This window comes from Crocuta crocuta, unplaced genomic scaffold, assembly GCF_008692635.1.
Source record: "Crocuta crocuta isolate KB4526 unplaced genomic scaffold, BGI_CrCroc_1.0 scaffold343, whole genome shotgun sequence".
Lineage (NCBI taxonomy): Eukaryota > Metazoa > Chordata > Mammalia > Carnivora > Hyaenidae > Crocuta > Crocuta crocuta.
The window spans coordinates 5,180,431-5,241,973 of NW_027532679.1; the positions used below are offsets into that span (position 1 = coordinate 5,180,431).

General features: G+C 47.0%; 1 protein-coding gene across 1 annotated transcript; it reads right to left on the reverse strand.

The window, feature by feature from the left end:
• Positions 1-2,531: 2,531 nt before the first annotated feature.
• On the reverse strand, positions 2,532-60,469 carry CCNJL (cyclin J like). Its single transcript, XM_077780728.1, has 5 exons — positions 60,385-60,469; positions 30,023-30,236; positions 7,630-7,932; positions 5,942-6,101; positions 2,532-4,627 (listed from the first exon to the last, which is right to left on the reverse strand). Exons 1-5 carry the CDS (start codon positions 60,448-60,450, stop codon positions 4,204-4,206), a joined length of 1,167 nt encoding a protein of 388 aa, XP_077636854.1. The 5' UTR covers positions 60,451-60,469; the 3' UTR covers positions 2,532-4,203.
• Positions 60,470-61,543: the final 1,074 nt, after the last annotated feature.

Consider the following 61,543-nt stretch of genomic DNA (forward strand, 5'->3'; position numbering starts at 1 on the left):
CTGTCCCCACTCTGCCCCAGAGGGGCACAACCAAATATGTTTGTTTCCATGCATTGCCAAGTGTCCTCTAGGGGGCAAAAGTGAGCCCTGCAGAGAAGCACTAAAGGATTAATGCAGAAGAGCATTCACATGCAGAACAGATGGCTTTGGGAGAGATGGACTTTGAACCCACAGGTCAGTGGAACCTTATCCCCAACCCTAAATCTGGCACTGGTGAGGTTAAACCTGAAGGGAAGCAGGTTCTGCTAGGAAAATGGATCCGCATGTTGAAACCCTTCACACAGAAATACAGCACAGAACAAAGACAACTAAATCTGGAACAGAGTTCAGGTCTGGAACTCAGGTGGCACAGAAGTTCAGCCTGGGATGCAGTTTCCTTACTCGCTCCTTCGCGCCCAGAAACCAGGGCCTGCAAATTCAGTCCTTTATTGGAACTTCAAAGAAAATCTGCATCTGCATCACCAGGAAGCCAGCTAAAAATGCAGATTCCCAGGCCCCGCTCCTCTTGGAGAAGGCTTCAGGTCATTCTGCAGCTTGCTCAGGTTTAGAAATCTCTGGACTGAACTAGATGTCAGCCCTGGCAGAGCCTATGCTTTTTTTTTTTTTTAAGTTTATTTATTTATTTTGAGAGAGACAGTGAGAGCTGGGGGGGGGGAGAGGGGCAGAGAGAAAGAGGGAGAGAGAGAATCCTAAGCAAGCTCCTCACTGTCAGTGAGAAGCATGATGCATGGCTCAAACTTGCAAACCCTGAAGATCATGACCTGACCTGAAATCAAGAGTTGGACACTTAACTGAGTCACACGGGGGCCCCAACCCTCCCTCTAAGCTTTCTCAGGCTTCCCTAACTACTGCGCCCAGCATGGGAACAAAGGAAATCTAACCCAGAATGCACATGTGTGGGAGAAGCACAAGTGGTTACCTCTGGTTGAAGAAAGGCAGGGGCCCTGGGCTTCTGTGATTCAGTCTCCCTCTAGAGCCCAAAACCACCCATCAACTCAACTGTCCTGCTAACAGGTGAAGAAACTAAGGCCTAAAGACAGAGGGACAGTGAAGTGGGTGTTCTTAGTAAAGAACCTTATCGTCAAGTCCCCAATACCTAGACCAGCCTCCTGCCTTGCCTGGCTTGATCATGACAGATAGGGAGTACTGCCCCAGCCCAGCCCTGCCTGCTGACACACATGGTTCCCAAACACCCCCTGGGGCCGGATGTCAGCTTCATGCCCTGAGCAGCTCTCCCCAGGCCTCCCCTTCCTAACTAAAGGCATCGGTGCTTAGTGAGAGCTGTTCAGCTCCACACTGACACCAGATGGTCCTCCTGCAGGATCCTGGGTGAGCAGAGGGCAGGGCTCTCTTCCCTATCAGAAGAGTCTGACAGTCTCCACAACAGCAGATACCATATTCCATCGATTCTGCCATACATGTATTCTTACATGTTAACATTCCTGAAATTAGACTGCATTATTTAATCAGCAGTATCTTAAACACTGTGTCATGGCTTGGTTGGCCAGTTTTTCTTGAATTCTCTCACTGGTCCATAAAACAATGGTACGTCTTAAAAGTCGACCTCGTGTTTGATTTTGACGTGCATTATGCTGCTTAATCCTTACGAGAACCCTGTGAGGCAAGTGTTCTCACCCCCATTTTAGCAGGTGAGAAGACTAAGGCTCAGAGCAGTTGAGTCAACTGCCTCCTGACAGCTAGTAAGTGGTTGTGGTGAATTTTATGTGGTAGCTTAGCGAGGCTATGGTGTGCAGTAGTTCAGTCAGACACTAATCTAGATGTTACTGTGAAGGCATTTTGTAGATGCGATTAACAGTTAACAATCAGTAGGCCTTAAGTAAAAGGAGATTCCTCTCCACGTGGGTGGGCCCCATCTAGTCAGGTGAAGGCTGTAAGAGCAAAAACAGGTTTCCTAGAGAAGAAATTCTGCCTCAGAGACTGTAACAGAAATCCTGAGTTTCTGGCTTGCTCTTCAGATTTTGGACTCAACTGAAATATCAACTTACCTGAATTACCAGCCTGCTGGCCTACAAATTCCTAACTTGTCAGCCCCACTGTGTGAGCTAATTCCTTAAAGTAAATCTCTCTGGGGGCACCTGGGTGGCTCAGTTGGATACACGCCTGGCTCTTGATTTTGGCTCAGGTTATGATCTCGCAGTTCGAGGGTTCAAGCCCTGCATTGAGCTCTGCACTGACAGTATGGAGCCTGCTTGGGATTCTCTCTCTCTCTCTCTCTCTCTCTCTGCCCCTTCCTGGCTCATGCGTGCACATGCTCTTTCTCAAAAATAAATAAACACTAAAAAATTTTAAAATAACTCTCTGGCTACCTATATGATGGGTGCTGTTTCTCTGGGGAACCCTGACCACTGGCAGAAGGGCATGGATGTCAAGTTCTATTCCTACTGTGGGTGTGCCCAGGGAGGCCCAGCTCCACAGGAGCGCCTTGTGCAGCCCACCCCCCACAGCCTCTGGACGGGAGCGGAGACACGCACGGGGCTGGCTGAGAGCAGAAGGCCAGGAAGAGAACGGAGACCAAGAGCAGGTGATCTGTTTATTGCAGGACACCCTGTTCTGTGTGCTGGGCTGGCTGTGAGGCTCTACTGGGTGCCCCTCACAAGCCCCGGTCCCAGGCCACATAGACACAGTAACTAGGCATCCAAACTAGTCTCACATAAATAGAAGGAGGTTGGCAAAGGAAAAAGAGAAAAGCAACGCAAACGTGTAGTCTTCCCACACTCCTGTGACACAGTGGCACGGCGCCTTACTCGCGTCACCCCTTCTCATTCTGCTTCTGCACCGAAGCCTTCATCTGCTCTGGGAATCACCTTCGGATCCAATTTGGCAGCACACGGCCGCCTCCCTGGTAGTCCCCGAGCCAGTCTCCCGGACTGACTGGCAAATAAGCTGAGAAAACCAAGATGGGTTCTTCTTAAAACAAACAAAAAATGCTTCTGTGGTTCTTTACACCTCCCAGTTCTGCTGGGTGAACGGTATGTCCCCCTGACTCGGAACCAACAATAAACACAATGAGCACAAGCCACGAGTCAGAATAAAAACATATTGCACGTGGTTACGAGTCTTCCTGAGGGCCCTCTTGCTGCAGGTGCCCAAACACTGGCTTTCGATCCATTCAGTCGCTTGCCTGGCAGGATTTGTGACACACACCCCGTCCATGCCCCGCTCCCTGACTCCAGCTGGCATGAAGCAAACATTCTGCATTATCGGCCTTCCCTGTTAGCCAAAATCATGCACCATAAGCACCTGGTGGAGGTGGTGAAGGTTGTTGGCTGTAAACCTGCCTACCTTTCAACCACCTTTCCTTCTGGGTGGTTGTCGAAGCTCTCCAGGTGAACACAGCATCCGAGATGTGGAATCTTCTTGAACCGAGAACCTGGGGAGTGGCTCTCCCCAACCACATGCTTGCTATTACAAGCTGGGTCTGAACCTACAGCCCTTGCATGGGACAGGCAGTGTGGCGATCAACATTTTTTTCTCTCCTAAGGAATTTTCAAGTATCGCAAAATCCCTGATGCAGTATGTAAACAAGATATCTTACTGAACACGAACAGAAAGCTAGGTCACTTCAGGAACAGCAGCATGTGAAATATCTAAAAGGCCAAATAAGGTTTTAGGTTCGACAACAAAGGCAAGATAGCCGCCCTCCGTGCCTTGGAAGGCCGACAGTCAGGCGTGCACGCAGACACACACAGGCTCTTCTGTATGCAGCCAGGGAAAGAGCACCCAATGTGGCACCTGCTGGGGGTCCTGAGGAAACGTCAGGCAGTACGCTTCTTTCTCAGTGTAGCTGCCACTGGTGAGGAGTAAAGAAATCTTGATGCTAAAAACCAGATATGCTCATGACTGGCGATCTGCATCGTTTCCAGTCTCCCGGCCTCTCACCAGGTCTTTCTCATTGGACGGGTCCCTCCTCCAGAGGACAGTGGCAGAGGCGTCCCCCTGCAGCCCAGCCACACAGTGGAAGATGCTTTCCAGAGGAATGTTCTCAGGGGAGGGGTGTCATGGACCATCTTGCTGGGGGTCAGCTTTATTTTAAAAGAATATGAACCCTCTCTGTTCAAGGGCAACAATGAGGTTGTGGGGATGGCCTCCCCACTGCCTGGCTCCGCTGAGCTCCCCTCACCTGTGTTCTTGTCCTCTGCCCACGTGAGTCTCCAAGGGCTCCCTGTGTGGAATGAAGGTGCCCTATCTGTCGAAACAGCCTGTGGGGAATGCGTGGCTTCCATTGAAGTAGCTGCTTCCGTAGGTGGTGGCAAGGCAGTGCCTAGGCTCAGCTGCAATGGCCATCTGCACGCTGAGGGGCGTGGGGAGGGACATGGGACACATGTCCAAGGGCTGGAGGGTGGGGTACAGGGCATGGAGGGAGGAGCCAGAGCCCCCAGAGAGTAGGCTCCCAGAGCGGTGTGCTTGCAGCGAGTCCCGATAGGCCAAGCACAGGTCCTGCACGGGGGTCTGAAACTGTGTCAGGGCTGGCGTTGTCGGCTGGCTCAGGGTGGGGTAGGTGGGGGGCTGGAACAGCACTTGGGTGGTGGTGGGGGGCGTGCCGGGCACCATTGCCAAGGCCTGGCTCTTGACTGAGACAGCGTCCTTGAAGACATTGTCATAAGCTCTGAAAGGAAAGGACTTGGGTGAGACTTGAGGTCCAAGGCCACAGTGGCAGACACCTGAGAGCTCCTCCCTTCCTTGCTAAGTGGGATTCGAGATCTGTGCATTCGAGACCTGTGCGCTATGACCTCAGGGCGGCACCCAGCCCACACTCACTGCTGGCAGCACTGCCTCCCCTGTTCTCTGACTAAACTCAGGTCTTAGACCTACGCCCCGATTTGCTTCCTACTGAAAACCCCTTCTGACCCCTAAAGATTAGCCTAGCTGTCCCCCAAGCCCCTGTGCTGCCCCATCTTGGCAGTCAACCCCCCAGATAATAACCTCTGGGCTACCACCTAGTCCCCCGTGCCAAGCACAAACTCCAGGAGGAGGGGGCCCTCTGCTCTTGCTCATCACTGCATCCAGGGGGGCTCTTTGCTCAGGTAAGACAGGAACAAATGGAGGCTCAGATCTGAGAAGGGAGCCATCCCATAGCCACAACCATGGTAAAGAGGCAGGGCCGGTGGCCAAGGATCTGGGGGCACCTATGTGCACTCAGATCAGACCATATGCTCTGGTTCTGGGCACCTTCTACAAGCAAAGATTTTAAAACAAGACCTAGGGAACAGGGCAGAGACAAAGGCAGCTACTAGCACAGCTTCCCACCTCAGGAGGCCGAGAGGCAGCTGTCCAGGGGCCTGGCCCCATGGTCAGAAGGGCCAGCATACAGAAGATGCTGCCATATGCTGGGTGGAAGAGGGACGGGCAGCAGCCAGGCTGGGCTTCTCTGTCCTGTCTCCTCCTGTGATCACCACTGAAGACTCGCACCTTCAGTATCAGTTTCATGGTGATGGGTCTGTGTTGCCCCATGCACCTTCTCTTATACACTGCATATGTCCTCCCCAAGTTTCCAAGGGACACTTGCAAGGAGGCCATGGCCTCTTATGTTAAGTCACTCTGGGCTTAGGTGGCTAAGAGGTCAGCTTTGTGGCCACATCTGATAAAAGTAGCTTATCATAAGTCTCTTAGTGTAATTGCCCGTAAGACTGAGGATACACTAGCATTCAGAGCAAACAGCCCAGATACTCAGAAGGGTGTGTACATCGCCTTCTCTTCTCCCCAACTCCTTGACCTTAAAATTGCAAACTCAAAGCTACCCAAAACAAGAAGGACCAATAATGCAAACCTCATTCTATCAGGAGTCACCATGGCCCACTTCCTGTGAGACACCAGCTGGGGAAACTCCCCTAACCCTCTGACTTTGAGAGATCACCTGAGGTGGGTCTCAAGTGCAAGTGCCTCAATTACTTTGGAAACGAAGATTAGGGATGGAACTTACACCAGCAGGATTTCAATGCATGTGCTGAGATGTTCCAGAGAGTAATCTGAGATCCTCTGTAGGTCTCTGGTCCAGTAGGGAGAAAGCTGAAGGCAAATCCTGGAGGCCCCGATGCAGGCTGCGGCCACCACAGAAGGCTGGAATTTGTAGAAAATATGATCTGAAAGAGAATCACAGAAGTCGGCTTCACAAGGCCTCACTGTGGAGTCCCAGTGGCCCTCCTTCCTGCCTTGTGCCTCCTGAGAACCGGCAGACAAGTCATTAGGTTCAAGGCTGTTCATTGCTGCACACAAGCACATGGTGAAAACCGAGAAGCAGTGTGAAGTTCCATTCCTGAATCTTAAACACTTTGGATCTCGGTCTGGGACTTCTGGTGTCAGCCTAGAGTAATGAGTTTTCAAAATTTCGCCCAAACTTCTGCGGGGCTGCAAGGGGCTTGCCGATGGGCTACAAAGAGAACCCATAAAACACATGTCTCTTCTTTGGCTCTTGGAATGACACACCATTTCAAAGGCTTCTGTTTTGGAGTATGACTATAGGCTACTTATTAACAGTGACAAGGCCTGGCCTACAGTGAGCACTCAATAAAAATTTGTTGAATGAACGAATGGTCACAAACATTTGATATTGATAAGTAAAAACCAGCACTTGACTTAGTTTACTGAGGAATCTTCCCCCACCCACAGCTTTACTGACATACGATTGGCAAATAAAAAACTATACATACTTAAGGTGTACAACAAGATCTCTTGGTATACATATATGTCGTGAAATGAATCTTAATGTCCTACTAAGATATCTGGCAATGTGGTGAAGCTGGTATGACTTATGTGCAAAGGAAAACTGTTAAAATTTCCATGCTTCTCCTGAATGGCCCTTGGTTATCTGTGCATTATCATTCTGTCTTACGTTGTTTATGATTTTTGAAGACTTCCACATTTGCCTGTGAAAATATGAGTCAAGGCACAGTCGCAGAATCAGACACCTCAGATTCAAACCTTAGCAATGACCTTGGGTAAGTTACTTCACCTCTTGAGCATCAGTTGAGGAAATGGATTTGTAAAACAGGAATAACAGAAGTGATTTTCAAGTGGTGTCATTGTGAAATTCAGTGACATAATATACACAAAGCACTAAAATAAGGTGTCTGGTACATGGTACGTGCTCAATTAATGCTTGATACTGTAATTGTTTCTATTGTTATAAACCATTTTAGTTTGTGGTGGGTTATCGGGTATTATATGAACAGTATTTCTGACCTGGTATTTTTACCTAATACCTAGATTTTAAGTCAATGGGAACTGTGGAATTCAAACGAAGTCCCCAAACAGGTTACTTTCATTGCTAAACTTTATTACTAACATACCCCACCCCCTACCCTATCTATATAATGATCGCTCTTCTGCAATGACCTACTTGCAAATCTGTCCCATTTGGATCACTTGAGATGTTTCAGGTTACCATAAGAAAAATTACCAGGTGATCAGTAAATTTGCAGGGTGCCAGCTGCCTGGTGTTGGCAGTACACAGGGAGATCCTTGCTCCTCCTCTGTGTATCCCCTGTGAAGTGGCAGTGATCTGGGTGGATGGGCCCCACTCAGCAAGGACTCCCCGGTGGACACTCCTGTCAGATCCCGGCCTCTGTGCGGGTGGGGAAGGGGCTAATGGGTCCTGATGTGGGGCCGCACCTTGCAGGGTAACCTCTAGGAAGTAGTGGGCATACTCCTTGAGGCACTCTTTGGTCTTGCGGGGGCAGGCGGTGGGCCAACTGTGGCAGTGCTGATCCTTCTGGCTGACGGAGGCCGAGAGGTAGTAGTCCAGAAAGTGGGCAGGCGTGGGCACACACAGGTTCCAGCTGAAGGCTTCCAGGAGCAGCAGCTCTGTGCTCAGCAGCTCCTTCTTGGTGAGGGTGAAGTTCTGGCCGTTCAGGACCCTCGTACTGTTTATCTGCTCCAGCTTGGGAACATGGTCCTCCCTGTCTTCGAACTTACCTGCGGGAGAAGCAGACGTTACTGGAAGACAGCCCTTGCCTGCACCCAGGAAGCAAAGGCCCACCTCACGGTGCCTGGACAGCCCTGGCATGGAGCACAGAAAGCCAAAAGGCCCCACTGCCAAGCGACTAAAGGCACACACTCTAGATCTACCAAACCTGGGCTTGAATCCCCAAGCCATCACCTCCAGCTGTGTGATCATGCACAGGTGTCTCACCCTTTCTGTGCCTCAGTTCCCTTGTCTGTAAAATGGAACCTAAACCTCACAAGGCTTTTGTCAGATACAATGAGAAAATGCACACCACATGTTCAGGCCAGTGCATGGAACAGAGAAGGCGCTCACAGCAGTTAGCGGCAGTGGTAAGGGTCTGGAGAATAAGGGAGCCCTCTCTCCACTCCTGCCTGGTCCTCACTAATGCAATCTCAGGACTGGTTGGGGGTCAGACAGCCATAGTCAGAATGCCCTTGCAAATATGATCCTGTCCGCCCACATGTAGAAAAGCCCTTCAGTGGCTCTCCACTGTCCTCAGTACTGGGCTTAAACCCTGTCGATAGCTTTTTAGCTTGAACTCCCTCGGAAACAGATTGCTTAGGAGGTGAGCCTAGGAACAACTGTAAGTGGGAGAAGACAGGAAAGGGAGGAAATCCAGAAAGGGAACATGATCTTGAAGTTATTTGTACCCCTGTGTGTTCACTGCAGCATGAATTACAATAGCCAAGACTGAGAAACAACCTAAGTACCTGACAGATGAATGGACAGAGAAAATGTGGTATTTATATACTATAGAATAATATTCAGCCATGCAAAGAAGGAAATCCTGCCATTTGCTTCAACATGGATAAACCTTGAGGGCATTTTGCTAAGTGAAATAAATCAGGCAGAGAAAGACAAATACTGTATAATTTCACTTATATGCGGAATTGAAAAAAGCCAAACTCAAAGTTACAAAGAACTGACTGGTGACTACCAGAGGCAGAGATAGCAGAAACTTGTGAAGGGGGTCAAAATTGGCCCCGGGCATGTAAGGTGCAGCATGGTGACTAGTTAACAATGCTGTGCTGTCTGACAGGGGCTATGAGAAATCTTAAAAGTTCTCATTACTAGAAAAACATTTGTTAAATGTGTGAGGTGATGGATGTTAACTAAACTTACATATGTACAACAGGCACATCTATCAAATCATTTTTATACACTTGAAAAGTAATACAATGTTACGTGTCAATTATATCTCAACGAAACTGGGGCAGGGGTGACACTGGACTTCCGAGGCGAGGCTGTAAATGGCTGTGCAACTCCTCCCCTCCTCCTCCCCTCCTCCTCCCTTGAAGTGCTGTGCTGAGACCATCACGGAAGGAAGTAAACCTAGCCTGCTGGCGGTGGAGAGGCCGCAAGAACAGAGGTACCTTGGCGATAGCCAGTGCCAACTCAGACAGGAGAATGAACCATCCAGGACCTTCTAGCCCAGCCCTTCCAGCAGCCGTCTGAATGAGCACAGGTTAAACCAGCAGAGGAAACCTCATACAACCCACATCGCTATTTTTTTTTAAATGTTTGTTTATTTTGGGAAGAGAAAGAAAGCATAAGCAGGGGAGGTGCAGAGAGACAGAGGGTGAGAGAGAATCCCAAGCAGGCTCCAGGCTCTGAACTCTTTGCTCAGAGCTTGACGCAGGGCTTGAACTCACAAACCAGGAGATCACGCCCTGAGCTGAAGCTGAAGCTGAACCGACGGAGCCACCCACGTTACTGATGTTTAAATCGTTACAGGTGCCCCACACGTTACTGATGTTTAAATCGCCAGGTTTGGGCATGATTTGTTTGGCGGGAATAGATACTGGAATACACTCATATCTGTGGGCAGTGGCAAAAAAGATCTGAAACCCCACAAACAGGCAGATCACATGGCTCAGAAGGATCAATGACTAATTACCGGAAGACCCTGGAAATAAATGCAATGAAAAAAATGCTACATGGAGTTAGATAAAAACAAAAATTAAACACGAGCCTTGAGTTATCCTCCAAGGTCAAGGGAACTGAGGTATTTACAGAACAATCCCTGGGGTCACCAGTGGTGGAGAGTTCCAGTAGCAGCCTCCACTGGGGGAGGCTCTGCAGGTGGGGCGGCTGCGGGGCCCCCCAGCCTAAACCCACCTCACCCTGCGGAAACCACGGGCACCTGGCTGAGGCCTCCGTCACTGCACTCCCTGAAAGCCCTGTGCCCCTCTTGCCCACGAGCCTGCATCTACACAGCCTGGATCACCCTTCCCCCTCCCCTCTTCACACTGCCAACCTCTCCCTGTCCTTCACCCTCTAAGTCACTGCCCCTTGGAAGCCTTCCCCAAATACCGTCCTCATTCTGGCCGACGCCCACATCACATGGTGATTCCTGAAGCCTGGCCTTGGTGTGGTTGCCTGTGGCCTCTGAGCTGAGCCTAACCGGAGGCAGAACTCTGCTGAGTGTTGAAGAGGTGGCTGAGGGGTGGCCCAGCTGAGCTAAGAAAGCACGCAACAAAGGGTCCACACACCTGTGCACAACTGTGAGCACCCTGTGACCCAGTTCCCATCAGACGTTCATGCTTAGGAGACATGAGGAAGTAACCACTTGAGGCTGCCTTACAGCAGAAACAACACATTTCTCAGGAAGGCCTTAGAACATGTCACCAAGAAATGAAACCTGGGACTCTGGGAAGCCAGTGTCTCTATCTTCCCAGCAAGTCTTAAAAGAGCCCACTAAGTGGGCAAAGATGGTGTGCTGTGAAGCTCTGGTCTTCGACGGGCAGGACCTGAGCAGGTGGAAACATACAAAACAGCGGAGAGTGGAGACTGATGGCTGACCAGGTCCCATGCAGTTTGCAGCCACCCCAGGGCCTCTGCTGCCAGAGCCCTACCCAGCAGGACCCAAGGCTGGCATGGCACCGCCTCCACACCACACACCTTCTCTGGCCTTGCACGGCATGGGCAACTCAGGCAGGAAAGGCAAGGTCAGTGCTGCCCAAGGCGGCCTCCTGTATGCCTGGAAATCCTGGGGTGGGGCTGGTTGACCAGGCCTCACCAGCTCCCATACCCTCCCTAAGTGCGGGACCTCTCCTCTGGCTGTGAGTGCGCATCCCTTCACTCACCTTACTGTGTGTCCTCCAGCGCTCAGTGTCATCAAGGCACTTCTCACGCTCAGATTGCTTAACCACAAGTATTACTATTAAAGGATAGCGCCTGACCAATAGGTCATTAATGGGCCTAAGCCCATGAGGACAGGAACTGTGTGTCTGACCCATTTGCAGTTGTGCCCCAGATCCCAGCACAGTGCCTTATAATTAGCAGCTGCCCAATGAATATTCGTTCAGAGAATGAATGGTAGTCTCTCTCTCTCTCTTTTGTTTAGAGAGTAGGAGTAGGGGAGGGGGTAGAGTGGGAGAGAGAATCCTTTTCTTTTTTTAAAAAAAAATTTTTAATGTTTATTTTTGAGAGAGACAGAGACAGAATATGAGCAGAGGAGGGGCAGAGAGAGATGGAGACATAGAATCCAAAGCAGGCTCCAGGCTCTGAGCTGTCAGCACAGAGCCTGATGTGGGGCTCGATCTCACAGACTACGAGATCATGACCTGAGCTGAAGTCGAACGCCCAACCAACTGAGCCACCCAAGCACCCCGAGAATCTTTTTAAGTTTATTTCTCTTGAGAGAGTGAGAGAGGGGCAGAAAGAGAGGGGAGAGACAGAATTGCAAGCAGGCTCAGTGCTGTCAGCGCAGAGCCTTCAAAGTGGGGCTCGAATCCATGAACCATGAGATCATGACCCAAGCCAAAACCAAGGCTCAGACAGAAAGAGAGAGCAAGAGAGAAGCTTAAGCAGGCTCTACATTCAGCACAGAGTCCGAGGTGGTGGGGCTCGATCTCACAATAGTGAGATCATGACCTGAGCTGAAATCAAGAGTCAGACACTTAATCTACTGAACCGCCTAGGTGCCCAGGTACTCTGTTGATAGTTGAATTTTGGGCTATTTAAATTGTCCTCCGATGATCTCAGATTATTTGTATTCCCTAATTTTTTCTCCAATGATCATATATGCTATGCACAATTTAAAAAGAAAAATGTTTTTTGCAGAACTGTCCAGTTTTCCCTGAACCTTGTGCTGAACTAAGCCAACACTGTTAGTAAGCACTCAGTAGATACAAGTGCTCTTTTCTTCCCCAGGGCAGAAGGGGGCATGGTGAAGGTCACAGCCCCAGCAAAAATGTGCATTGTACTTAGGGTGGCATTAAGACTCTTCCACGCCATTTCTGGCAGCCAGCAATCTAGTCTAACTGGCAGATGTGCTCAATGAGATTAGTTTCCTCCCTGCCCTTGGAGCTTTTCAAACCTTTCAGAGCTCTGCCTTTTCCCCAGTCACCAGGCCCAAGAGGATTAGCCTCAAATGGAAGGGGCTATGGATTACTGAAGAATCTGAATTCACCTGCTCCCCAGGCTGGAGAAGCTTCTTGGGGACCCATCACACTGCAGGCCAGGGCCAGGCAGAGTGGGTCTGAATCCTCAATGAGTTGGCGCTGGACCTAAGAAAGAGCACTGGGGCACCTGGGTGGCTCAGTTGGTTAAGCGTCCGACTTCGGCTCAGGTCATGATTTCACAGTCCGTGGGTTTGAGCCCTGCATCAGGGCTGACAGCTGACAGCACAGAGCCTGGAGCCTGCTTCAGATTCTGTGTCTCCCTCTCTCTCTGCCCCTCCCCCGCTTGCTCTCTGTCTCTCAAAATAAAAAAATGAAAGACATAAAAAATTTTTTAAAAAAAGAAAGAGCACTAAACTCCACAGGCTGTTTGTTTCCTATTTAGGAATATGTCTCCTGAGGAGATGAATTGGCCATGTAGAATGGAAAGTGCTTCAGTAGTTCCCAACACACTGACACGCGCAGTTTTCATGCTGGATCAGGCACTGGATCCTCCCAGGTAAGTTCTGTCCAGATCCCCAGGAGGGCAGAGAAAAGGCTCACAGAACTCAGCTCTACATCTAGGAGCCACTTTACAGTCCCTGCTGTTAACTGCTGGCCAGCAGACCCCAGCTTAGCAACTATTCCCAAGCATAATGCATTTTCACAGCCAGAAAAGATTCTGAGTTTCCTGCTGTTGCACGTGCCTGGCAGACATTTCCTCCCCTCCTCCCATGACTGTGAGCAGGCCAGGCCAGCCTTCCGTCCCCAGTGCCGCCACCAAGCGCCGCCACTCAGCTGCTTGCTCCTTATCAACAAACTGCATTGACAACAGATGCCTGGAAATCTTCAGGCAGGTCCCCTGGGAGGTGTGGGGAACAGAAGTCCGAATCTTTTCAAGTCAGACCAGAGCCACACACACTCTTCGAATCCTTTAATGTACATTTTATTTGGAAAATTTTCAAATCCACAGAAAAGATGAAATAATGAACACAGATAACCCTTCAGCCAGATTCACCAACTGCTGATTTAGAGCCACATTTGTTCTGTGTGTGAGCGCGCGCGTGCGTGTGTGTGTATAAATATTGATTTTGCTGAACCATTTCTAATGAACTTGCAGACATGACATGGCAGCCCTGGACAGCATCCATCCTGGAAGTCATTTTCCTACATAATCATAATGCTATTATTACCAATTCTAAGAATATCAGCATTAATGCAATAACATTTTCTTTCTTTTTTTAAAGTAAGCTCCACACCCAAAATGGAGTTGAACTCACGACCTTGAGTAATCAAGGGTTGCATGCTCCACCGACTGAGTCAGCCAGGTGCCCCAGCAATAACATTTTCTAAAATTCAATCTATATTTGACTTTCCCCTAAGGTACCCAAAATGTCTTTTATAACCTTTGTTTTCTTGTGGATTCATATTCAACAAAGCTCACACATGGTATCCGTTATATCTTTTAGTCCCATTCTTTGTTTTTCATGACACTGACTCTAGATGAATCTAGGCCAGTTTTCTTCTAAAATGTCCTATATTTTGGGAGCACCTGGCTGGCTCAGTTGGCAGGACATGCAATTCTTGATCTCAAGGTCATGCATTCAAGCTCTACGTTGGGCCTAGAGACTACTTTTAAAAAAAAAAGTCCCATATTCTGGACTGTTTCCTTACGATAAAACAGTTTGGGCAAGGAAACTACAGAGGTGATGTTTTGTCCTTCTTACCAGATCACATCAGGAGTTATATAACGTCAGTTTGTCCCAGCAATAGCGATGCTACATTTGATCGCTTGGTTAAAGTGGTGACACCAGATCTCTCCATTTTATTTATTTATTTATTTATTTATTTATTTATTTCAGATCTCTCCATTTTAAAGGTACCATTTTCCTGTGAAATTAATAAGTAATCTGTGAGGTGATGCCTTCAGATTCTCTGAATATCCTGTTTCCCAACAACCTTTATTTTTTAAGTTTATTTATTTAAAGACAGAGACAGCATGGGCAGGGGAGAGGCAGAGAGAGAGGGAGAAGAGAGAGAATCGCAAGTGGGGCTCGAACCCACGAAACTGTGAGATCATGACCTGAGCCCAAACCGAGAGTCAGCTGTTTAACCCACTGAGCACTCCCAGGCATCCCTCCCGCCGCCAACAACCTTTAACTCAATGATATGGCATCCAGGAAGGATTCTTTCCTCAATAAATAATCACACTGGGGTTAAAAAGAACTTTTAACAATTCTATCATTCTATCTACATTTTTCTTTTTGGATGTTCACATTGTTCCAAATTTGACCAGTGGGAGCACTATCATCATACTTGTAAAATTAAAAAAAAAAGTCCTAAAACTACTGAAGCGCTCAGCCTGGGTCTGGAGACCAGGCACAGACACATGAGCCCTTAGTGCGGATGGCAGTGGTGAAACCTGCAAATAATGCCCTATAGGACCCCCTGCACCCCCGGCTGACCAGTCCCAGCTCCTCCTGCTACCCCCAAGGGCTGGTGCGCAGACAACTGGGAGAGCCCCAGCCATTCCTGGCATGTCCCACAGTTACTGGACTGAAGACCGCAAGTCCAGCCAAGTGGTCTAACTCGACCACAGCGGCAAGACACTGTCAGTCCAGCAAGCCTCAGGGGGAACTCTCACAGACTGGCTTTTCTTTCCTTTTCTTTTTTTAATAGCATTTTTGTTTGTTGTGGTAAAATGCACATAACATACAATTTACCATTTTAACCATACAGTTCAGTGGCATTCGGTACATTCACATTGTTGTGCAACCAATCACCAGAACTCTTTTCATCTTGCAAAACAAACTGCACACCCATGAAACCCAGTAACTCACGGTCCCTGGGTCCCCTCCGCTGGTAACCACCATTCTATTTTCTGTCTCTACGGACAGACTACTCTAAAGACTGGCTTTGCTTCTTCCACTTCTGGTCCTAGCAGTCAAGCCTTCACCAGACCAAATAGGATTCCTGACTTTTCTGAATTAGGGCTGAGAGAAACAATATCTTTAATTGGTTAAAAAATATTTTATTTTAGAGGCACCTGGGTGGCTCAGTTGGTTAAGCGTCTGACTCTTGATTTCAGCTCAGGTCATGGTCTCATGGTTCGTGAGTTTGAGTCCTGTGTTGGGGTCCGTGCTGACAGCACAGAACCTGCTTGGGACTCTCTCTCTGCCCCTCCCCCGGTTCTCTCTCTCTCTCTCTCTCTCTTTGTAAAATAAATAAACTGTAAAAAAAGTTTTAGTTTGGAAAAATTTAAATATACCAAAAAAGAGAGAAATGTTATAATGAGCCCCCAAGAACACATTACCCATCTCCAACAACCATCAACCTTTATACTGCCTTCAGAAAAATTCCTAAACAAAACGGTGCACATGCAGAGTAGAATCCTATAAAAAGTCAATGCCGCCCTATCTGTGATGTCCAGGCCCCGGGCTGCTCACACACTACTGAACAGACTGCTTGACACACTACTCGCTGTGAACTCCCTCATAGACAACGCTTCGTGCCCAGCAAGACACCTCTTTACAGACTTGTTCAGGGTTACCTGCTGCCCATTCAGGAGCTACACTTAGGCTCAGGGATGCAGCCACAGTTTCCTGGCTAAAGAAAACCAGATTTTAAAGCAATAGCTGGTTCCTCTTCTCCCCTAAAGAAATGTAAGCTTTTAAACACAGGCAAAGCTACTGTTCCCCAGGAAGGGCCATTCTCCTATTTTGAAGGTTTCCTCTCTCTTTTCATCTGAGAAAGAGAAAAAATCTGAATAGGAACTGAGACCCCATGGCTGCCCCCCACCTGTCCTGGTGCTGATGATAAAGGGAGGTGAGAGAGGTAGGTCAGGGGATGAAGAGCCGCTCCACTGGCTTCCCAGCCTTACCTGGCCCTCTGGGCGGGCCTGGTGTTCTCGGAGGGCACTGTGGGAAGGACGGGGAAGGACTAGGCAGTAGAGATGGCAGGAGCCAAAGAGGAAAGAGGGGGCTGTGGTGGAGAGCTTCCCCCAGTACCCAGGGGAGGAAGTATGGGCCCATTAGTTCCCAGGCAGGACCAGGCTGAGTGGAGACCTTTCTGATGCTAATTCTTTCTTCCTTGGATTCTTCCTTCCTTGGGGGAGAGAAGTGGCTATGAGGAGGGGCATATATTTAACGTGAGCTGAGAATATTTAATTGGGGCTGAGAATGTTGTGACCCCAGGGTGCCCAGATTCTGGGGGAGGTCCTGACAGGAAACTGGCTGAGAATGTCCTCCCCAGTATCGGGCCATCACTTGGAAACCCGTACCTTAAAGGGTGGTAGGGAAGCTCAGGAGATAGCACAGGTAACGAGATTGATACAGATCCTAGGGCACAGAAAACACTCTGAAAACAACAGCGGCTGCTGTTCTATTACTTACTGAACACGGTACTTATTCTTTGCAGCCTAGACCTAGATCTTCTTCTAAAGTCCTGTTAGTTAAGTACAGATGAACCAAAGTTGGTAGCCAGTTCTACAAGACTTTTTCTTACAGGCTTTGAAAAAGCAGTAGAAATAAGTTCAAGGAAAGGTTCCCAACCCCAACTCAATGCCACTGGCCAGGCTATGCTGGACACTAGAGTGGCCCCAGCCTCCTTCCCCTGGACTGTGACCTTGAACTCTACCCTGGGGCTGCAGGTTCTAAGGTTCACATAGAGGGAGGCAAAGGGGAGATGGGTCCACAGCCTTTCCCGGATGGGTCCACCCCACAGGGGTGGGACTTTCCCAGGTCACCGAGCTAATCAGCAAGAGACAGAGAATGTGTGAACCAGGATGTGAGATCTGGGTGCACAGGGACTTTGCTGCCAGGTGTCACCACAGCAGGGCAGGCACCAAGAAACACAGGCAGCACCCAGGGAGGGGAAGCCTCCATGTCAGCACTCAGCACATCCTGGTAACATGCCTGGAGGCTGGGACCGTTCCCCACTTGCAATCAGAAGCATTGAGTGAATTGCTCCAATCACCCAGCCCAAAAGGGACAAAGCAAAACTGGAAAATCCGGCAATCTGTTCCATGAGGTCAGGGGTCACATGTGTCCTGCAGAACATCACAGATCCCTTTTAGCCAGTACAGCATCTGGCATAAGGTGAATAAAGATCTGCTTTCTTAAAAATGATGAGTAAGGGCGCCTGGGTGGCTCAGTAGGTTAAGTATCTGACTTCGGCTCAGGTCATGATCTCATGGTTCATGGGTTCGAGCCCCGCGTCAGGCTCTGTGCTGACAGCTAGCTCAGAGCCTGGAGCCTGTTTCAGATTCTGTATCTCCNATAAATAAAACATTAAAAATTTTTTTTTAAAAACGATGAGTAAATGGCTCCTAAGTCCAGAGCATCTCAGAGTCACCAGGATCCCTACAATCCCAGAGTTTCCATGAATACATCTGTCTGGGTGCAGGGATTCCCACAGTTGTGGGTGTGAGGCCAGTTGTGCCCCCTCCCCACCTAACAGCCCTGTTCTCCACACACATGCTTGTCTTCATCCTCCTCTCTGCCTCTGCTAGTTTAGCAGTTTAATCTCAGAGCCTTTCCACTAAAGATTAGTGCAACCAACAGGCCCTACTTTTTTCTTCCAATGAGAGGACTGAAGTTGAAGAGTGTATCTCTATCCAGACACTTCCTGTAATAAAGGACCACCCTCTTCCCATCCACCTAAACCAGCTTTTTCATTAAAAAAAAATTCTTTGGCTTGGGGCACCTGGGTGTCTCAGTCATTTAAGGGTCTGACTCTTGATCTTGGCTCAGGTCATGATCTCACAGTTCATGAGTTCAAGCCCTGCATGGGGCTCCATGCTGACAGTGTGAAGCCTGCTTGGGATTCTCTCTCTCTCTCTCTCTCTCTCTCTCTCTCTCTCAAAACAAATAAATAAATAAACTTAAAAAAATTCTCTGGCTTTTTGTATTTTACTGGAGGCCAGAAGGGGGCTTCTTCCTGGTCTCCCTAGAGCACATTCCTCACACGTCCAGCAGGCGGGTGTCTTCCTGAGGAACCATGGGAGACATTTTGAGCAAAACATGACAGAGAAGCCAGGAAACCACTCTGAGGACAGCACCCTCTGAAAGGCTGTTTTACTTTGCTTTTACGGAGGGCAGGGGGCACTATGATGAACCACCTGGGGTTCTACGGAGGCGCAGCCATTCACTGGCTGTGAGGGCTGGGCAAGGCGATGGGGCAGGGGTGGCATGAAGGCTCAGCCTGTTGGAATAGTGCCCAGTGTTCCCCCAAACACTGGATCTTGCTCTTGTGGACTTCCATGGACTCAGGGCCAGTGGTACAATTGCAGTCACAGGGATCAAGACAGGTTAGTTTCTGGATAGGATCTGATACGGGAGAGAGAGAAAGCCAGGGACAGAGTACAAAATCCCTGCAGCTAAAGGCAGTGCTTGGGTGCTCTCTGGGGAAGTGGGAAGTTGTGCAGACTCTGGGAGCGCCCTTCCCACTCTGCCCTTACCCTGCTGCAGGTCTGGAGATCAGGAAATGTCCTGGAGAAAAAAGACTCTGATCTTAGCCAAAGCTGGCTCAGGGGCCAGCTGGGTAGACCTGGCATGAAGGGGGACCTAGGACTCCTGAGAGGGTTTCATCCCTCCTGAGGACACAAAGAAAGGTCGTTACAGTGGCTTACAGCCTCCGGGAGACGGTGTGAGTGGAAGCAATGTCTACAGTCCCCATCACTGAAGAAGACTCAGTCCACACGGACGTACGTCCTCTGTGCTGAGCAAAGCGGAGAACGAAACAGATCAGGTCCCTGTCCACACGCTACCTCCCTCCTCACAGGGCCTGTCTCCCTAAAAGCAGGTTGTTCCATCCATGGCCAGTATCTCCAGCCTCTGGCACAGACAAGGGCACATTAAATGTTGAAGGAAAGAATGAATAAAAGCACATTTCTGACTGGCCAAGTCAATTCCTGAGTCCAACTTTGGAAACAGAGACTAGAGGTGAGGTTGCAGTTGGTTGTTTTCTTAAATGCCTCCCAGGTCAGAGGTGGCATGTGGCCAGCTGGGTCACACACTGACTTCCCTTCTGGCTGAGAGAACTTCACTGTCTCAGGATGAAGCAACTGGTACAATGACTTCACCTGGTGATCCCAGCAGATCCTGGTCTCCTGTGCTCCACTCTTCAACCAATTTCACTATCTGGGGGCACCTGGGTGGCTTAGTCAATTGAATGTCTGACTTTGGTTCAGGTCATCATCTCATGGTTTGTGGGTTTGAGCCCCGTGTCGGGTTCTGTGCTGATGGCTCAGAGCCTGGAGCCTGCTTCCTTCAGATTGTGTCTTCTCTTTCTCAGAAGTAAATACACATTTTAAAAAAAGGTAAAAAAAAAAAAATAAAAAAGAAATAATTTCATTACTTAAAAGCAGGGCTGTGGGGTGAGGGCCTGTCAGGTACCTGGCTGGCAGGCAGCAGGGGCCAGGGCTGAGCAAGCGCTTCATGTGGAGGAACAGTGTTCTTTCTGGGAAAGGGGTACGCTGCTCTGCAGAATGCTCCCTCCCACCTCACGGGGGTTGCTCTGGACCAGGCCTGATGGGGCTGCAGCTGCGAGAAGCAGACAACAAGTCCTTCTGGGCTACAGGGTCACAGGTGCAGAGTTTGGGGGTCCCAGCTGGACCTCCGCTGAGCACGGAAGAAGAGGAGGAGAGGCAACATAAGTCACTTCTCTCAAGGTTAGAAAGTGAGCTGCTTTCAGACCCGAGACCTATTCCTGAGGCCGGAGGTGTTCATCCAGCTCGCATGTGGCTCTCAGGAAAGGGAGCCGGGAGTCTCCTAGCAACCTCGCCGTCTGCTAGCCGGTCTCCCAGGTGCAGCCGGAGGGACGCAATCCAGCTGTAGGACAAAGGCTGCTGTTGTACGGTGGCTGAGAGCAAGGACTCAGGGAGACGGCTACCTGGGTCCCCGTCCATGTGCCCTTGGGCAAGTCACCTTAGTGGGCCTCAGCTTCCTCCTTTATCAAGGAGGGGAAATAATACTGCCTATTTTATAGGACTGTTTCGAGGATCAAATGAGGAAATCCACACAAAGAACTCTGAACACAGCTTGGCATCTAAACAACATATTATTAGCCATTTCCCTGATCACTGGGGCCAGGATCTGCCCTCTACCCCCAGGTTTTGATTACAGAAAAAAAAATATAGTGAGTTTGCCAGTAATTTTTATTTCATTCTTTATATTTTTCTCTATTTTCTAATTTCCTACAAGGAACAAATATCACTCTCCCACTGGAAAAAAAAAACAGTTTAAAATTCTCAGAAGACGCCACTGATGGGACCCTAGAAGCCAGAACTGGCAGAGTCACTGGCTGAGAAGTTTCCAGAACATGGGTCTGTCCTAATCCAAGACTATCCCAATGTGAACCTGCTTTACAATGCACAAATCACACTTTCCTAGAAGAGTTCCAGGAACCCCAACATGTCAAATGACGAAGAAGACACTTTTCCTGTCTAGACACTGAAATGCTTATAATTAAACCGAAGACTCAGAAGGCAGGGAGAGGCAACAGATACTCCTTTAAGACAGTCTCAAAAATCCAGGCAGGGGCATCTGGGTACTTTAGTCCACTGGATGTCCAGCTCTTGGTTTCAGCTCAAATCATAATCTCACAGTTTGTGAGATCAAGTCCTGCACTGGGCTCTGTGCTGACAGTGGAGTCTGCTTGGGATTCGCTCTCTCCTTTTCTCTTTCTCTCCTCCCATACTCATGCTCTCTCTCCTTGCTTTTAAAATAAATAGACTTTTAATGTTTATTTATTTTTGAGAGAGAGAGACAGTGTGAGCAGGGGAGCAGACAGAGAGGGGGGAGACACAGAATCCGAAGCAGGCTCCAGGCTCCAAGCTGTCAGCACAGAGCCGGACGTGGGGCTCAAACCCGTGAACCGGGAGACCGTGACCTGAGCTGAAGTTGGACGCTTAACCGACTGAGCCACCCGGCACTCCTAAAATAAATAAATAAACTTTAAAACTTTTTTTTTAAATGTTTTTTATTTATTTCTAGGAGAGAGAGAGAGAGACAGTGTGAGCAGAGGAGGGTCAGAGAGAGAGGGAGTCACAGACTGAAACAGGCTCCAGGCTCTGAGCTGGCAGTCAGCACAGAGCCCGACGCGGGGCTCGAACCCACGAACCGCGAGATCATGACCTAAGCGAAAGTCGGACGCTTAACCGACTAAGCCACCCAGGCGCCCCATAAATAAACTTTAAAAAGAAAAGAAAACCCAGGCAAACACACCTAACATAAAAATGATCTCTAATTTCACCAACCAGGGATATAACAGGCTGGCCTATTCCCTGAGGGTCTGAAAAGTGGCTTTAAAGCCAATCAAAGCTGCCCTGCTGATTGTGTCATGACTCACGCTGACTTGGTGGTGGGTGCCCAGTAAAGAGCAGGCTGTTGTGACTGAGGAGTGAACTACCTCCACCACGGAGAGCCTGAGTCTCTGAGGGGAGACTAGGAAGAGATATAATCTGGAAAAGTCTCCAGTGGCTCTCCCAGGGGGCAAGGGGACTAATGAATTAGGACTCTAGAGTACTTCCTCTTCAGCATTAACAGGAGAATGTATATAACACAATCCTGACTGTAACGGGGGAGAAGATACCAGTGAGACACAGCATTCACTACAGAGAGGGTTCAAGGTTAAAGTAAATAAAAAGAAAAGAGAGATAAATGCCTAGCTCCCAGCAGCCAGGCTGCAGATAAGTGTAAAGAGCAGACAGGGTGCTTGACGTCAGTGTCTTGCTTATCTTCCTGCTAGGATGTGGGCCAGGCTATTTTCCTGAAAGTAAGGACACTGAGATTTTCTTAGAAGGGCCACTGGCTTGTTCTTGGCATGTGTCTAGCTTGAAGGCTGCTTTAGGAGATACCTCCCGATCATAAGCAACATGAGGACAGGGACTTTGTTTTATGCCCCCAACTGTCTCCCAGACTTAGTGCATGGTAGGCAACTGTGTGTGGAATGACTTATCTGCAGTGACAGGGACTGTCACTTTGCCACTGCCTCCTTGGCTATATAGCTTCTGGTATACAGCAGAGGTCCAATAATTTTTTTTTTTTTAATGACTTACCTGTGTGGGGTCATGGGCTCCTAAACACTGCATCTTCAATTAACCCATGCATCTTAAGATTTCTCCCTTACTCTCCCCAGCCACAAAACAAAACAAAACAAAACAAAACAAAACAAAACAAAACAAAACAAAACAAAACATAAACCCTACTTGGATCCCAGAAGACCAGGCCCTGGACAAACAGGCCCGAGCACTAAACTTGCTAAGTTAAACTGTACAATTTCTGAGTTTCCGGCCCAGCCAGCTTCCTGACCAGCATGTCACACAAAATCCTTCCCCTGAAAATAGCTCTAAGCCTGCCAGTCTGCAGAGATGGGAACAGGAAATGGAAAATCACCATGTCCTCACTCACTGCACTGCAACATCAGGGCCCCAAGTCCGGATGTATTTGGTGTGGTCCTTGGGTGACAGACCACTTTTTCCAGTCCACTCGGTGCTATGTGACCACCACCAAGATGCTACTGATTAGAAGAGGCACCATCAGTGCTGCACAGCCTTTGGAGGAAATAATGACTGTCAATATTAAGTGCACACATCACACATAAGACCCGTCCTAATTTTCTGAAATGTGAAACCATGGCAGGGAGGAACTGAAGGGTNAATTATCTCGTGCAGGGGGGCAGCCATATTTCCTGTAAATAAATCTCCTGCTTTGCTCTGTTCAAAGTACACCCATGAAAAAGGCCACCTGGAAAAATGGCCCCCTCACAAGAAAGACAAGCTATGTTCAAAGGAAATTGCTCATGCAATAAAAGATTGGAGAATTAAAAAAAAAAAAGGCCCCCTTTGCAATTAGTACCCTCGGGCCATTTCGAGCATTCCCAGCTTTGGGGAGAGCTGGTGTGCTCAACCTCCCCAGGCAGGAAGGTGGTGCCTTCCTTCATCCCCTCTACCAGGAGGGATTAAGACTGCTTTCAAGTTTCTCAAGATCTCTGACAGAGAGCCCATCCCGCCCTCCCTGCCCTGCTCTCAAAAGAAGCTGCTTCTCAGAAGCATCAGTTCCTAAGTAATCAAAGCAGGGGGAGGGAAGAGGAAGGATGCAACAGTGACGGAGGGGGAATGAAGGTGCTTCACTGGGAGAGAGATGGGCCTCTCCTAGAATTTCCTTAGGTCCAGAGAGCACAAGCCCTAGGTAGGTAATGGTTTCCACAGGTAACCTTCGCTAACAGATGAGGCTATTCATTTCTGGCTTGAGGAGTTTTTTGTTTTTGTTTTTGTTTTTAATTTTTTAATGTTTATTTTTGAGAGAGAGACAGAGCACGAGCACGGGAGGAGCAGAGAGAGAGGGAGACACAGAATCTGAAGCAGGCTCCAGGCTCTGAGCTGTCAGCACAGAGCCCGACACAGGGCTCAAACTCATAAACCGTGAGATCATGACCTGAGCCGAAGTCGGAAGCTTAACCGACTGAGCCATCCAGGTGCCCCAAGGAGTCTTAAAAGCAATCGGTCTGGGGAACTCACTTCTCATCTGGACTTCCTGGACAGGGCAAGGCAGAAAGGTGGGATGCAAACACACTCCCTGCTAGGAGCACAAAATGGGAGCCAAGTAGACACTGGTGAGGGGCCAGTTGGGGGAGGGACACTGCCCCTCCATTGATGGTTTATTGAGGCAGAGAAGAGTGGTTCCAAAGGCTCCCACAAATTAAGTTCGATTTAAGAAAAGCGATCTTGTCATTCGTGAGGCAATTTAGTGTGCTACCTTTCAAAAGGTATGCATACACCTTTGACCCAAGCCATTCCACCTCTGGGCATTTTTCTCATATTCCTGTGCAAAGATACAGGGAAAAGGATAGTTGCTGTCATACTGTTGATAGCAGTGAAAAAACCAGATGGCAACCTAAATGTCCACTGACAGTGCGTAATCAAGCAGACGGCAGTGTTTACGACACAGAGAACTCTGCAGTCACTGAAGAGTACGTTAAACCCATGCAGACAGACAGGAAAGACATTCCTGATGTGCTATGAAAAAACCACTCTTGGTATTAACCCATTTGTGTAAATACACAGTTGATTCTGGGTATCTGCAAAAGCTATGTTCCATAAAGTCGCTGGAACAGTGGAACTAGTGAACCCAGAATCACGCTCCTGGGGAAGTACCAGGCTAGGTTCCTGTGAGCCACTGGTCATGTTTTCATCACTCTATCAACGCAGAGCCTCTGTTCAATATACTGTTGGTTCATGATCACCAGACCCAGAGCCAGCAGCACTGTAACTCACGCCTGAACAAGCCTCACCGAGCACACGTGCTGTGTCTGTGTGGCATGTCTCAGCCCTGTGCTGAGGAAAGCTAGACAGCACTTTGGCATTATGCTTGGGGGTCGTTTTAAGCAGTAAAACCACCAACAAGCAGAAAAATGAGAAAACGTGGCACTGAACAGACTGAGAAAAGGACGCTTGTTTTTAAGCATGAGAGCTGAAACAAGAAAGCGGAGCCTTGGCTTTGTTCCTCAGCTGGGAACGTGTACACTGGGTGTCCCTGCACGTGTCCGTGAATGACCACTAGAATTCTGTGAATATGGATTTTGAGGTTACAAATAAATTTTAGTGAGAGGCGTCTGGGTGGCTCAGTCTGTTAAGCATCCAACTCTTGGTTTTGACTCAGGTCATGATCTCGTGGTTTGTGAGTTTGAGCCCTACATCAGGCTCCAGGCTGACAGTGCCTGGGATTCTCTCTCCCCCTCTCCCTCCGGACCCCCTGCTCTCTCTCTCAAAATAAATGATAAACTTAAAAAAATAAATTTTAGTGAATTCGCAAGTACAGAATCTTTGAATTATGAGGAATTACAGGAAATCAATTTTGGAAAAAGACATAAGAAACTACTCCCAGAAGCTATTTTTGGTGAGTGGGATGAGTAGTAGATTTTTTACTCACTGTCCAAGTGAGTACACCATTTCTAATTCTAGGGGTACCTGAGTGGCTCAGCTGGTTGAGCATCTGACTTTTGCTCAGGTCATGATCTCACAGTTCATGAGTTCAAGCCCTGTGTTGGGCTCTGTCCTGATAGCTCAGAGCCTGGAAACTGCTTAGGATTCTGTGTCTCCTTCTCTCTGCCCCCCCGCTCCCTGCTAGCGCGGTCTCTCTCTTTCTCAAAAACTGAGTAAGACATTAAAAAAAAAATTTTTTTAATCTACAGTAGGAGGGTGCCTGAATGGCTCAGTCAGTTAAGCATCTGACTTCAGCTCAGGTCATGATCTCACAGTTTGTGGGTTTGAGCCTTGCATTGGGCTCTGTGGCATCTGTGCCGGATTCTGTGTCTCCCTCTCTCTCTGCCCCTCCCCTGCTCATGCTGTTTCTCTGTCTGACAAAAATAAATAAACATTTAAAAATTTTTAAAAAAATCTACAGTGGGAAGGTACGCCTTTCTGCAGGTACGTGCATCACAGCATGACAGATTCACTCTGGGCTAAGGAAACCCCTTTTTCCCCCCTTTGATGTTTTCCCCTTCTGGGGAGGAAGAGGGCTGAGATGAAGGCTAGCAGAGGACTCAGCCTCACCTACAAAAGTCAGAACTTCACCCCAAGAAACAGACAAACTTGTCAGCCTAAGGTCTTCCTGCTTCACAGAAGCAGTCAGCAAGGGGCACGATGGGGCTCACAATCCAGAAGAGAAAGTATGATGTGAAGGGGGGAAGGGAGGGAATCTTGCAATTCTGTTTACTGGGCAGTTTATATGGGTGTAATCTAGGATTCCTTTTACCACCTTGTCAATAAAAATAGATTTATTTTCCCAATTATAAAAACACAGAAATATGTTTGGGTCTGGGAGTATACACACCAGACTGTGGCAGTAAGACTATGGGTTTGGGGAAAATATTTTTTTTTCTTTTTTCTTTGAGAGAGAGAGAGAGAGAGAAAGAGAGAGAGCGAGAGCGAGCACATACCAAGTGGGACGGGGGAAGAGAGAGAGGGAGAGAGAGAATCCTAAGCAGGCTCCATGTTTGGTGTAGAACCCTATGCAGGGCTCGATCCCACGACTCTGGGATCATGACCTGAGCTGAAATCAAGAGCTGGACGCTCAACTGATTAAGCCACCCAGACATCCCGGAAATGGATTTTTTATACTACTATATCTTTTGGATTTTTTAACAATAAAAATGTATCTCATACTTTTTTGATTACAATAACAATGTCTCACATTTAAGGCCATGCTGCCCTAAGGAAAAGGCCACTCTGGTCACGCCTCCTGCCATTTGGTTTTCTTCCCACTCTCCTTCTCAGGCTACTCCATGCCCTGGGGCAAGCGCTCAAAACTCAGTCATCTTGGAGCAGCAACAGCTAGGCAAAAGCAAGACTCTGGGTTTCCTTAAAAAGTTCAACACTGAAAAGCCATTTCTAATCAGCAATTCCACTCTTAGGTTTACACCTAAAAGAACTGTAAACAGGTATTTAAACAAAACTGGTACTGAATGTTCACAGCAGCACTATTCATAATAGCCAAAAGGTGGAAACAACGCAAATGTCCATCAACAGATAAACGGATAAGCAAATTATGGTATATCCATACAACAGCATTATCCAGCCATGACAAGGAATGAAGGACTGATGCGCACTACAACTTGGATGGACCCTGAGAACATTAAGTGTAAGAAACCAGACACAAGAGGTCACATATTGTAGGATGCCTTTCACACAAAATGTCCAGAACAGGCAAATCTGTACAGATAGAACACTGATTAATAGTTGCCGGGGCTGTGAGTGGGAAGAAATGGTAAGTAGCCACTTAATGGATATAACTGCTGCTTTTGGGGTGATGGAAATGCTCTGGAACTATAGAGGTGACAATTTCACAACAGTATGAATGGATGTACTAAACACCATGAAACTGCTTCACAATGGTTAAAATGATAAATTTCATGTTGTGATTTGAATTTTACCGCAATTAAAAAACAAAACAAAACTCCTGCGCTGTGTGATTGTAGGTAAGTTACTCGGCCTCTCTGAGCTTACAGAATGGGCAGATGACTGCACAACCACATAGGCTGGTTGGAAGGATTCCATGTGACATGGCTGTTAAGTGCTTGACACAGGGCTGGGTGTGGAGAAAGGGCTGCGGCCGCCAGGGTGACAGTTACGACGCACTGTCAAAGCCCACTCACCTTGAAGTTGTGGGGTCTCAATGCTGTCAGATTATCCTTTTAATGAAACAGCTAGAACAACAATACAAAGAGGGGCTGGGAAACTGTATCAGATGAAAGATTAAAGAAGAGAGTGGTTCTACTATATTTATAGTACACTTACATTTAGATGATATTTATGGTAGGATTCTATCCTGTGTAGGTTACACGAGGCATTAACTCAATCACAGGAAGACCAAGTCCACCATGGAATAACCTATAAGCTCTTGCTTCTCCACCTCCTTCCCTTGGCCTGTAGATATGGGCCCTTGCCTGACCCTTGATTTATAGGGGCAGAGGGGCTGTATGTAGGTGAGAACGTTCCATCTGTGCAAAGGCCCTTATCTGGACACAGCTCTAAAAACTGCAGAACTGACAGGTGGGTGCAAGAACTATTGCTCTTCTTATCTAGGAATTATCTGGTACAGAATTAGCAGAACTCAAAACTTCTGAGGCACGGTGACCCCCCCAACCCTTGTGGCTAGCAGTCGCAGTCAGCCTGGGGAGGGGGGGGAAGCAATGAATAGGATTTCAGGCTGTCATGGAAACTTTTCTTTCCTTGGGCCTCTGAGCATATGGCAGGTGTCCTGAAAAATCCATTCCTGCTGCCCCAGGCTGGCTGCTGCCTTCAGACATGTGGGTGGGGGTGTCTGCCTCTCCGTCTGAAAGGCCCCCTTCCCTCTGCCATGGCGGCAGTAGCACAAAGGAGTCTCCAGTGTGCACCTCACGTCCCAGTTCCCCAGACAGACGCTGGGGGACAGCCTCCATGGCCTCATGGAAATCTAAGTCCCCAGCCCCCATGGGGCCTCGATGCAGCCCACAGATCACAGACAGCAGCAGGCCAAAGGCCATGGCGCAGGCTTCTCCTGGGCCGCCTGAAATGTGATGCCTGTCCTGCCCTCGGCCAACGGGGATGTCTTACCAAGCCCTGCATCTCTTCCCAAGACGGAAGAGAGCTACATGTTGATCTGGGACTCTGAAGTAGCAGGCAGGCTGGATTCCCACCCAGCAAGCCTGCCTTCTCTGCAGAACACAGGAATCCCAGCTGGCCCAAGGGAGAGCAAATCACATTGGGAGGCTGCACATCCAGAGGGATTTTAACAGCAGGTGGAAAGTGCCATGGTGGAAAACAATACAGAATGTCTGAAACTCTACAGCCATGCTTCTGAAACCGGGTGATTGTGGCCACAGGGTTCACGGCGGCATCCCAAGAACAGACAAAGCCACAGGAGAAAATGGGTACCATCCTCTGGTGGCATCAGTAGGACTCAAGGATGGGTGAGGGGCTGATATAATAAAACAGGATGATAACATGTTGTAGAGGAGAATGTAAAATCTGACTGAATTGTAAGGAGAAAATACTAGATGTCAAGGAAATGTCATGATTGTAGCTAGCTGCTTTGGGGCATGTCACTCCTCTTCATCAAAGACACCCTGGAGAAGTGTGGAAGCCCAGCTTGGAAGGAACCCCTAGCTCCATTCATTTCTTTTATTCCACAAATATTTTTTTCAAGTCTTATGATGTACAAGGTTCCTTTCCCTCCCTGAAACTCACTATTTAGTGGAGGGGGGGTGTTAATTAAGAGTGCCTGATGCCATGGAAATGTGTACTTGTTGAGTGTGTGGTGGAAGGCTTTCTTAAGGATGTGGGGCCCGAGTGACATTTAACTGGGACTGGATGGGTGGGGTAGGGAAGCACTCTAGGTGGAAGAGACAGCATGTGCAAAGTTCTGTGACAGGAGGGGGGCCTAGCTGGAACTCAGTGCCTGAAGAGGGGAAATGTATGAGGTCAGCGAGACAGGATCTTGACAAATGATCCCTATCCTCAGACTGTTGGTAAACCAGGGAGCAATTTTAAGTGGCAAGATGGCATGACAGAGCTGTGCTTAAACACATGACCTGAGCAGCATACTCATGCCGTAGTCCCTACTCAGGCAGACAGAAAGATGGTCAAAGCTACACTGTGTTTTTTGTGGGGCCTCATTGGAATATGCAAACCCTAAGAGGCCTGTTGCCCAGGCCTGACGACAACATAATGGGCCCTGCTTGGCTCCAGTCAAGCAGTCACATTTCTAAACACCTCTAAGAACAGTGGTTGCTAGGGTTTCCCTCCCAGCACATTCAGAGGAACCTATGCTGCTGGTGACACTGACTTAAGAGTACAGGTTCTGGCATCATGCAGTTCTGGGCCAGAATCTTGTCTGCTACATACCAGCTAGACGACCCAAGGCAAGTCTCTTAACCTCTCTGTGTCTCGGTAAGTTGGGGGTACTACAAGAATCTGTCTCCTTGGGTCACTGTGTGGATGCATTACGATTAAGCTGCTAAAATCCTTATCACTTAGCCTGGTATATTACCGATGCTAAAGAAAGTGTTGATTATTATGACCATAGTTTGCATTCAGCACAGGATGGACACAGAAGACGTGCAAACACCTCAGAAGTGTAAAATGACTCAGGAGCACCCAGGTTCTAAGGTGGGGGTGGATACAAGCGGTTCCACATACTTGCGAGCAGGAGGCAGGAGACCGCCACAGTGTACAGCTGCTTGGAGGTGGTGATGTTGTAGCGGTCCAGGAAGTGGTCCAGCAGGTAGACAGCCAGGTGCCGGGCTGCAGGGCACAGCTGGCAGTGGCTGCTCAGCAGGGTCAAGATGTCCACAAAGAACCGGCGGCTCTTCAACAGTGGGGAGTGGGCGCGGAAGGTGGGCAGCTTCAGCTCCTGAAGGACAGGCAGGACAGAAGTGGGTCAGGGATGCCTCCTGAGAGCCACAGATGCCCCAGGAAAGTGAGACACGGCGACCTGCCTGCTGGCTGGTGGGGGGCAGTGATTCCTTCCTGACCCTTCAAGTCCCAGGATGGCAGCCCCTCTATTCCAGAAACTCCCAGACCATCTCCCATCTGCCCTCAGTGAGCACAGGCTCGTGAAGTGTCAAGGACATGATGACAGAGTCACAAGGAGACAATCGGCACCAAAGACACCAGTCATTCCCTGGGGAAAGGATTAGTATTTGAGATATATAAGCCATAAAAGAATATAGGCCTGGAGATTGGAGACTCGCATCCCAATTCCGGTTGTCCTACTCAACCCAGTTGTGCCAGCCTAGTCACTTGCCTTCACATTGCCCCCTTCTCAACAGCTGAGGATTAAATGGGAAATGAATGTAAACACCCAGCACACAGGGTCCCCCTCAGGGACCCTGGCTTAATTCCCTCTCTGGTGGGACTGTGAGAGATGACTTTTAAAAAAAAAATTTTTTTTTTTTTTTAATTTTTAATGTTTTATTTATTTCTAGGAGAGAGAGAGAGACAGCGTGAGCAGGGGAGGGTCAGAGAGAGAGGGAGTCACAGACTGAAACAGGCTCCAGGCTCTGAGCTGGCAGTCAGCACAGAGCCCGACGCGGGGCTCGAACCCCTGAACCGCGAGATCATGACCTAAGCGAAAGTCGGACGCTTAACCGACTAAGCCACCCTAGGCGCCCCAAAAAAAAAAATTTTTTTTAACATTTATTCATTTTTAGAGAAAGAGAGACAGAGTATGAGTGGGGGAGGGGTGGAGAGAGAGGGAGACACAGCATCCGAAGCAGGCTCCAGGTTCTGAGCTGTCAACACAGAGCTGGACATGGGGTTCGAACCCACAAACCACAAGATTGTGACCTGAGCCAAAGTCAGGCAATTAACTGACTGAGACACCCAGGTGCCTCTTGAGAGATGACTTTTAAAAAATATTTAATATATGGGGCACCTGAAGGGCTCAGTTAGTTAAGCATCTGACTCCTGATCTCGGATCAGGTCATGATCTCGTGGTTTGTGAATTCGAGCCCCACACTGGGCTCTGTGATGACAGTGCAGAGCCTGCTTGGGATTCTCTCCTTCTCTCTCTGCCCCTCCCCTGAGCTCTTTCTCTCTTTCAAAATAAAAAAATAAACACTTAAAAAATATTTTAATGTACAAAAAGCTGTTAAAATAATAGTACAAAGAACTCCTTAAATACCCTTCACCCAGGCTCCTTAGTTTTCATTTTACATTTTCTCTCCCTGCACACACATACACTTTTTTCTAAAAGTAAATTCCAAGCATACTTCCTCCCACCCAAGGAGGCAACTTTTACTTTGTAATTTGTACACTGCCATATTATCCAAATTTATTTCTCTAACACAAGCCAACAAGAGATATCAAGCCAACCAAGATTTTTAATGACAGGAACATTTTTCTTGTATCTACCATGTTTGAAATTTAACCAAAGTAGGGCAGACACAATTTATTTAGGAAATGTGGTAGCTATATTTTGTCGAGAGAGAAACTAAAGAGAAGCAAATTGAGGGACAGTGGGAAAGGAGGAACTAGCAGAAAAGGAACTGTGAGACCTCAGTAAAGGCAGGTTCACTGGGGCTGAGATTAAAACAGACCAGAGCCTCTCGTCTGTAATGATGCCACTTTCTCAGCCGTGGGGCCCTGCATAGGTAGCAACATTTCTGGGACAACAGATATCTGTTCATTCATTCATTCATTTATTCACTCAAGAGATATTGATTCATTCATTTAACTCAGTAAGTATCAACTGCCTTCTCTTCATCAGACGTTATTCTAGGCACTGGGGATATAATCTAGAAGATAGACATACACCTAAATGGAAGATTAAAACTATCAAACTCTTACAAGAACACAGGAGCAAATCTTCATGACTTAGACAATGGTTTCTTTGATATGACACCAAAACTAGAAGCAACAGAAGAGAAAAACATCTAATTGGACTTCAAAATGTAAAACCTTCACGCTTCAAATGACAACATCAAGAAAGTGAAAAGACAACCCACAGAATGGGAGAAAATGTCTGGAAATCATGTATTAATAAGAGGCTGTATCCAGAATACACAAAGAATTCCCACAATTCAATAATAAAAAGACAATGCAGTTCAAAAATGGGCAAAGGACTGAATAGATATTTCTACAAAGACTTGGAAATGGCCAATAAGCAAATGAAAAGATGTGCAACACTCAATCACTAGGGAAATGCAAATCAAAACCACAATGAGATACCACCTCACACCCATTACAGTTGTTATTAGAAAAACAAAATCAGAAAATAAACAAGTGTTGGTGAGGATGTGACAAACTGGAACCCTCATCCACTGCTTGTGGAAGGTCAAATAGTGCAGCTACTGTGGAAGACACTTTGGCAGTTCTTCAAAACATGAAACACAGAGGACCTAGCAATTCCAATCCTTGCTGTATGCCCAAGAGAAATGAAAACATGTGGCCACGCAAAAACTTGTACACGAATGTTTCTAGCAGCATTATTCATACCAAGATAGGGAAACTGAAGGGACTCCATGAAAGTCTACTTTTTTGCTGCCTCTATCTTGCTAGGACCTATACCCCTGCCCTACGCACGCTTGCTGGTACATATAATGTACGTCCTCCTTGTAAAGGTCAAGGAGTTAATGATTTCTTTGGAGTCATTTAGTGCAACAGATAACATCTAAGGAGTGATCAGGTGGGTCCTCATGAACCATTTTTCAAGACCACTGACTCACCAAGGCCGCTGGCTCCAGGGCATAAGTGACTGATGGAGGACACCTAAACACTCCTCTTTGTTGCTGGATGCCTGTGCAGACATGTACACTGACCATAATCCTCAATGGAAACCCAGACCCCAAAGAAACATGAGACTCACTCCTCTTTCCTTTCTCAGTTGCCCAGATGCTTAGTCTGTACCTGCTTTATGTCCTCAATAAATGCTGCTCTCACTTCCTCTCAGCTTGTGCTTGATTTCTACCCTGCAAGAAACGAAAGACCCTCTTGGCCAGTCCTGCAGGACTTCCTCTGGGTCCCTGGACCCAGCCAGCCTGCATCACTAATAGTCTCCAAATGGAAACAACCGAAATGTGCATCAACTGATGAATGGGAAAAAAAAATGTAATAGATCCATACACCATGCAATATTGGCCATAAAAAGAACATGAATGACCCTTGAAAACATTATGCTAAGTGGAAAAAAAGCTAGTCATAAAAGGCCACATATTGTTTGATCCCATTGATATGAAATGTCCAGTATAGGCAAATCCATACAAACATAAAGTACATTAGTGGTTGCTGGGAGCTAGGGGTGGGTGGAGGTTAATGCACTGGGAGGTGACTGCTAATGGATATGGGGATTCTTTTTGGGATCATGAAAACATTCTGAAATTACATATTGTAGGGGCGGCTGGGTGGCTCAGCCGGTTAAGCATCCGACTTTGGCTCAGGTCATGATCTCACAGTTCACGGGTTCCAGGCCCGCGTCGGGTTCTGTGCTGACAGCTCAGAGCCTGGAGCCTGTTTCAGATTCTGTTGTCTCCCTCTCTCTCTGCCCCTCCCCCACTCATGCTCTGTCTCTCTGTCTCAAAGATAAACTATAAAAAATTTTTAAAAAAAGAAATTAGATTGTGTTGATGGCTTCACAACTCTGAATATGCTAAAGGCAACTGAATTGTATACTTTAAAAGGGTTTTATGATGTATGAATTATATCTCAAAAAAGCCATCTTTTTACCATTCCCATGGAATTTCTAGCCCAGTAAGAGATGGAACTCAAATAATAAGGCAATTACACAATTCCAAACAGTGATCAGCACTATAAAGGAGGGGCATCTGGGTGGCTCAGTTGGTTAAGCATCTGATTCTTGATCTCAGCTCAGGTCTTGATCTCAGGGTCATGAGTTCAAGTCCTGTGTTGGGCTCTGCACTGACAGTGGACAAAAACAAAAACAAAACACTAGAAAGGAAAGCCCTGAGCAGTGAAAGCCGCCATCTTCTCAGAGGGAGCAAGGCCTTCCCTGTGGAAGTGAATCGTGGGTTGAGATTTCATGCTGGGATCTCTCCTCTTCTGGTTCTCTCACAGAGCTCCGAGCCCAGGACAGCTTTCTTGGTAAACCTAGGGTTCTGCTCATGGAAGGTGCTCCATGGTGAATAAAGTACTCTCTCACCCTCATGTTTACACATAAAGAAACCTGAGTTTGACAAAGTCCTAAGACCTCAGGCTTTACTTAACCTGCAAGGGATCCGAGACCACAAGACTTTTAAAGTACCTTTTTCTCAACCTTTTTTTTTTTTTTTTTAAGTAATCTCTACAACCAATGTGGGGCTTGAATTCACAATCCTGAAATGAAAAGTCACAAGCTCCACCAACTGAGCCAGTCGGGCACCCTGTTTTTTTTATTGTTTAAATCATGGAGACGATCTTTTATTGTCAGCTTAACTTCTTTAAAGAAAAGATTTGACTTGTGTATTATTCATGTTCATGGTCTGATGAATTTACGTGGCCACCGTGGGATTTCAAACTCCTTCTTGAGGGTAGAGTCTGGGTCTGCTTTGGCTCATCACTGTTTTCTCAGCACCCTGGGGTATCTGAACATGGTCAAGTGCCCAATACTAGCTGTGGAAGGAATGAAGGCAGGGAGGGGGAGAGCTGGGAAGAAAGAGGAATGAATTGCAGTGGTGAGTAGTGAATGCCCCGGGCCAATCGGTACAGAGCAGCTGTGGGGACTTCAAGGAGGAGAAATCTATCCAGCCAGGATTTGGAAGGACGTTTGGGAAGTGACCTGTTGAAGATGCAGGAAGGAAGAAAGCTTAGCAGAAAAAGCTGCACTTGCAAAGCTACACAGGTGTCCCCATCCAGGGAATCCGGAGCACCTGGAACAGCCAGATAGGGTGCGTGCGGACAGAGCAGGTGGGGACGGCGGGCACAGTCCTGTCTTATGTGCCCTGCTAAAACATCTAGCCTGCCCTACAGGCAACAGAGAGACACTGAACGGCTTAGAGCAGGGCACTAACACAGGCAGAGTGGCTACACACGAAGACCTCTCAGCCGGGCTCCTCCAGGGCTACCGCCAGACACCTGGTGGCAGCAGCCAACGTGGGGCCGCAGCTGCCAAAGCAATCTCCGTCTCCACCCTCCAGCGGCCCCTACACACCGACAGGCTACTTGGGTATTTCCTCTAAACAGCCTGCTCTGAGGCTCTCGCCAAGAAACAACCACAGCCACAGATCCTCGGTGTTCCATAGGCAGCAGCTGCCGGAAACGAGAAAACTGACCTTTGGCCCAGGCTGCATTACCCCCATCAAGAGGGTTTAAAGTCCCAAAACACAATAGGTCAGATATGCAGAGTCCTGAGTTCCCTGCCTGCTCAACTCATCCAAGCTTAACTCCTTCAAGACTTGCTCGTGTGTCTACTAGGAGAAGAGAGGTCAAAGCGACACACCGTAGGTCTTCGCTCTGTATACTTTCCTGGGGAAAGGGACTGCTGGCCTGAGCAGATTCCCAAAGGAATCTGCATAAAAGAAAAAGTTATGAAGGGGGCGCCTGGGGGGGCTCAATCAGTTGAGTGTCTGACTTTGGCTCAGGTCATGATCTCGTGGTTCGTTGAGTTCGAGTCTCACGTTGGGCTCTGTTCAGATTCTGTGTCTCTATCTCTCTCTGCCTCTCCCCCACTCATGCTCTGTCTCTGTCTCTCTCTCAAAATAAAAAATAATTAAAAAAAGATTATTAAAAAAAGAAAAAGGGAAAAAAAAAGAAAGAAAAACTTATGGACCTTTGGAATAGGCAACAACACGGGTCAAGGAGTTGGTAGACAGGATTTCCCAGAAGATGCTAGTGTCAAAAGTCACTAGTGGGCTGAAGACATGAGGAGACACTTCTCCAAAGAGGACATCCAGATGGCCAACACACATATGAAATGATGCTCAATGTCACTCATCATCAGGAAAATACAAATCAAAACCATACTGAGATACCATCTCATCCTGGTCAGAGTGGCTAAAATGAACAAATCAGGAGACTCTAGATGCTGGTGAGGATGTGGAGAAATGGGCACCCTCCTACACTGTTGGTGGGAATGCAAACTGGTGCAGCCCCTCTGGAAAACAGTGAGGAGGTTCCTCAAAAAATTGACAATAGTACTCCCCTATGACCCAGCAATAGCACTGCCAGAATTTACCCAAGGGATACAGGAGTGCTGATGCATAGGGGCACATGTACCCCAATGTTCATAGCAGCACTTTCAGCAATAGCCAAATCATGGAAAGAGCCTAAATGTCCATCAAGTGACGAATGGATCAAGATGTGGTTTATACATACAATCGAACACTACAAAGCAATGAGAAAGAATGAAATCTGGCCTTTTGTAGCAACGTGGATAGAACTTGAGGGTATTATGCTCAGTGAAATAAGTCAGGTAGAGAAAGACAGATACCATGTTTTCACTCATATGTGGAACAGGATAAACTTAACAGAGGACCATAGGGGAGGGGAAGGGGAAAAAAAAGTTAAGGAGAGGGAGGGAGGCAAACCATAAGAGACTCTTAAATACTGAGAACACACTAAGGGTTGATGGGGGTAGGGGAGAGGGGAAAATAGTTGATGGGCATGGAGGAGGGCACTTGTTAAGATGAGAACTGAGTGTTATGTGGAAACCAACTTGACAATAAACTATATTAAAAAAAAAAAGTGGCCAGGACTCTGAAAGAACAGCCGTCTGTGATGCTCTTCACCCCGGTTTCTGCTTGTTTCTTAGATACTGGTTTAAATGTCACTTCCTAAGTAAGAGAGATTTTCTCTGACCCCTCACCACTCCAAAACAAGTCCACCTTGTTCTCTTAGCATGCTATTCTTCATGGCCAAATATGTACTTATTTACGTGTGTCTTCCTGCTAAATTCTAGCTCCCGAGGGTGGAGGGCATGTCCATTTTGCCTATACCATTTGCCCAGTGCCCAGAGGAAGGTGCTCAAAAACTATTTGCATGAGTAAAAAAGAATGAATAGTCACAAAAAGGCAAGGAGGAGGGGTGCCTGGGTGGCTCAGTTGGTTACGTGGTTAAGCGTATGTCTGACCCCAGCTCAGGTCGTGATCTCACAGGTTTGAGTCTGAGCCCTGCATTGTGCTCTGTGCTGACAGTGTGGAGCCTGTCTGGGATTCTCTCTCCTTTTCTCTGGCCTCCCCTGCTCATGCTCTGTCTCTCTGTCTCTCTCTCTCAAAATAAAAACTTAAAAAATTTTTTTAAAAAGGCAAGAAGGAAACTAAAATGCCCATTACTCAGTGAAAGAAAGAAGCCAATCTGAAAAGGCTAAAATACCTTATGATTCCAACTGTAGGACATTCTGGAAGAGGTAACACTATGGAGAGGATCAAAAGATCAGTGGTTGCCAGGGGTTGGGTGGAGGAAGGTGAGAACAGGCCAAGCACAGAGGATTTTTAGGGCAATCAAATTACTCCGTATGATATTATAATGATGGATACACATAATTATACACTTGTCCAAACCCACAGAATGTACAACACCAAGACTGAACCTTAATGTAAACCAAAGACTTTAAGGGGCACCTGGGTGGCTCAGTTGGCTCAGCATCTAACTCTTGATTTCGGCTTAGGTCGTGATCTCAGTTTGTGGGTTCAAGCCCTGCATCAAGCTCTTCACTGACAGTGCAGAGCCTGCTTGAGAGTCTCTCTCTCTCTCTCTCTCTCTCTCTCTCTCTCTCTTCCTCTGCCCCTCCACAGCTTATGCTCTCTCCCTCTCAAAAGTAAACATTAAAAAAAAAAAGACTTTAAGTGACAATGACGTGTCATGAGGTTTATCGATTGTAACAAATGCACCCAGCTGGTGGGGCATGTGGATATGGAGGAGGCTGTGCATGTATGTGGGGGCAGCTGGTATATGGAACATCTCTGTACCTTCTGTTCAAAACTGCTGTGAACCTCACACTGTTCTAAAACAATAGTCTTTAAAAACAAAAAGAAAGAATACTGTAATGTACCATCGTGTATCAAATACACTCCTCTCCCCACATAGTGGGGAGTAGCCTGGCAGATAGTTAAGTCAGGCAGTTCTGGGGTAGACTCTCAGCTCCACTACTTATTAACCTTGGGCATGTGAACTCAGAACCCCAGTGCCCTCATCTGAAAAATGGGGGTCACACTGCCATAACTGTAAAATATCTGGCACTTGACAGCAATCAGCAAGCGTTAGTGGCCTTTCCCTCAAGCTGGGTAATCAAACTTCAGATAAACTGAGCTTATCTGCCTCTGTCAAAGGCTCTTTGGACTCTCAAAGGAAGTGTCGGGTGGAATGCTTTGGTGGGTAGAATGGAGCTTTCTACCTGAGGGTTCACAGCTGGGTCTGGGGCCTCCTGTCCCCTTGTTCTCCACAGAACCCCCAAGCCAAATGGAATCAAGAGTCAGTCTCAGCTTCTGGAGCTGAGAAGGGCGATTCCTTGGCAAATGAACAACAATGTGAGATGTCAGCATGCCAACCCTGTTTAGTTTGAGAGCCCAGCTGATTCCTTCTCTAACCCAATTACGGGGGAAAAGGCCTTCATTACAAGGCCTTTGCTCTAAGGATCCGCATTCCTCTCCAGGCACTTTTGACCTGAGTCAGCTTAAAGGCCACAGCGGCCTGGGTGCATGAAGCCAGCCCCTCCTGGTGAGGGGCCTGGATTCCAGAAACAAAAGAGCAGCCTGCAAGGGGCGGCCCCGTAAAGCCCTCTCGGATTAGGCAAGCACTTGGCAGCCAGTGTGGACGGAAAGGGGCAGGAACAGGGCCAGGCAGAATGACCTTCCTCCCGGCAGGGCAGGGGCAACATCTCTGGCAGGCGGAAGGGCTGGGAGAGGACACAGATGAGGAGGGGTAGCAGGGCAGACAGAGGCTTCCAGAAAGCCTCTCTTGCAAGCCACTGGCCCTTTACCACCTGAGCCAGACAAGAGAGCATGAGGTCTTCAGCTACAGATAAAGAGAAGCAGGCTGAGACACAGGGACAGGCAGCCGTGATAGAGTTCGGGGGCAGGGACTGCAATCGACCTTACCAAAAGATGCTTCTGTTATCGAAGTTTATTTTGGTTTTTATTTATTATTTTTTATTTTTAATGTTTGTTTATGTTTGAGAGAGACAGAGCATGAACAGGGGAAGGGCAGAGAGAGATGAAGACAGAATCCAAAGCAGGCTCCAGGCTCTGAGGTGTCAGCACAGAGACCAACGCAGGGCTCAAACCCACCAACCGCAAAATCATGACCTGAGCGGAAGTCAGACACCCAACCTACTGAGCCACCCAGGCGCCCCTATTTGGTTTCTAAAAATAATAACAATGGAGATGCATGTGGGTAGCTCAGTTGGCTAAGCATCAGACTCTTGGTTTTGGCCCAGGTCATGATCTCACAGTTCATGAGTTCAAGCCCTGCGTCAGGCTCTGTGCTGACAATGCAGAGCCTACTTGGGATTCTCTCTCCCCCTCTTTCTCTGCCCCTCCCCCACTCACACTTGCATACTCTCTCAAAATAAATTTAAAAAAAATAATAACAATGGACAAGAAGAAACTATTAGATATACAACAAAATATTAATAGCAGTATCTTAGAGGGCTTAGATCTTACATGATTTTTATTTTCATGCTTTCAACACTGTGAATTTTTTAAAAAAGAAACACTCAAAGTAAAAAAATAAAAACCCAAACTCATAGAGAAGAGGTTGATAGTTGCCAGAGGTGAGGGGGTGGGAGGTGGGCAAAATGGGTGAATGGGGTGAAAAGGTACAAACTTATAACTATAAAGTAAGTCCTGAGGATATAATGTACAGCATGGTGACGACAGTAACACTGTATTCTACATCTGAAAGTTGCTGAGAGATAAATCTTAAAAGTTCTCATCATGAGAAAAAAAAAAGTAACTATGTTAAGTGACAAATGCTAACTACACTTATTGTGATCATTTCCCAAAATGTACAAATATTGAATCCTTATGTTGTACACCTGAAACTAATATAATGTTATGTCCATTAAAAAAAAAAAAAGAGTGCTTTGGGGATGAAAAGTACAGCACAGGGAATATAGTCAATATACTGTCATAACGTTGTATGGTGACAGATGGTAATAATACTTATCGAGCACAGCTTAATGTATAGAATCGTCAAATTACCATGCTGTACATCTGAAACTAATAACATTGTATGTCAACTATACTTTAATAAAAATAAATTGAAAAATAATATTCAAAAAAAGACTGAAATGTAAAAAACATTCCATTTACAGCCATTTTATTATTTCAATCACTGTGTTTCCAGTCTGAAAAGAAAAAGAGGGAGGGACTAGATACCCACTGTATTAAGGCCCAGCTCAAAATGTATCCCCAAGGAGTCCCTGGTAACTCCATGTCACATCTTTGAGAAAGTCAGCCCTTTAATAATAACATGCCCCATGTCAGCACAGTGCTAAATATTCCACTTCATCCTCACAAGATACAAGGCCTGACCCAGGTCCAATCCAGAGGTAGTGACCTTCTTTTTTTCCTTTTTACTAATTATAAATGATATATTCACTGACAAATTTTTTTTTAATTTTTTAAATGTTTTATTTATTTGTGAGAGAGAGATAGAGACAGCATGAGCAGGGGAGGGTCAGAAAGAGAGGGAGACAGAGAATCTGAAACAGGCTCTGAGCTGTCAGCATAGAGCCTGACGCGGGGCTCAAACTCATGAACCATGAGATCATGACCTGAGCCGAAGCCCAACGCTTAATCCACTGAGCTAACCAGGCGCCCCACTGACGAATTTTCTAAAGTAGAAAAAAAAAAAAAAGACAAATGTCACTTAGGATCTCTCATGCAGAGAAAAGTCCTAGTAAGTTTTACATGAATTATTTTTTTTAATGCTTATTTATTTATTTTTGAGAGAGAGAGGAAGAGAAAGAATTGCAAGTGGGTTCTGCACTATCAGCTCAGAGCCTGACACGGGGCTCAAACTCACAAACTGTGAGATTATGACCTGAGCTGAAATCAAGAGTCAGATGCTTAACCCCTTACTTGGATGGATTCTTCAGGTGGTTTCCTCTGTGCAAACTTCTACCAAATGGAATCATAACTTTACAAGTGTGCCAACTCCCCCTTCAAGACGGCATCAGAAACCATACTTTCAATGGCTGTGTAGCATTTCATCATAGTAAGGTTGTGTCGTGAGCCCACCAGACCCCCATTCTGGGCATGTGGGCCATTTTTCATCCTTGTGGTGTTTGTTCTGGTCACTCCCCAGACAGGCCTTCCCTAATGCCCTCCCACAGTGGCCTGAATGTTCCCACACTGAGCAGTGACTGCCCAGTAAAGGGTTTGCTTGCTTATTAACTGGCCTTCTCCTTCCACCCCACAGAATGTTGTATCTGTGAGGGAGGGAGTCAATTTTCTCTCCAGGTCTGGGCTGTACCCCTGGTACTTGGCACACAGCAAGAGCTAATGAATATCTGCTGAATGAATGAATGAATGAATGTTTGAATAAATGGAGTGTTCTTCATGATGCACACAGGTGCGACCTCAGCCAACACCAAATGGGGGAATGCTTCCCTCTGCCTGTGGCCATCCCTGCCTCACCCCAGTCTCCCTTAGCCAGCCCTGCAGACTTTCTTGGGGTAACCAATGAGGAGACACTGCCCCCCTGAGTGGGAAATTCCACCATGATGTGGGACAGTTCTGTGACCAGAGGCACCATTCTAGAGGAAAGGAAGGTGGCACATGTCCAGAAAGGCTTGAGTCCTTTAGAAACCACTCTCCTTGCTGACCAAGAGCTCTGTCTGGGGGTTCCAAAGCAGAAAGAGGATTATCGAGAGGGGCAGCACTCCAAGGAAGGCCAAAGACAAGTGAACCACAACACCTACAAATCCCAAACTGGAATACACACAGAGGGAGAAGGGCTGCGTGGACAGGCTTCGGAAGATTCCAGGCATGTGTCTGGCCTCCAATGCTTTCCCCTTCCCCACGGAGGCACTGACTGACCTTGGCAGAGGTGGCAAATACTCTACACCTGGGCTGGGCTCAGATGTGCCTGGGAGAACAAGTGAAGCCAGGCTCAAGTGTAGTTCAACAGGCCCCGAGCCCACAGCCAGGACAGCTGGGCAGGGACTCCGGCTTGTCAGAGCTGAAGGACAGGTGGGGGAGAAAATTCAGCCTGCGCTCTTCACACACAGGCTCTGCCGGCATTTTGAGGCTAACCTCAGAGGACTTTGAAGGTCGTGTGCATTGTAGAATTTCAGCTGGTCACCCCTGTTTTCTCACATGAAGGGAGGAAGGAAAGTCTACATTTTAACCTTTGGTGTCCTATACTGTGTTGTTTTCTAACTGCCTTATGGTTTTACTTCTCATTACTCACCTATTCTTCCTTCAGATCTCAGCTTAAAAATCACTTCTGAAAAGAGTGTTTCCTGGTCATATGCCTTTCAGATATTCCCCAAGCACCTAGAACTCTTCTCCATCCATCCATCCATCCATCCATCCATCCATCCATCCATCCATCCATCCACTTTCAGTGTCTTTCTTCACTTCTCAACTGTAAACATCATGAGGAAAGGGATGGGTTTGTCTTGTTCAGCTCTGTGACTCCAATGCTTGACACAGAAGAAATACTCAATAATTAACAAAACATCCAAATTTGGAGAATGGCAAATACTTGAAATGAAAAGGGAAGTAAAAATGATGTGCTTGTGATCTTAGAGGTTGAATAAAACTATCATAATATACAAATCCAAACATTCCCCAAGACCAGACAGGAGGTGTAAGAACATGGAGATGCTGGATTCTAGGGGAAAGAGAAAATTCTGTCCATGCATTGGGGTGCCTCAGTCTACCCAGTAGCAGCAGCGGGTGACACAGAGGAAAAAGGTGGTGTTTTACAGGGGACTGGGAACGTCAAGAATTCTAGACTATGTACTCTACACTCAGTCATTTCAAAGGCAATGTTTCCCAGTGTGTGTTCCGTGACACCCCAGGCCCAGCTTTACCCTCCCTGAAGAACAGGGATCTGTGGGCCATACTGCATACTACTTTGTTCCTTCTTGAAAGGAATCATATGTTAGCTCACTGGAAGCCCTGGAACATTTGTTCAGGAAAAAACTTACACAGTCTTAGGAAACTCTAGGTTAAATCTATTTATCCACAGATGATCATCACCACAATTCCTTTTTAGGGGGTGGGAGCAGAGTAACAACATCCCAGAGAGCTTGCTCCGGGAGATGGTGATTTAGGGTGCTGGCAGCTGGGCACTGGTGTGCCGGGGAAATTAAATTCCAATGCGTCTGCAAGGTGAGACTCCAGAGAGAATCCCTGGCTCAAGTCCCAACAAGCTAATGATGCTAAGCCAAGAGGTTTACTGTAAAGCTCTCTGAGATAAAAAGACACAGTTTTCACCTGCCGAATTGCCCTGGTAAGAATTTTCATACAGCCATGGTGTTAGGAGCCTAGGAGAGGCACAAGATGCTCAATGCCAGCTCACCCAGGTGGCCACGAGCTAGGTGCCCTGCCTCACGTGGTCCAAGGACAGAGCTCCAAATTAAATCCCCTCAACTGCCCCATATAATACACATATACACATTTATACATATATATACATTTTTATATATGACACATGTATTTATAATTTTGGCAGTTCCCAATCCTCTGTAAACACTGACCTGGTTCCTCCCTGGAAAACACCTACTGCTATGTAGACTGAGGTACCTGCCACCCCAAGGCAAGGACAGAATTCAGCACCCCCAGGTTCTTTAAAAAATTTTTTAAAATTTATTTATTTTTGAGAGACAGACAGAGACAGAGCATGAGTGGGGGAGGAACAAAGAGAGAGGGAGACATAGAATCCCAAGCAGGCTCTATGCTGTCAGCACAGAGCCCAAGGTGGGGCTCAAACCCACCAACTGTGAGATCATTACCTGAACCGAAGTCAGATGCCTAATCAACTAAGCCAACCAGGCGCCCCAACATCCCCAGGTTCTTATACCTCCTCTCTGGTCTGGTCTTTGTGAGTATCTGGAATTGCTCATTACGATAGACAGCTTTAAACAACCTTCCATTTTATATACATGTGTTATAAACATGATTTTAAATCTATATGTATCTCCCTTTGCCAGATACCATGTTCTATGAATTCTGTCCTCTCACCTCCAACAAGCCCACAAGGTGGAGATTATCAGCATTCCAGTAATCCAGACAAGGACAGCTCAGAGAAGCTACGTAACTTGCTTAAAGTCACCCAGTTTGTAAGTGATGGATCTGAATCCAGGCTTTCTCACTCCATGCTCATAACACTGTTTTGCAGAGTCTATGGGATAGTTTAGGTTTGTGTTTTCCTCCAAAATAACATTATATGTAACAGGTTATAAAATATTTTATTACTATAGGAATTTTAGAAAACAAAATATAAGAATACAAAGAAAATTAAATTCACCAGCAATCACACCACCAAGAGATAAGCGTGAGCATATACACATGTTGGTAGATGCACCTCTAGTCTTGTTTCCCTGCATATACACGGCCCCACTTCTCTCTCACACTGTGCTATGGCCCTACTGGCAGCTGTGACAACCTGGGCTCTCCATCGCAGCACTCAGCCTGTTGAGCTGGGCAGTCAGTGGTACCACCACCAGTACCGGCTGACGCCCAGAAAACTGAGGCACACAAGTGCAATGGCCAGAGTCACATTGCAGGTTAGTGGCAAATCCTGGACCTGGACATCAGAGGAACTGGCTGGGCCTGGGGTGTGATGCTGCTTTGAGCATGACACCCACTGCATAAGTGGCCCAAGGTGCAGAGCAGGGCTAAGCCGCTCTCCCACACCAGCCGCTGAAGGGAAACCACACTGGTCTCCTTTGTGCTTCCCGCCATGCCATGCTCATCCTAAGCGCTGCCAACTGCCGCCTCCCTAGGGAGGCTGGGCCTCCAGGCACTGGGCCAGCTGGTTGGGAAACAGCTCGAGGGATGGTGTCTGCCTGAGAACAAAGAGTAGCAAGACATGAAGAAACATCATGTGTAACCAAGGTGACCAACAGGAAGTGGAGACTTGTAAATTGAAAGGGAAAAAGAAAGGGGAGGTGGGTAGTTTGGTCCTTCAGAGGCCTCAGAAGTACACACCCCTGATCCAGGAGGCCCTGCACGGCTGAAGGATTACCCTCCTTCCCCTCTCAGCCCCAGTTGCTTCATAGAGCCCACGAAGGTATTTTTGGTAAAGAACCAACATCTCTGTGAGAACACTGTTTCGACACCCTTGAGGGGGTGGCTTGCAGCACACGATGACAGCAGTGCCAGTAACACTCCCTCCTGCTGACCTCCAGCCTGTCTTCCAGCAGAGAGAAAGGCCATTCCCAGCCACCACGTCTCTCACTGGCCCCCTGGTCTCAGAAAAGGCCAGCTCCAGACACATCTCCTCGTTCCCAGGAGCCAGAGCCACTGCCCTCCAGAGTATACTCTGTGGCAGGCCCGGCTGCAGCTGCTGGCATCCAACTGCGGCCAAAGGCATGTGTGCCTACCTCTCCATGGTCCAACCCCAGAGACCCACCCCCAACACCCCCACAGACAACACTCATGGCCCTTTAACATACTGTCCCCCAAATTCTTCATTTCAGCAGCTTCCTGACTTGACCACATCACTCACACCTTCTCAACGGGGGGTGCCCCTCATTGTCCCACATGTTCCATTATCTAGGCACAGGGGTCATGATGCACCCCCTTCCATGGTGGTTCTCTGTAAAAGGTCCAACCCCCTTCACTCCTGAGTCAGCATTCCTAAGCTGTGGCCCCAATAGCTCTTCACACGACTCTTCCAGGACCCATTCCCAATTTCCAGATTCCTTCTGATGGATTCTCCTGGGCACCTTGACTGTACCATGCAGCCTGAAACAGGTCAGTGAGGTAACCACTACCACTGCCTCCATTCCCCTGCTGATCTACATTCCAGGCTTTCTACAACTGTGGTCAGCTGATCACAGGCATTGGAATCTTCTGAGAATCCACAGAAAAATGGAGGCTTCCCCCTGTACTCAGTTGGATAATGTCTCCCTAAAACCCCTATCTACCCAGAACCTCAGAATGTGACTTCTTTTTGAAAATAGGGCCTTTACAGACGCAATCAAGTTACAATGAGGTTATAATGGATTACTGGTGTCCTTGTGCGAACAGAAAACAGAGACATACAGACATACAGAGGAAAGACTGGGCAAAAACAGATATAGGAGAAAGATGAGACAAGATGGAGACAGAGAATGCATGAATGCAGTTACAATCAAGGAGCACCCAGGAAGAGGCAAGGAAGGATCCTTCCTGAGAACCTCTAGAAGGAGCACAGCCTTGCAGACACCTTGATTTTGAACTTCTAGTCTCTAAAACTGAGAGAGAATAAACTTCTACTGTTTTAAAAATTTTTTTTAAATGTTTTATTTATTTTTGAGAGAGAGACAGTGTGAACAGGGGACGGTCAGAGAGAGAGGGAGATACAGAATCTGAAGACAGGCTCCAGGCTCTCAGCTAGCTGTCCGCACAGAGCCCAACACGGGGCTCAAACCCACTAACTGTGAGATCATGACCTGAGCCGAAGTCGGACGCTTAACTGACTGAGCCACCCAGGAGCCCCAAACTTCTACTGTTTTAAGCCACCCAGTCTGAGGCAGCCCTAGCTATCTACTGCATTCCCCATTTCCTGACTTACTGTATCAGACTTCCTGGGGACACAACTGGGCACCCATCTGTGCTTTACATGCACTTATCTGAACCTGATGCTTCCGTATATACTCCATGAAGGCAAAGAACTTTGTTTTTGTTCAACACTTAAATTCTCAGCGGCTGGCAGTGCTTAGCATGTGGATGGCTGCTAAAAACAGGTGTTGAATGCAAGAATGAACACGCACTGATGTTCACGAACTACTAGTGCCATGGTCAGGACAATTAACTCGTCTTTTTTTTTTTTTTGAGAGAAAAAGAGAAAGGGAGAGAGAAAGAGAAAATCAGGGGGCAGAAGCAGAGGGAGAGAGAAAAAGAATCTTAATCAGGCCCCATGCTCAGCACCAAGCCCAATGTGGATCTCAAACTTGAACCCTGAGATCATGACCTGAGCCAAAATCAAGAGTCAGATGCTTACCTGACTGAGCTACCCAGGGGCCCCTCCTCATCTTTTCTCTCTTAAGCAACATTAATAATCAATGAGATAATATGCATCAAGGACTTAACACTGTCTGGCTTATTGTAGGCACCCAATAAACATCAACTCCCTTAACTTAGTGGGCAGTGGGAGTCTTTTAAAGAGGACACAGAAACTAGCACATGCTAGAAGGAGCTTTCTAAGAACAATTTTCACTGTGACAAAGGCCCATAATGCTCAGTAATGGAAAAATGTAAGAAACTCGAAACCCTTACTTCCTTTTGTTAACTGGTCCTTTGACTCTATTTCCTCAAATTCTCAAGTCTCTCCACTTCCTGCCCTGGTTCAGATGCCATCTCTCTGGATTACCACCAAAACTGGAGACAGAGGTCTCCAAGGGCAAGGCCACTTCCCAGTGATCCAGCACTCCCTCCTCATAGCACTGTGCGTGCTCACAGGATACGTGTACACATCCAGGAGACCCACATCCCTAGAGCCAATGCTCCCTGGCCCCTCTCCTGTCCCTCCCCCACTCACCAGGCTGCCCTTTACAGGTCACTGTGTGACCATCACTCACTGCCCTGCGCCCTGGGAGATGAACTTCCTCCACACCTCCCTCTGCCTAGCAAGCTTCTGCTTATCCTTTGAACACAGCCCTAACAGCACCTCCTCTTTGAAGCTTTTCACATGTCTCTAGGCAACGAGATGTCACCATCTGTACAGTGGTTAACAATGTGAGCTTTGGAACCAGGCTGCCTGCCTTCAAATCCTGGCTCTGCCGTCTTCATAGCTGCGCGGCCTTAGGTAAGTCACGTAACTCTCTAAACTCCAGTATGTCTCACCTGTAAAATGAGGATAAATACAGTGCCTTCTAGAGGGGGCTGTCTGAGGACTTCGGTAATGGAAGGAAACGTGTATCAAGCAAGCACCCATTAATGTACATTAATGTGGACTTACCATTACTGATGTTGAGGCCTCCGGGTGTGGCTGAGTCCACAGCCTCTCCTGGAAGAGCCTCCCATAGGTCTACAGGTTATACGTGTGGCTCAGTAAATGCTGGATGAAGGGGCTGTCGGCCAATGAGGCCATGAGATGGTCCAAGGAAAGAAGCCAAAATTCTGCCATCCCCACTCATGGTCTAGAAAGGCTGCCTGTGGCCGCTAGGTTTCCTCCTTTCTCACCAGAATGCTGAAATCCCTTCCTCCCCAAACAGGCCTCCAGGGAGGTTCCTGACAACTGGGAAGATATCCCTACGGGTCTGACAACAATTCTCCCACAAACCACTTCATGGCCAATCTCAAAAGTAACCATGCAAAATAAACCCTGAAGTATTAAGGGATAATGCCTGCAACTCAGTTCCAGAAAAAAAAAAATGTATAAAGATGGAAGAAGAGAAAGACAAGGCAAATGTGTTTATAGTGTTCACAATTGTGGACCATGTTGGCAGCTTTCCTGTAAGTTTGATACTATTTCAAAACAGAAAATGAACACGGGAGAGACTAACAAGAGGTATCAACTCAGAAGCAACAGCCTTGTCCCAGTAACCCCCGCCTTCTCACGTCCCTTGAGGGGAAGTTTGTGTTGCCCCATCACCGACTTCAAGGCTGCTGCAATTCGTCTGTCCATCCTAAGTCCGACTTTGCACAGCAGATCGCACGGTCTCAAAGCCCCAGCTCTCCCACTTAACAGGGAAACCCTGGCTGACCATTTAGGCTCTCAGAGGCTATTTCTCTACCAGCAGGATGGAGCTACTGGGAGCCATGCTACCTGCCCCATAAGCCTGTTTCAACAGCCAAGTGCAGGAAGGCAGAGTGTGGGCTATAGGGTGCAGATACCAGATAAGGTGTCTGTGATGTGCAGCAGTCACTCTGCTCAGAGCTAAAGAACACGGTCCTGGGCTGCCCTCACGGGTCTGCTGTCTAGGGGGGAGGCTGGTTCTAAATCATATAATCCCATTAATGAGTGCAGAATTACAAATCATGCTGAGTGCTGAAGGAATAATGCACGGTGGTCTGAGAACATAATAAGGGTCCCAGGCCTGACCTAGTCTGGACGGGAGTGAGGAAAGGCTTCTCTGAGGAAGTGATGTTTGAGCTGACAGCTAGCTAGACAACAAGTAGGTTACAGCACATTAAAATCCCACAAGAGTAGGGAAGTATGTAAACCAAATTGTTAACAGAGAACTTGAGTTAAATGATACCATGAGGAAGGAACAGGCCAAATCAAGCGTAGGGGACATTTACCAGAACAAATGACCTGATTTCTCCAAAAATCAAGGTCATGGAAAAAAATGATTTTAAGGGAATAGGGTGGGGTGCAGGGAGACTACTGGAGAATTAAAAACTTAAAACTTAAAAATTTTATTTTTTTATTTTGAGAGAGAACAAGCATGGGAGGGATAGAGAGAGAGGGAGAAAGAGAAAGAATCCCAAGCAGATTTCACACTGTCAGCACAGAGCCCAATGCAGGGCTCAAACCCACGAGATCATGACTGGAGCCAAAACCAGGAGTTGGACGCTCAACTGACTGAGTCACCCAGGCCCCCTTAAAGAGTAATTTCTAGGAAATGTAATACATGGACCTTAATTGGATGATGGTTTGAATAAACCAACTATAAAAGCCATTTTTGAGACAAGTGGGAAAGCTTAATATGGACTAGGCAAGAGTAGATATTAATGAATCATTGTTAATTTTGTTAGATGTGATAATGGCATAGTTGTTACATTTAATTTTTTTTAAATGCTTATTTATTTTTGAGAGAAAGAGAGAGAGCACAAGAGAGCGAGCACTCGAGTCGGGGAGGGGCAAAGAGAGAGGGAGACAAGGACCCGAAGCAGGTTCCAGGCTCTGAGCTGTCAGCACTGAGCCTGACATAGGGCTTGAACCCATGAACTGTGAGATCGTGACCTGAGCTGAAGTTGGACGTTTAACTGACTGAGCCACCAACGAGCCCCCATAGTTGTTACATTTAAAAAAAAAAAAGCCAATTAGCATATTTTTATACATAAAATGACATGATATCTGGGGAACAGAAGAAACAGGTACTAAGCTAGGTAAAGAGTACATGGGGATTCATTTTACCATTCTCTCTACTTTTGTGTATCTTTAAAAATTTTCTATCATAAAAAGTTAAGAAAAAAACAGAGGTACACTCCAAAGAATTAGACATGCTCTGAGTTGTCTGGGATTTTTACAACGATCAGAAAAATCAAGTGTCATCGAGTGCAAAGCTGCCTTCCACAACATCACATCTAATGACTCCACAATATTTTAGTGTATTATACCAACCCAAGTGAAACGGATTCCCTTCTAATAGGCACTTAGGTTCTTTCCAACTTTTCTGTACAGCAACTGAATCTAGCTCCTGATGCTTCTCTTCTAATGTCCCTCCCCTCCCTTTCCTGTTCCCCCAACCCACCCACCCAAGTCACTTGATGATCATTTCTGGAATAAGTAGCTTGTGGTACCATTATGGATCTCTCTATCATAAAGGATGCCCAGGCTCTGGCACTACCTGCTCCAGTGACCTCTAAGGGAGCCAATGACTCCTGACAATTCAAGTTTGGTCTCAGAAGGATTGAGTTCCCAAGTAAGCGGCACGTGGAGGTAGGAGGCAGCATACACTGAGGGGGCTGAGAGGGAGCACTGGGGGTTTTCTGGCCAGGGTGGAAGGCACCTCAACAGCCCTTACCCAGCCCAACATGGGTCCCAGGCTGGTTCCTTGCTGCAGATGAGACCCCCCCCAGGACCGGGAAGGTATTCAGAGTTCCCTCCTCATTCCCTCCCAGCCTTCAGTTCTTTTCCCACTCTGGGTTCCCATTCCTTTCAAACACAGCCAGGAGACACCATTTTGACCTTACCAAAGGGCCTTGATTTTTTTTCAAAACGGTAATCCCTAGGTTTAGCAAAGCTGTTGGGAAGCAGGCACTCTCCCACACCTCTGCTGGAAGTGCAAACAGTTGCAACCTTTCAGAATTAACTGGTGATATATAAAGTTCTCAAATTTATACCCTGGGACCAACTATTTCATTTTAGGAAATATTCCCATGACCATACTCACAGACAGACTAGGATCAGCACCACAGCACCATTTAAAATCAAATGGTACACGAGAGGGGCACATGGGTGGCTCAGTCAGTTGAGCGTCCAACTTCCCGTTCAGGTCATGATGTCACAGTTTGTGAGTTCTAGCCTCGTGTCCAGCTCTGTGGCAACAGCTCAAAGCCTGGAGCCTACTTCAGATGCTGTGTCTCCCTCTCTCTCTGCCCCTTCCTGCCCCACTTGCGCTCTATCTCTGTCTCTCAAAAATAAATAAATACTTAAAAAAATTTTAAAAATCAAATGGTATACAAGAAATGCCTCAAAGGACAGGAGAGAAATGGATGAAAAGAGCTGTGTTGTATAAATAAACAAATGGAATACTACTTAGCAAGAAAAAGGAATAAACTTCTAATAACTACAGCATGGATATATCTCAAACACATTACACTATGTAGAAAAAGGCGGACAGAAAAGAGGACTTATGTGTAACTCCATGTATATCAAACTCTAGGAAAGACAAATATAATCCAGAGAGACAAAGAGCAGATTGCTTGCCTGAGGCTGGGAGCAGGATGGAGTGAGTGACTGAGAAGGGGCACAGAGGAGCTTTCTAGGTTGATGGCAATGTTCTGTAGCTTTTTTATTTAAGATTCTTTAAGTTTACTGGGGCAATTGGGTGGCTTCGTTGGTTAAGTGACTCTTGATTTCGGCTCAGGTCATGATCTCATGGTTCATGGGTTCAAGCCCCACATCAGGCTCTGTGCTGTTGGTACGGAGCCTGCTTGGGATTCTCTTTCTTCAGCTCTCTCTGCCTCTCCCCTGCTTGTGCATGTGCTCTCTCTCTCTCTCTCTCAAAATATTTTGTAAATAAGTAAGTAAGTAAGCTTAAATTTTTTAAAGTTTATTTACTTAAGCATTCTTTATATCCAATGCAGGGCTTCAACTGATAACCCAGAGATCAAGAGCCACATGCTCCACTGACTGAGCCAGCTTGGTACTCTGGCAATGTTTGTTCGGTATCTTGAACGTGGTGGTAGTTACCTGAGTGCATACATTTATCAAAATTCACTATACGCTGTAAAATGCATGCGCGCTTAAGATCTATACATTGTACTATAGGGGTGCCTGGGTGGCTCAGTTGGTTAAGCGTCCAGCGCCAGGTTGGGTCATGGTCCGTGAGTTTGAGCCTTACAAGGGGCTCTGTGCTGACAGCTCAGAGCCTGGAGCCTGTTTCCAACTCTGTGTCTCCTTCTCTCTGTGCCCCTTCCCTGCCTGTGTGCTCTCTCTGTCAAAAATAAATATATGTTAAAAAATGTTTTTAAAACGATCTGTACATTGTATTCTAGATTATAACTCAATTGTAGAAAACGAATAAGCAGCTCCACCTAACTATCCAACAAGAAGATGAGCCAATCAAATCCTACTGTATCCACACAAGAAACCGTGATGCATGATTATTGTAGAAACATAGTTAATGACGTAGAAAGTTGTTCAGTATATAGAATGAAAGAAAAAATTAAGTTATAGAACCATAAAATACAATGACATAAAAAATATATATTTAGATAGAAAATGACCAAAAAGAAATAGTCCATCCATTCATTCAATAAAAAGGTATTGAGTACCTACTATATACCTTTATAGTTACAATGAGCAGAAAAGCCACAAAAAAAAAAAAAATACCTCTGGTCATGGAGCTTCTGCTTACTGGTTTCACAGAAAATATTTAAATTACTAAAATACACATTAAAAAAATCAAATGCTACAGGACAGTATAAAGTATACTACTTGTGTTAGAACACACACACACACACATTTGTGTTTGTTTATACATGGAACAACACTGGAAGAATTCACAAGAAGCTGGGATTGGTGGTACCTTCTAGAAAGAAACTTGCAGAATGGGACAGGGTGGAAGGAACTTATTCACTACCTTTTATATAGCTGGATTTTTTTTTTTTTTACCATGTTCTCATATTACCTATTCTAAATAAGCACAATGAATTGTTTCTAATTTCTTTTGCTGGTGTCCAAAAACCAGGATTTCGGTGCAGAAGAACAATACAGAAATTCATGAAATGAACAGAGTTGTTTTTAGGCAAGGTATTTTCCATTTTTACTCAAAGAAGCAAAAACAAAATAAAACTGTATCATGATGACATGCACACAAAGGAATAGAAGAACCTGAACTGAAATATCAACACAGATGACTTCCAAATGGTGGAACTTTACTTTCTTCTGTTTGCTTGTATTTATTTTTGCAGTTTCCTAAACAAGCAAAACAAAAACAAAAAACAAAAAACAACCCACCTCACTCTGTGTGTTTAATAACTTTAAAAAAAAAAAAAGAGAAGAGAGCAGACCCACAGTGTCACCTCTTTCTGCCAGGTGCTCGGATACTCCAGACAATTGCTGGCTGCACTCCCTTTACCCAAGGGGCAGTGTGGTTTAGAAAGACAAAGAAGAAGTCAAGGGCAAGGGCACAGGGCCAGCTCAAGACCTTAAATGTCCTCTCCTTACTTAGCATAGGCTTCCCCAGCCAACCAGGGTACTTGCCAACCCCCTTCCTCACCCTGAAATCAAGGCCCCACCAGCCCATACCCATGTATTTTCAGGCGAGGCAGGGATCACACTATCCCGATGTGCAGATGAAAGGACAGCTCCAAAATAATTTGCTTCTTCCACAGATAAGGTGCACAGAGGCCAAGTCTCAGGTGAGTGCTATGGGCACAATGGGCACTTCTGTTGTCTAAGACCAGAGGGGCTCATGAGAAAATGCCCAGTTCTGATCCACGTTTGTTCCCAGTTTCCTACAGAATACGGGTTGGGGTACTGGAATCAGGGTGTCTTAAAGCTGGATGCCACCATGAATGATGTCTCACCTGGCCCCCCAACCTCATTTCTCACTCCATCTTCCATCTTCTGCATACAGCCCCAGGGGCAGCCCAGATCACCCTTACAAGAGGGACTGTAGGAAACCCCTCCTTGTACTAAAAGCCTCACACTCCCCTCCAGGAGGGGCCCTGAGGGCCACCTGCTTAGGGTCTCCCTTGAAAAGCACAACCATAAGGCAGCCTTGTCAGTAGGCAAGGGCTTGTCCAAACCAGCCATTTGGGGTCTGAAAGGCTTGAAGACACATTTCTGTAAGTAAGCTGGGCAGACACGTTTTGTCACCAGTGTCTAGAACATTTTCTTATTGATAGATCTGGTTTTATCTTATGATTTGGGAAGAACTGTTCCCTCGGTGTGCAGAAACCCAAAAGGAGGGCAAGGAACAGAAAAACCAATTATAGGGTGACCTAGTCAAATTGTGGGGCATGGACTTGAATCAACACTTTCTATAAAGAGTCAAATGTTCAACCTTGCAGTGGAGAAATTTAAGGAACTTTGGGAAAAGAGCGAGAAGAAAAAATATTCATGTTGGAAGAACAAAATAAAAGGATGTGAAAGCTTTAGAAGCCACCAGAAAATGATGTGGCTTTAACCCAGGGGTGGGGGACCGAGCTGGGGTAAGATTCTGTCATGCCCAGCTGCCAGAGTTCAGGCAAGAGAAGACAGCCTGGAGGTGTCCCTCCCTCACCTGGCAGGTTAGAACACCATCATGTCCACCCCAGGGAGAGGCAAGAGCAAAGGCCAAATCACTTCAAGGTGAGAGGCACCATACACAGGTGAGGTGCCAGAGCCAAATAAGGAAGGCCTTGGCCGGGCAATCAGCCCTTCCAGTGCCCAAAGCATGGCCAGAGCCCACAGCTGCTGGATTCTCAGGGTGGTTTAAAAGTAAATCCAACTTGGAAAGTCACTGTAACGCAGACTAAAGCCCAGAGTCTACAGTGCCATGGATGGAAGAGCCTTGACTGTCCCCTGCCTTGTATTTCCAATCTTTGTTAAAATGGATGTTTCTGCAAATGAATTTACAGTCAAGCTCTGATAACAATGATCTAGTCACTCTCAACAGAGTTACACCCACTGAGTCTTGTAGTTTCCCGTCTGTAAAACAGGGTCAATCCCAGCAGTAGGGCAGATATGAGAAGTGAGATAATACATGGCGGGCATGCTTGGTACACTGCCGGAATCAAGAAATGCTCAATAAATAGTAGCCACCAACATTATCATTGCCAAATGTCACTTTTGTTGGTGGTGGTGTTTAGGAAGATCTTTGTATAAATTCAGTCACAAATCAGTAAAAATGTCCTCGATCAGTCTACTGGTTCGAGAAACGTGGTCTCACACAGCTTAAGTTCTCTAAGTGTGGAAGGAAGCAAGCTTCAGGAAGCAGCTGACTGCTCTGCAGGGCAAGGAGACCCCCAAGGTATCACATGACCCCATCCTAGGAGGAGGTGAACAGGATGAAGGAGGGAACCTCTGGCATGTAGGCTCCCCGGAGCCCTGGAATATAAACCTACCAGGTCACAACAAGGAGGGCTTGTCCACATGGTTTTGAGAGGGTGGGATCTTAAATTTTAAACTTATTTTATTTATTTTTTAATATTTTTTAATGTTTTATTTATTTCTGAGAGAGAGAGAGACCACGTGAACAGGGGAGGGTCAGAGAGAGAGGGAGATACAGAATCTGAAACAGGCTCCAGGCTCTGAGCTAGCTGTCAGCACAGAGCCGGACGCGGGGCTCGAACCAACGAACTGTGAGATCATGACCTGAGCCGAAGTTGGACGCTCAACCAACTGAGCCACCCAGGTGCCCCTTAAACTTATTTTAAAGTTAATTTTAAACTTAAGGTAGATTTATCTTTCGGGGGAGAAAAAGGAGGCTCTCGGCTTTAATCTGAATATTCATGAGGGCATACACCTGGTTACCAGGAAACATCACCAAGAGCCTCACTGCCGCCACTGGTGACAGTGATCATTTGTTATCATCTTCCCCTTCCCTCATGTTCAATGAAGAAGTTCAAGGGCACAGGTGTTACAAGTAAGAAACCTGATTCCTCCCTACTGGCTGGCAGCCCTCAGTCCCAGCAGAAAGAAGCTAGAGAAAGGGGTTCTAGGTTTGTTCTAGCAGAAGCAATAGGGCAAGAAAGATGATGAAGGGAGCAATTTAAGGCTGAGCATGGGATAAAGGTGGCCTGAGTGGGGGACATTTCTCTAGAGTGATCTGGACAGGAGGAGGGTTCCATGGCTGCTTAGATTTTGCCAATGGCATCTAGCTGCTGGGTCCCAGGTACATGATTTTCCCAGCCTCAACCCCATCACCATCCAATGGCCCAAAGGGATAATCATGCCTTTCTTAATTAGGACTACCTGTCACAGTCATGAAGCCTTAAGAGGGTGGTTGCAAACTCCAAGCCTTACTCTGCACACACACTATGGGAAAGTGACTGTCAGTTTCACATTCAGCCTCCACTCAGCAGTCGTTAAGTGTGAAGGCACAATTGCTGTCATATGCCTACCACAGTTCTCAGGTCCTCTCCTCACTGCTAACATTCCTATAAAGTACACCCCCCAGGTTACAGAAAAGGAAACTAAAGAAGATTCATTCTTTTCACCACTCCACTCAGACTGGGTAGGCTCCGTGGTAGACATGGACACCTGGCACCGAACAAGACAGGCCCAGGACTGTTCTGGCAAAGCGTACATTCTAGCGTAGGGGAAAGATAATAAACAAACAAGGAAGAATTCCAGATGCTGGTAAATACCAAAAAGGAAACAAAACAGAATGATCTGACAGACACAGACTTCAAATTGAGGAACAGTCAGTGCAAAGGCCCTGAGACACAAAATGAGTTTGACTTATTAAAGGAAGAGAAAGGAGGACAGTGTGGGAAGAGGTGGGAGACAAGGGAGGAGAGCAGGTAGGGCCCAACTATGTTAGGTATTACAGGTATAGGTAAGAACTGGGAATTTTACTAAAAGCAATGGGATGACACTGGAGGTCTTTAAGCAGGGAACTAACACAACCTAAGTTCTGGTGGTGGTGGGAAGAATGGACAATGGGAACCAGGTTCAAAGAAATTTTGAGAGGACGTACAAGCAGCTCAGGGTTTCACCGCCACAACTAGTTTGCATCTGACACCACAGTTCATTTCCACAGTGTCACATTTTACACACGATAGTGTAATGCCATTCTGGAATGGCACACCTGACAAAATGGGGCTTCCACTCGCTGGGTGATCCAGCCTTGCTTCCTGCATCGGTCAACTGAGCATGACCACGCCTGGTTCAATCATGACAGTTCAACAGCACACACGCAAACCAGCTTTGTGTTATCTGGAAACATCTGACAAATGACGGTTGTCTACTGTGTGCCAGACACTTGCCAAATTGTTCCACAGTGCTAGGAATGTAGTCCTAGAATAGGTGGTTACTAAAAAATTGCTCTGGGAAAAATAAAAGGCCAGCCTTTATTCCTTCAGAAACATGAGGCTGGTGTGGCTACTGGGTTCCTCTTAGTCTTCACTTCTCTCTGCAAACTCCCCATAAAGCCAAAGTGTCTCAAGAAGCATCTGGGGCACCTGGGTGGCTCAGTCGATTAAGCATCCAACTCTTGGTTTTGGCTCAGGTGGTGATCTCATGGTTTGTGAGTTCAAGCCCTGCTTCAGGATGTNAGCATCTGCTTCTTTGAACAGAGAGTAGAAACAAAGGAGGAAAATAATTAATATGAGGGACGTGGGATAGTTACATTATAAAACAAAGGAACCTGGGATTGCTCTCATAAGACCAGCTTCAAGGTCACAGATGACCCTGGCCATCAATCTCTGCCTGAACTTTCCATTTCAATCCTGTAGAGCCTGGACAAAGCCATCCTCCCTCTGAGATGAGCAGCCCAATAGGAAACTAACTCAGCAATACAGCTTGGGTGAGGCAAAATTAACGGGGTACCGCCTGCCTCTGTTCCTCTGTGTGGCCAGAGTGGTATTCAAAACACTCATATAAAAGATTGCGGATTCTCAGCTGACTGAGCTGGTTCAGTTTATACTGCTTTCAGAAATCCTTCCTGTTAGAAAGGGACACATTAGATCAAAGTCATTGCTCCCAAGCTAGAAGCAGAAATGATAACCACTCAAGCCTATGATCAACAAGGAAGCCCAACTTCCATGGCAGTTCTTACTAGTTCATTTAGTCACTACCTCCAGAAAAGGACCTGGACTATACTGCCTGGTCTGCCAACCCACTATCCCTGCTTTCTTTCAAAATATTTTTAATGTTTTTTTTATTTTTGAAAGAGAGAGACAGAGCACAAGCCGGGGAGGGGCAGAGATGGAGATACAGAATCCGAAGCAGGCTTCAAGCTCTGAGCTGTCAGCACAGAGCCTGACATGGGGCTTGAGCTGTGAGATCATGACCTGAGTCGAAGTTGGACGCTTAACTGACTGACCCAGCCAGGTGTCCCTCCCTGCTTTCTAACTGAACACCAAGACCTAGATTTCTTTTCTAGATGCTCGGAATGTGTGGCACCTTGGCCACTGTGCTCCAGGGAGAAAACCAAAAAAGCTACAGCCTGGGTAACCAACGCAAAACAGAGATAGACTAACAGGTATAGGCAAAAGAAAAAATACTAATTTGACTGGAAGACAGTCACTCCCTAATGAGGGGGGGCGGAATCCTGAATAGCTGGTGACTTTATAAGCAGAACTCTACAGACACTGGGTGCAAATGCTTTACCTGTCTGTAGGGACGCAGGTCCTCTACTAGGAAGACCTCTCCCTCCCTATATTGGGTTGAATAGTATCCACCCCCTCCCCACCAAATTGATGCCCACCTAGAACCTCTGAAGGTGACCGTATTTGGAAAAAGGTTCTTTTCAAATGTAAACAGTTAAATTAAAATACTATATTAAAGTAGACCCTATTCCAATAACTGGTGCCCTTATAAGGAGAAAAAACCAACACAGAAAGCTGTGTGACGACCAACTCAGAGTTTGGAATGATGCATCTACAAGCCAAGAAAGGCCAAGGATTAGACTGGCTCTGACAACACCTTCATTTTGGACTTCTAGCCTCCAGAACTGTGAGAGAAGACATTTCTATTGTTTTAAGTCCTCTTCTCGAGGCAAGCCTAGAAACCAATACACTCCTCTATTACACACCTGTTTCCCAAACCACCCTTCTCGGTCTCAGCCCAAAGGCAGAAGGCAAGACACAGGGGCCTTGCCTCAGTAGCCATCAGCACTTCCTCTGAGGTGAGAGGAGGGCAGGGATCCCATTTCAGCTGCCCCCAGAGGCCAACTGGCAGGGGAGTGTTTGTTTTTTCCCCAAAGCCTCCCAGTTTTGTAGGCTCTCATTTAGACTGGGGTTTCTTAAATTTTACTCAGTTCCATCCTGGAGATTTGTGGATTTTTTTGAGGGAGACATAACTCCTATATACCTTACACTTCCATTTACCTCACATTTTTTTATACTGAGTCACAATTTTTACTATCTTTAAAGAAACTGCTACTCCATTACAATCAATGGGAAATCGGCATCATTTATCCTAGGCAGAACTCGCTAGATTTTCATTTTTAAATTTCACGTTAAAATAAATACACAATAATTCTTTCTTTTAAATGTACCATTTAAAATAATCTCTTATGGGGGGATGGGCATGGAGGAAGGCACTTGTGGGGATGAGCACCGGGTGTTATATGGAAACCAATTTGACAAACTATTTGTAAAAAAAAAATAGAATAAAATAAAATAAATACTTGGGGAAAGAAAAAATAAATAAATAAAATAATCTCTTATGGTAATACTATGGGAAATACTGCTTTACGGACTAGAGTTACGATCTCTGAGTTCCTAATCAGTAAACCAGTTAAAGCTCTCCAATCTCCAGCTTCTCCCCCACAACTCTCCGGGAGAAGGCTAAGGGCAGGAAGAAAGCAAGGCCACCAGGAGATCCAGCACCTAGGAGGGACGACCTGAGGACATCGAATCGAGACCCAAAGGCACTGTAACTACCCATCCCCACAACCGCGGCAGGGAGGCACCGACCTTCTCGCGCAGGGTGCAGTGGACGTCCGAAGCGACGCGCCCTTCCCACCACGGCTCATCCATCATCGGGCATGCAGCACAGAGCTCTGNCCGACGGTGCGCCCCAGGGAGCCGGGGCGACCTGGAACTCTGCAACAACTTGCAGAATTTTTATCTTCCTTTTTGCGAAAGTTGCGCAGAAAGTTGCCGACTCCGCTAGCTCCCCCGAGGTTGGAGCTCCGGCAGCAGCCACCGGCCNCCTCCCCCGCCGCCCAGCCTTTGTCCTGCTCCCACATCCTGCCCTCGAGCCGGGGCGAAACTCACGCATCCCTCTTCGGGCGTGGGGGGCTGCGGCCGCCAGGCCCCTCTCAGGGCCGAGCCGGCGGTGCCTTCGGGTGCCTGCACGCGGCTTCNAATTGGAGTCTTTCTTTCGCCGGCTCTGGCTCCGCTTCCTGCCCGCCAGCCTCCCCCGCTCGGTTGGAAAGCTTCCTCTCACCTTCGCGGAGACGCAGGGTGGCCTCCTGGGCACCTCGCCGGCTTCCGCGGGGAGCTCGGGGACCGCAGCGCCACCTGCGCGCACCACGCGTGAAGAGCGAGGGCAGGACGCCCCCAGAAAGTTCTGTCTCCCGCGTGCGCTGCTGTGGCCGATCTTACGTCGGTTCCACCTGCTTTTTCTATTTTATTTAAAAAAAAAAAAAAAAACTTGTCCCGCGTTGGGGAGGTAGATTTCTAAGCAGACAGTTCCCACGAACGCTCTAGAAAAGCCTCTCTTGGTTACCCACGAGTCCTTAATTCTAAAGGAGGCTCGGTGAATCAACTGGTATTTATTGTGTTCCTGCGGAGTGTAGATCTGCGTCTTAGATGGGAGGAAAACCGGTCTTTTTGAAGGGTACCCTGGATGGAAAGCACTGTCTTTTTAATTCAGCTGATTGTTTTCGAAAAGGCACTCCCTCTAATCAGCTGATCTATAGGCACCACAGTGGGCTGTCCTCTTGGCTGATTGGTTTTTTGTGATACTTTTTGAGATTCGAAGACTTGTTTCAAACCCACCTACTAACTGGATGATTTCTGCCAAGTTCCTCACATGTTCTAAGACGGGGAACCCTCTTGTGTAAACTGGGAATAAAAATTGCACCAACCTGCTGGAAGATACTTTCTTTTTAAATAAGATAATTCATGT

What these genes read in the sequence shown, in the direction of transcription:
- CCNJL (XM_077780728.1), bottom strand. Translation starts at nt 60,450, where the DNA reads ATGATGGATGAGCCGTGGTGGGAAGGGCGCGTCGCTTCGGACGTCCAC. An exon ending in ACTGCACCCTGCGCGAGAAG is followed by an intron (nt 30,237 to 60,384) that starts GTCGGTGCCTCC and finishes CCTGTCCTTCAG; the next exon opens with GAGCTGAAGCTGCCCACCTT. An exon ending in CTCCTGCCTCCTGCTCGCAA is followed by an intron (nt 7,933 to 30,022) that starts GTATGTGGAACC and finishes CTTCTCCCGCAG; the next exon opens with GTAAGTTCGAAGACAGGGAG.